General features: G+C 38.0%; 1 protein-coding gene across 1 annotated transcript; it reads right to left on the bottom strand.

Moving 5' to 3' along the window:
• Positions 1–226: 226 nt before the first annotated feature.
• SLC5A12 (solute carrier family 5 member 12) lies at positions 227–21,656 on the bottom strand. Its single transcript, XM_063289560.1, has 15 exons — positions 21,002–21,656; positions 19,331–19,396; positions 17,124–17,175; positions 16,415–16,482; positions 15,061–15,215; positions 13,517–13,657; positions 12,466–12,595; positions 11,275–11,363; positions 8,298–8,410; positions 6,916–6,983; positions 5,795–5,881; positions 5,297–5,466; positions 4,889–4,992; positions 2,289–2,416; positions 227–590 (listed from the first exon to the last, which is right to left on the bottom strand). The coding sequence occupies exons 1-15, from the start codon at positions 21,356–21,358 to the stop codon at positions 438–440; spliced, it is 1,881 nt and encodes a 626-aa protein (XP_063145630.1). The 5' UTR covers positions 21,359–21,656; the 3' UTR covers positions 227–437.
• Between the last annotated feature and the right edge of the window lie 39,292 nt (positions 21,657–60,948).

The following is a 60,948-nucleotide window of genomic DNA, read 5'->3' as shown; positions in this document are numbered from 1 at the left end:
ATGCAAGGGTGGGGACAATCTGTAATCCATAATAAAGTATATATATTTTCATAAATCCTTTATTTAGAAGCCTATAATACATTGCTGGAAATAGTTTTCCAGAAATAAAGCTAATCCCTAATAATAATAATACTAGAAAGGTGCAATCTATATCACTCTTGCACTTTTAATCCCAAGGAAGCAGCATAAAAATCCAACCCAGACTAAGAACAAGATGGTGGGACTGTTTTAAACAAAAAAGTCTTATTTCTTAAAGTAACTGCTAGAGTTTTAGAAACCATTCCTTATTCATTTTGAACTGACTTCAGTGGATAGATATGGTCCTCTGTTAAATAATAAATAAATGTCTCCTAAGCAAATTAGCAGACATAAATAAAGTGTGTTTTCTTCAGTTACTATGAAATTTCTCAGTTGTATGTCTCTTTTTACCATCTGTGCTAAAAGTGTGATTCAGTCACCATGCTTGTGTTAGTGTATGATTTGTCATAGGGGTTATAACCAGGTAAACTGTTCTGTATTTCTTTGTTCCAATCATTCCTGAGCACATCATTTGCATCTGCCTTCTTTTCAAGGTCAATTTTCAATTCATCCTGAGAATAAATATAAAAAACAACAATTAAGTGAAGCAGATGGTTATTTCCATATCTACTGCCATAGCCCTCAACGACCAAGAGTGAAGTATTCCCTCTTTCCTCCAACCTGCCTTTCCTATCTATTCACTGAAACAATAGTCCTCTGGAGCTAACAGGGTCTGCCCATCATCACTATTACAGAAATGAAGCTCTGATGATTCTGCATCTTTGAATTATATACTAACATTTTACCAGCTTTTTCACTTGACTCCTTATATTTTAACTTAAGCCTCTTCAATGAGAAGTCAACCTTATCAGGGTAAAACTCATCCAATTGTAACTTGGCTAGAATAAAGTCATTAGAAGTCTGCTCCATAGGATTCATAGCATAATCCAGCATGTGCTCTTTAACCAAATGTTCCAACTACTAATACAAAATATTTTTTCTTGCTTCCTTCTGGAGGCACAAGAAATAGCATAATCTCTCACACAGCTCTTATAAGTATCCCCTACCATCTGTAGAGTGGCTGAATCATAATTTACTTCAAAATGCATCACATAGTAGAACATCTTATATCTATAAGCGACCACAATTCATGAAAAGAAACAAATATAAAAATGAATTTGATGAAAAGAGTATTTGATTATTACATCCTATTGATCTCATTATGGAATCCAATAAATACAAAATGTTGTATGGAAACAGTAAGAAAAAGAAGTTCTAGGTGATGTTTAAGACAAACAAGATTTGGAGGATCCCATTCCATTCTTCTAGAAAATCTATAGACTAATGCACTATATGTACCTTGGAAGCATTGTCTTTCCTACAGAACTATACTTTAAAGGATTATGTGGAAATAATTAGTAAAATTATTTCTAAATAATACATTTATAAAACACTCCTATTGTCTCAGGGGGAATATAAGGTATTTAGAATTAGCTTCTTTAAAGGAAGATACAGAGATCATCCCTGAAGAGAGAGAGCTAAAATCATAAGCTTCCAACCTAAAATTGTGGAAAAGTATCATGCTTTCCTAAGATTAGAGAAAGTGAAAGGGAATAGTCCTGAAATACATTCAAGACATACTGGGAGATGCTGTGAATCTTGAGAATTCAAATACCTCTCCTTTCCTATGCTAGTCTTGGAGCAGTAGAAATTTATTTCAGTCTAGTTGGGAATATTTTCAATGCTCTCATTGTTCAGAGTTTAAAGTGTGTTGGAATACTATCTGGAATATTATCTGAATTTATCTTTAAGGAATTTGGCTTTGAAAGAGTAAAACAGGAGAGAGAAGTATTGCCAACAGATGTATAGCTTAATTAATGCTGAAGGACTGCCATAAGGTATTCAGAATTAGGGATGCTGGAGGAATTTGGTATTATCAAATTCTTCTAACATAAACCTCTGATAAAATAAATGGATTGCAATATTGATACATCTGTTTTCATACCTCCCCAAATTTATTAGTGCCATTTTGAGTTCATTAGAATTATTTATTTTGAGATAAAATCTATCTAGTGTTCTACCATATGGATTTTAGGACAACATCTTAGGGACCATATAATTTTTTGAACTCAAGTCCTTAGCGAAAGCTTCTCCATGGAAAGGTGATGAAAAATGAAGCATGATAGGATATCAAGAAATGTGATAGAGCCATTAGACTCAAAGCCCATCCATTGTTCTGACACACCAAAAGAATATTATAGTAATCTTACATGAAGTTCTTTGCTGTCATGATCCACTCCACACCAGCACAATCTCTTGTATTTAGGAGACCAGAAGCAAAATATATTGCAGACTGGGCGAATTAATAGTGGTTTAATATCTTTCCCTTTATTTGGGCCTAGATAGAACAACGACAACAACAACAACAACAAGAAGAATAGATAGCTCATTAACCATCTATCAAAAAAGCAAATATGTATTATTTTCTAATATTTCATATGAAATCCTAACTCTGAAATCAGATCTTTCCATGTCTTGTTAAGTCACAATGACTTTTTTTAGTATAAAACAATTAGAATCCATTTCCCTAATTCATCTAGGAGTTTTAACAATTTTTAAAATACTGTAAAACTTATCCATCAACTTGTCAGTTTCAGCAACCTAAATTGGTCCCTCACTGGTAACTGGAATTAATGCAGATTTCCTAGAAATGGGCTACTGAAATTTTGACTAATAATAAAGATATAACCCAATAATCTCTGGCCATTTTGTTAGTTCTCATCCAAATGATTCAGTAATACAATATATGGAATAAACTTCAAACCAACACACAGGCATATATTTTGTCTTATTTATGGTAATGATATTCCCACCATAAACAACAGCAGCAACAAAGTCTGCTTGATGATACCAAACTATTCAGTGCTATGGAAACTAAAAAAAAAACATTGTGAAAAGCTCCACAAAGATCTCTTTAATCAGCAGTATTGTCAACCAAATACTGGATGCAGTTCAGTTTAAGTGTAAAGAGATGTGTTTGGAAGGGGGGAAAATAATTCAAACATACAGTCATCAAGTCTGAGCTGTCTCTTGAGGTCCTTGTGAAGAGCTCAGTGATGGTATTGAAAAATTGCTAACATTGTAAAGATCTTAGACAAATGTTTGATATGCCCTTATCTAGAGTATTGGGTACAGGTCACTTATTTGAAAAAAATATACATAACTGAGCTGAAAAAATTGCAGAAAAAGGTAAAAAAAATTATTAGGGCACTAAAACACTAAAAGGGACGCGGTGGCGCTGCGGGTTAAACCACTGAGCTGTCGATCGGAAGGTCGGCGGTTCGAAACCGCACGGCGGGGTGAGCTCCCGTTGTTAATCCCAGCTCCTGCACACCAAGCAGTTCGAAAACATGCAAATGTGAGTAGATTAATTGGTACCGCTTCGGCGGGAAGGTAACGGCGTTCCGTGAGTCATGCTGGCCACATGACCCGGAAGTGTCCTATGGACAACGCCGGCTCCAAGGCTTAGAAACGGAGATGAGCACCGCCCCCTAGAGTCGGACTCGACTGGACTTTACGTCAAGGGAAACCTTTACCTTTACCTAAAACACTTATCCTATGAAAAATGATTGGAACATTTGGGACCCTTTAGTTTAGAAAAAGAATGGTTCGGGGAGACCTGATTAAAGTCATAACATCATGCAGAATTGAGGAAGTGGAAAGGAAAAGTTTTTTCCTACTCTCAAAACATCAGGAACAGGAACCATCCAGTGATGCTAATTAGAAGGATATTTTTTTAAAAAAAACAAGAAGTTACTTCTTTATGCAATACTTAGATTAACCTGCAGAATTCACTACCTCACACGATGATGTTAGCAATTAACTTGGATGGCTTTGAAAGAGGTTTAAATAAATGTAGGATGTAGGAGGCATCCCTCAAAGACTATTTGAAGACTCCGTATTATCTCTGGGTTGGGAGCACAGTGATGCCAAATACCAACTGAAAGGTAACAACAGCAGGAAAGGGGTACATTTCCATGTCTGGCTTAAGAGCACCCCTGTGAGAACAAAGGGCTCTATTAAGTGAGTCTCGGGCAGATGCAACAGGGCTATTTTTCTGTTTTTATATTAGGTTTCAGTTTGGAGACGTTTGTATATCCAAATCTGCATTAAGAATAAAAATTTTAATTAGCATGGTCAAAGTTGTTATCAGGACACAGCCATTTATATTGTGTTTGCTTCAGAAAGAAAATCATCATCACTCTGAGTCTGTCTGTCTGTCTGTCTATCAGCACATTCAGCATTCTGATGCTATGACATCTAAATAAAAATTAGTGCAATAAGAAAGTGGTTCTGGGAAAGGGGACTGGATGCATCTTGGCCTGTAGATTATCCATCCATGTCCTAATATTTAGCTGAAATATTCTTTTCTGAAAATTTCCAACTATTATTTATAGATCTTCTCCTTTTCTGATAATAGTACAGCAAATATACTGTGTTGCCTGAATATTCTTTTCTCCAAGTTAAGCACACTTTTTTTTTTTTAACCATTCCTCATGGGACTTGGTTTCCAGACTTCTCACCGATAACCTTAAATGTGATGCCCAAATCTGGATACAGATCTTGACATCCCCTTCTCATTTCTAGCCATGACTTGTTCATCTCAAGTGAAACTGATTTGGCAGAAAATGGCAGCCAGATGCAATGTCTTGTTTACTGTTTAAGAAGTTAACCAGCCTTGAATGTTCAGATCACTTAAAAGTAAAAACATCATTTTGCTTCTTTCAAAGAATAGTTAAAGCCCATAGATGGCAGTACAGTTAAAAAATGAGTTTGTCTTCAGGACTGTGAATATCAGTAAAGAACTGACCTGTTGCAAAACTAATTAGTAGCCCTGCAATTATACATCCAAGACACCCAACAGCACTATAGTAGAGATACGACAAAGAATACCAGGAATCTGCTAAATAAGGCCTAGGAAGACAAAATGGAACAAAGTCAATAATTGTTGTGATACATAGACAACTCCTTTGACAATTGGGTTTATATCCTAATACCATGTAGATGATTGATAAACTTTAAGACACCATAAGTTTAATTGCAATTTAATGATATTTAATTATAATAATATAAATATTAAATAAATAAATACATCTATACCTCATGCATATTTAAATATAAATGTAATGATCAATTATAATAGTTGGATATAATTATTGTGGAAAGCAGTTATGAACCACTGCCATAAGATATAAAGATGGCTAGATGGGAATGGTACCTTTCAGGAGGTATAGTAGGAACTATGGGCTCCACCACATCTGTACTATTGCATCCAGCTGTTGAAAGGTAGAGTGGCAGAGTTTTTGATGGTGGAGCAGGATACACAAAAGCTCCAATGCCAACCCAAAATGCCAAAGTGATTCCAGTAGCAAGACCTCCAAAAGCACCCTTAAATAAATTTACACATGAAACAGTATTATTGGGGTTGTCATATTTTAGAAACCTGTAAGTATTCTAAGCTAGGAAAAGTAATGCTCACTTCTGAAAGACATTGTCAGCAGCATCTCCTAATATCTGCCAAGAGATTGAATAGTTTATGGAGCCAAACTTTATGGACCAAAGTTTATGGAGCAATACGATGATTGCCAACATCACATGCTAGCCAACAATAAAGTGTCATGAAGGATGGATAATTTGCTATGTTTAGTATCAGTGGTAAAAATCAACAAAAGTAATAGAACATATATGCAAAAATAATACCATTTTTGTCACTTACTTTCCAATTGGTACAAGGAAAAATAATTCCCAGGATAAATAATCCCAGCATAGGTCCTCCACACATTCCATGAATACTGAGTGAAGCCTAGTTAGAAAACAAATCACAGTTATCAAATATCTATATATCCCATTTCTATAACATATAATTGTTTTATTGAGGACCTTCTTCAGAGGACATGTGGTTCTTGTACAGCACATATGTATTCCTGTTCCTGACAAATTAAAAATACATGTTTTCAAGGTAAAGTTAAAAAAAACTTCTATGAATTAAAAATTAATAGCTTGCACATAGAATTTGGCTGTGCTAGCACATCTTCACCTAAAAATTCCAGATGGAAAGTTGTAGGGGGAAAAAAATTCCTTTAGGAAAAGTCACGTCTATAACATTATCCAATTCAAACTATATCATCTACAGTAAAAAAAAGAAAAAGTATATTTATCTCCAACATGATTTATATTTTCCTCTGCATGTATGGTTTATTCATATCCATTTTAAGCAGAATTTATTTATGTATGCATTGATTTATTGATTTATTAGATTCATATGAAGAGGCAACTAATATTTCTTTAATTAAATACCAGTCCTAATATCTTGTTTGTGAAGATGCTCAAATGTGTGCATCGACGTGCAAAAGTATCACAGCCATCATTTCTGATTTCTTTGGTGCATCCAGGGAGCTCCTGTGGTATGTGTGACATGGCAGTGAAGTAGGAGGACCCTGCATACATTCATGGCTTAGGACTCATGAGTCCAAATGAAAAAGTGTTGAAATACAATCTATTCCTGCATGTACACATTGCACATATTTGTAAAGGCCTTATTTATTCTCAAGAATAAAAAAGATAAAATGTTTAATCAAAAAGAAAGATTGCTTTAATTAAACAGGTTCCATGATTACTCTTCCTGATGATAATGTCTAGGGAAAGCAATTGATGCATATATGAATATGAATGGGTTTAATAGCAGATCAAACAGCCTATGAATTTAATTTGAGCAGACCTCCCTAGACTCTTTTGCAACCATCTGTCAGACTTTCGCACTATGGAAGCTGAAACTTCCTTATTCAGGGAGGAAAATACAAATTCAAGGTCACACCAAGCATTCAGTTGTGTAGTTACCTGCACAACACCACCCATGAGTGATGCAGCTACAGCCATTGTAGTACACAGCCCTCCAAATATTATGCCTGGAGAAAGGGAAGCAGTTGTCATTATAAACATTCAAATATATTTTCATCAGATTTTTGACAACTGAATGACAGCAGTGGATGGAGTCCAGCAGTTGCTCCTATCAAAAGGAACATTTCCTGCGACTTATTCCATGTGGAACATTCCAGATAGCAGAAAGTTTGGGATAGAATATTTGCCCATTCTTCCCTTCTCCCTTAGTCTCCATCACTGTCTGCAGCTTTCCAGAATAGATGTTCACATAAAATAACAGGTTAAAGGAAGATGGGAAAATCAGTGGAAATCAGGTCCACATTTGCTCCTTCAGCAGAAATTTCCCAGAGGTTTTTCAACCTATTATTCCAGATTTCATTATGCAATATGATGCTGACATGTTCATTTTGGCACTTTGTTTAAAATCATCTTTGTTCCTTTCATGTTGCTATTTTTAGGACATTGAAGAAAGAACTTCAAATTTCAATTATTCATGGCTTGAAGCCAATGTAATTTTCAACAAGAGCATCTTTTTTATGGCATACTTCATAGGAAAAAAATGAAAAAAGTCATCTTATAACACTTATATATCATGTCTTTCATCTAAAATCATTTTCATCGGTCATGATGGAGAACTTCAGTAAGCAAAGCATACACTCTATCATGATGCTACAGTATGACCTTTTCATGATCTGTTTGAGCATAAATAATTAAATCACAGAATATCACAGGAAGAATACTCCAGCCTCTTATTTTCCCATTCATACGTACTGATGGCTTTACTTTTAGTTGCTGAGTTGTCTATTTGTTTGGATCCATTTTCTTTCAAGGACGGTCAATAGATAATAAATTCATGGCTCAATCAATGTATACAGATTAAGCACTTTCTTCCTTTGATCTAGTTAATATGCAATGGTCTTGTAAGAAGCCTATTGCTTGGAAGAAGGTGGAACACATTGTTAAATTAGCTCTGTGATGAATTAATTAATCCTCCCTTGATTTTATATAAAATAATAGTCAAAGTAGGTGCATCCGATTAGGAACCCAACATCTCAGAATATATTGCTCCAAAATTATGGCTGATATTGAGCTGATAATCAGCTCAAAAGGGAGGAGATAATTATTAAATAATCATACCTTTCTTTCCATACACTGATTTGAGAGTCTTCGCCTCTAAGCTATTGCCCAGACCCAAATTCATAGTCCTTGTAATATTAAGGACTTTTGAAAAGTGGCAAGTATAAACATATCAGTTTTCATGACAGTTCCATTTTGAACAATAGATTAAGAAACAGATTCATTTAAAGTTAAGAATAATCAAAACCATATTTTCCACCTACATAAGCCTTTGCTGGTCCAAGTGCTTACACGCTCAGAAAGTTTTGGGAACCAGTTCTTGACAAAATCTTCAAATGTTACTGTTGCCAGAGCATTTATACTTGCAGCCACAGTGCTATAAAAGTAAACATGTACAATGTCAGAACTTCAGATTAGCCCCCAAAATGTGGCTTGCCATGGAACAAGTAATGCTAAATTATTCCCACCCACTGACCAAATAGCTTGTTATGGGATGTCATTGCAAAAGAAGTGAGGCGCCCGAGAAATAAACCTGAGGCAAGTTTGGAAGAAAGAGAGGTTTGGACAATCTGCCACCTCCCCTTCCTCCAGACCATAGGCTTTATTTGTGTAACATTCTTATCCATGGCTAACAATCATGGTTTCTAGAATTAACCCAAACCTCTGGTTTGCATGACATGTTGAACCATAAGATGGCTATAGGGCTAGGATCGCACAACACACTAGGCTAAAATTTGGTTGCCTTGTTTGTCATTTAGTGTATTCTGAGAATCGATCACTTGCCCTCCATAAGCTTACTAGGTTGGAGGGAGGATAGAGAGCTGTTCTTAAGTTTTAGGATAAAGACATAGTTGTGGGGAATACAGTACAGCTTTGCTTATCCTTCTGGGGCACAACAGCATCAGAGCAATATATGCAGTATGGCATCACATATATATGTGGTCAGGCAAGCACCCTGGCACACAGGCTGCAGCAGTAGGCCTGCCTGAGAATCCAAGGCAAGGGTGGCAACAGGAGAGCCTCTAGAAGTTGCTAAACTACAATTCCCAGCAGCCCCAGATAGCATCAATTGTTAGAGATGTTAGGAGTTTTAATCCACCAATATCTGGGGAGCCAAATGTTTCTCCTTGGTGATATAGGGCATGATTCAATCTATGCTTTGAGGGCAGGGGGCAAGCTCTTTGCCCATAGCTAGACTGGAGAAATGAAATTGACAGACAGAGAATCATTCTTCTGAAGGAGAGGAAATGATCTTGTGGGGAACTGGGCCATCTTGCTGGTCTTTACAGTATATTGTAACAACAATAATTCTCAGAAGAGAGGTCTTCTCATTTGTACTGGAGTTGCTAAGGGCATTCATCTAGAAGCTGATGGGAAAATTCTCCAAACGAATGAATCATGCTATTATATTTTCTTCAGGGAACCAAAAACATAATGTACAGAGCTTGGATCTTTTCCATGCCCTGTTCTGTATTACTAATACTGGGATCATTGCTCTGTGTTTTTTTAAAAATAGGTGAATTTTCTATTCCATAAATGATAAATAGTAATTATTAGTTGCATGTTGCTGACAGTCAAAATGCTCTTGGGTTTACATTGTCCTAAGCTTGGGTTAACAAAGAATAATTGCTTGTTCTTATAACATGCTATGTCTAAACAAAATAGGCCATGTGATTGTCTGGTTCATAACCTACTAAGAGAGTGGTTGGATTCCTACAACATCCATTCCATTTTAGCTTAGATTAGCATGTTGTTGTGTGAATTTACAGTAGATTTTGCCTAATAAACACAGTTTAGAAATTGCAAAACTGGGAAAAATGCATTTTAGTCTGTTGCTTTTTTTTTTCAGGACAAGAATTTACTCTAGCTGCATTCACTTAACACAGACTGATTTATTGGCTCCAGACATTATACAACACCATGGTTTGTTTTAATCCTAACTTGTTGTTCATACAATCCCTAAGTCAAAATCAAATCAGCAACATTATGGTTAATACAGTGTGTGAACTTAACCACTTTACACCTAAACCATGTGAATTTGCATGCTGCAGCTTTCCCCATAATCTTATTTTTGAGCCAAGGTTTACCAACAGCATCATAGCTGAGCATTAGGGTATTTTTACTATTTCTGCATCTCCCATTGCTTTTCCAGGGCTCTGCTTCCCTCCTTCAGGAAGGAGCTAGCATATATGACTTCTCTTGGATTAAGAATGGAAAGATTTTACATTAATACAGCTATCCCTTTTTATTCAATAGGAGTACTGCTTCCATTACTTGAATGATCAAGCTCTTGATACAGTATCTGATTAGGTGCTCTGGCAATGACATAAATGCTGCAGCATTGGAAAGAGTTTTCCTATATGGACACGTGGTGGGGGGGTTGGTTGATTAGATTTTGTTGTTTTGTTTGTTTTGTGCCTTTGAGTCAGTCTTGACTCCTGGCAACTGTCTGGAGAAGTTCCTTCAATTTTCTTGGCAAGATTTGCCATTGCCTCCTTCTTAGGGCAGAGAAAGAACCAAGGTCACCCAGCTCACTTTGTGCCTAAGGCAAGACTAGAATTCATGGTCTCCCAGTTTCTAGCCTGGTGCCTTAACCACTACACCAAACTGGCTCTCCTGAAGATGTGTATATTTCCATTTTGAAAAAAATAAATAAAGTTGATTAAGATCTCTAGATAGTTTTATGAAGGCTAATTCTAAAAGTCACCTTCAAAGAGAAATAGAAACATTAGGAAAGCCAAAAACATATTATTACATTTTATCTATCTACAACTTCTCAGTTTTCCTTCCAGCCTATTCCAGAAATCTCTCTCTTTTGCCTCCCTCCCAATCCTACAAATACAGTACCTTCCAAAGAGCAAGGAAGCAATGGCATAACTAGTTTTCCTATTACACAAGGCACTTTTTCCTACTCCCAGGAATGAGCAGCATTTGCCTTAAATCTTCTGTACTCATCCTGGCCTTCTGACATTCATGGATTTCTTAAAGAAAAATTAATGTCAATGCTCTCATGTATGAGTGGCATATAGACAATGTCATGCTTTTAAAAGTAAGTTTAGAAAGAGAAAAGATCACTACAGGCTTTGTACTCAGAAACACAAAGAACTACAGCATTTCACTGTAGAAACAGGACAGGAGGGACACAAGGAAGCCTTTTCGAGAACTGCATTCCCTCCAGTGCTTAGGCCCTCCCAAAGGCTTGGTTTGACAAATCCCCATTAAATCCAGCATAGGACAGACCTTAGTGTTCCACTGAATGCACACGCAACAAATAGGCCTGGAAGTCCAGGGGCCGATGAAAATATCATCATCACAAAATACGGCATTAGCTGGAGAAAAGAAAGGACAGAAGGATGAGGAGGAGCATTCTTGGTATACAGAGCAACTTTGATGCACATACAGGCTGAGCTCATGGAATCTACAAATCTCAGGGTAAAGAGCACCATCATGTGAACAAAGGAAGACATGTCTGGTATTTTACTCTTCAATGATGTAAATGAAGGTAAGGGGTAGAGGACCTTTGTTTCTGCAACATGGTTAGTGTAGTGTCTAGATTTCAAGATGGAATGGACACCTTGCATGGAGGCTGATTAACCAAGAATACGATGTATAAACTGACAATTCCCTCATACTAATTCTGTCTCGGGCATTCAATGCAAGATCAAAATGATGGTGATACCATTCTGGGGGGGATGAACACCTAAATGCTGAAAGTTCAATCTCCAACATTTTCTGGCAACAGAGAAAACTACTACCTGTCACTATAAACCAGGTGTAGATAAACAATTCTCTCCCTTCTCCTTTTCCTTCTTTATTTTGCCCACCATCCTTTTGCAGTAGCTTCAGCAGAAATGCTAGGACATCAAGAAGAAGAGATGCAGCCAGGATTTGGGGCTCACCCCCCTCCCCAATTTTTTAATTTTAAAAACATTTTATAGTTAAACTTTTTTAAAAGAACAGGAAATAAGGCCATCTAAGTCGGGTTTCAGGCCACAAAAAATACAATGTACTATACTGCCCATCGGCTGTAAGTTGTCCTTCTGCACTAAGCTATATGGGGCCGTCATCTAGCTCACATTCATCTCTTAAGCTCTTCTGATGATAGGAGAGGTTTTTAGTAGCCCATTAATATGCTTGCTTACTGGACCTATTTATAATTCTTACTTTTTTTTTTGTTCCTCTCATTCCTGCCAAGCACTTTTATCGCTATACATTTTTGCTGCTACAGAAATAGAACTTAGATCTCCACAGGTGTGTTTGGAAATGTCCCCACATAGATTTCCAGAAGACTCCATGTGCACATCATTAAAAATGTACAGTACAAGAAACACTTAAATAATCCAGTACAACTGAGGTCAGCATAGCTGCATTTTAAAAATAATTCAGATCATAGAACAACTTCCTGTTTACAATTTTAAATAATTTATCTACCTGATCAGGTGCTGAAATGAAGTCAGCAGTCCAAGGATCACAGCTCATAAAATGGGAATACATCACCAATCCACAGAGAACTGCACATACCAAGATGACCCACAGACCCACCAAATTAAGATAGAGTGCACTAAGGAGAGGAAAAAAGGTTATTTAGGAATCAGTCAATTAAAAAAAATCATTCTTGAATACTACTTTAAAAAAAAAACTATCCAGAAAGTTGTTAACACTATCTCAGAGTATGACAGTCACATTAGCTACAGAAAGTGCATTTCTTAGCACAGTTAACAGAAGCAAAAATTTAAACATTTCTCTATGTGTAACACTAGAACAAGCCCCCTATCTGCCCCCTGGCATATGTCCCCAGTAGTCCCTGCTCTTTCCGCAACATATTTGCTTCCTGCAGCCCCTGTATATGTTCTTTCAGTGCCCAAGAGAGTTCATCTATTATCTTCCCTTGTCCCTTGACATACTGTATGTGAATGTGATTTCTGTGGAAAACAACTGGGAAGATTACGGTCCTTCACCCTGTTGTGAATTTAGATGGAAGTGGAATTCTGCATTTAATATTTTAAACCCTATCTTTGTTGCTAGATACTCTGTTAAGATTGTTTGTTTGTTTTCTAGTATTAACCACCTGCCCCAGTCCCAAAGGATTCTGGGCAGCATGCAACAGCAATAAAAAGAAAAATATAATAATAAGTAAACAATATCAAAACAAAAAATAATCACAAAAAGCAATGATAAATTCCCAATAAACCCCCAAAAAGGCCACCACAGTCAAAAGTGCATTGAAATAATAGCTAAAATCATAAGGAAGAAGCCATTACAGAGAAGGCCTTCCATCTCCCCAGTGCTCCACAGGCCTCAGAAGGATAGAGAATTTTCAGCAGGCCCTCTCTCAATGCCCAGGTAATGTATATTACCTGGGCATTGAGGTAATATACATTACATGAAATATACATTATATGATATACTATACATGAAATAGCTTTTTTAAAATAAAAAATCATTATATGCTAATTTTGAATTATATTTGATGGCTACTTACAGTTTGGCATGCTTTTCTGTTTTACATGAAATGCATCTTTGTATTGTGGACTGATTAACCCCATAAATTCCTAGCCAAGTAAATGTTCCTCCTACTGTGATTGTCCAAAATGTGTGTCTTCTCAGGGGATCAATATCAAAGCTACATGAATAAGACATGAAAATTATTGATTGCCCATTGTTTAAATACCAGAGTAGTTTAAGACAGATTTGCTTCTAATGTAATTAAGAAACTTCAGTAAAGGCAGGAATCCAGCAAACAGATCTAAAGAAATGCACAAATTTGGGAGGAATCATCCCCTACATATGAGTTGGCAATTTGGTGTCTCTTATAATTTGAAATCCATGTTCAAAGTAATACTCAAGTTGTATAACTAAAAAGATATGTATTGAAATCAGGAGTCCGCTTTGAAAGAGTCAGTGTCTACTGAACTGTCTGCCATTCATTCTCGGAAGCAATTCTCTCGTTTTTTTGAATTGCCAGTTCTTTCTTACTGGGCTTTCACTTTTATTGCTTTTACCATTTTGCTTTATTTCCCCCACTCACCATATTTGTTCTACTTGATAAACTATTTGATTTGATTATGGCCATCAAGGCACTGTTTACTCTTTGCAAAACTATAACCTGTCTTACACTGCTTTATTCCTCTATTTTGTCCTTTTAGTCTCAGATTTGTCTGAGATCATTCCCATTTAACCTATCAGATTTTCAAGGGTTTTTATTTTATCACTTTTTGGGGGGTGGGGGGGAAATAAGACATGATTACTTTCCTCTTTGAGCCCATTTGGAGACCAATAGTGTAATACCTCTGAAATCCTAGCAAGTTTTAGGGGCCAGGTATACTAAACCAGGATCTTCATGTCCTGCTTTAAAAGCTGCTAGATTTAAAAATGAAATTAATTCATCAGAAAATAATATTTTGGGTTTATTGAACCTCACAAAGGAATCCACCATTTTTAAAGCAAGGAACGGACATTCAATTTTCTATGTTGGTGATGTAAGAAGTTGGAAGCTTATTTAATTCCTATGATTTAGTCCTGTTCTGTTATAGCTTTGTTTTGGTTTCAGATCAATACATACGTTAATTTAAATCTAGAAAAAATATTATAAGTGAGGATTTTGTATTTCACTTTTTTATTTTTTTTAAATCTGCGAGCTCACAAACCCCTCAATGTTTGTGAAGAATTAGCTGTCTAGTTTCAAACGAGTTCTCCCCAGTTACGTATTAGTTACGCTACTTGAATTCCAATATAAGCCAAAAAGTTCCTTCCCTCCATCATGTGTGTAAAAACTGAGTATAATGAAAGAGAAACAAATATTTTACATTCTCTTTGATTTCACCATTCATGGATAATTTCTACCATTTTCAGGGGTATATCAGAGCAAAGGTTTAAAATATACTCCCACCTGTACAGTTGTATTGCTGCAAACTTACAAATTATTCTATTTCACTAGGGGGGCATTTTTTTGACATGATACCCATAAGGAATATAAACCTATCATTACAAGCACTAAACCAGATGATGAGAAGCCATTCCACTTACTCAAAGACATTGAGGCGTGATCCATTTTCAGCATTTTCCCAAACATTTATAAGACCCCCATTCTTAAGAGTTCCTTGAATTAAAACCGTCAGGAACCCAATCAGCATGACAATCAGCTGAAAGGCATCTGTCCAGACGACAGCCTTCAACCCTCCCTAAATGAAAAAAAAAGAATAATATTTGTATTTATCTTCATTTTGGGTTGTATCAGAAGATGCCACATTAATTCAGTTTAAAGATCTAGTTTCAGCACAGTTTTATTATGTTGATTACTGTTTAGCTCCTTTCATTCTTTCTACCCCCAACCAATTATTAGTGCATCATAAGGAGATTAAGTGGCTGCACATACTGGCTTTGCTCCATTTCCACTCTTTGGTAAACCCTCCCCCGCTTCAATCCTATATAGGTTCTTCAGCCATTTACTTAAACATGTAAGGGCTTTAAAGTGAATAAAGGACAGGAAAGCTGATTCATGCTTGCTTAAGTATAAGCACAGTTCTCCCAAAGTTCAAGGATTCTGCTTTATTAGGGACCACTTATCTCCAATCATTTCTGCCCACCTGGTACATTTTGGTAGAGTGGGTATGCTCCAGGTCCCCTCCATTAAAATATGTTATTTTGTTGAACTGAGGAAGCATGACTTCTTTGTTGTGGCCCCCACCCTCTGGAACAGCATCCCTCCAGACATAAGGACAGCACCCTCTCTCCTTGGGCTCCAGAAAGCTCTTAAAACCTGGCTTTGGTCCCAGGTCTGGGGTTAATGTATTGCTGGTTTGTGAGTGTTTGTGTGTGTGTGTTTTTCTTTCTGTTTTGGATTCCCCTGTTTTGTTATGTTTGATTTGTGTCATTTTAGACTGTTTTAGTCCAGGCTGTCTGCATGGTTTTAGGTTTTATCAGTTTTTATGGATTTTTTTTGAGGGAGGGGGGAGAGGCTGTATGCTGTCCAGAGTTCACCAGAGTTGGGTGGCTATAATAAATTTAAACAATAAATAAATTAGGGTCTCAGATCATATGTAGAAGTAGTACACATGGAGGTAACAGAAAATAAGAGGTGGCTGTAGCCTGTACTGTACCCACTTCAGACTATCGTGCATTCAGGTGATTGTGAAATAGTACTATTGAAAACAAATATCATCCACCTAAGTGAACAGAAGTATATTTTATATGAGTATTTTGAAACACCTCTCATACATTTGAGAATATAAAATGTTTGATTATTGCAGAAAAAAATACCAAAGTTTCCTAGTTCCTTTTATTATGTGTGTTCAACTGCAAAACCCCATTAGAACATAAATGCCAGTTATTTAACCATTCCCCTAGAAACATTTTTAGTTGAACTATAGCAGAAACATACCAGTGTACAGTAGAAGGTACAAACAATTCCTGTTGCAAATACTGAGCCCCAAAGATTAAATCCAGTCACTGAAAAGCCAAAGGAAGTCAAATTAGATACAATGTAGGTTATTTAAAAGAACTAAATTAACTATGATGGTTTCTTTCAAAATATACAATAGACGAAGAGTCACAACTGTTACTTAATCTGTTACCACTATCTGCTTTTATGTCCTGCAGAACTAAAGTTCATTTCTACCTTTTGTATTCTTTACTTCTTCGTTTGCAAACATGGTAAATTCAGTTTGGGAAACACATTAGCCAAATCTCAGTGAAAAGCAAAAGAATGTCCTATCAGCCTACCAAAAAATTAGATCAATAAGATGGGAAATCTCAGCTTTATCCTATTTCACATTACATAAGATAGTAAAATAACAGGCTGGAGGGACAGAAAATGTCAAAGTACAAAAGTAAGTCCTAATTAATGATCCTAAACTGGGTACTTTGCCCAGAACTTGAGAAACTATTCAGAAGCTATAACCTCTAGTTACTTTTTAGCAAAAGGACAGAAATAACATATATAAGACTGTATTAAAGGAAAAGTAAGGGGGAAGGGAGCTTCCAAATAGGTAGATAATAGAAGATACATTCTTTGCATAAGGTTAGATTTCCCATTTCTCCTGTATTTTTAAAGTCAACAGCACAGCGCTGCACACAGGCAGTAAACGTACCTTGATTGAGAGCCAATGCTGGAGCGTAAACTACCACTCCTGTGTAAAGGATCTATGAAGAGTAGAAAACTATTAGCAAGTATTTCATACAAGAAATTCATAGGGAGCAATATCATAATAAGAAGACAACTAAAATTAACGAACTAAAGAGATTCAGACTGAATAATATTCTGAGGTTTTGACTGGGAGGTAGCACTGCCACACAGAAACAAGCTCAGACACAAATGTCTGAATAATATCCATTCATTCATCTACACTGTTTGCTTCATTTCTCCCAGTTTCACGTGCCTTCAAGATCTGTGTGACTATGTCCAGTCTTTTATGCTGAACATACTAGCAGCTCTAAGTGCTTCCATCTGGGGAAATAGCCATGCTTCTTCTCCCAAGTAATATATATTGATTTCTACATCATAGCATAGATACTGTATGTGGATAGAATTGCACACTAGGTTTTGAGGAAGAACTCAAAACCCATAAAATTCATAGTGTACTCTTGGGCCACTCATTAGTCTATCCTAATCCATGTGATTGTTGTGAAAATCAGTGCAGAGGAAAGACCTTGTACATAAACCCTGTCCTCTAGAAGTGCTGGAACTCAATTTCCCCAAAATTCCCATCTGAGCATGGCCATCCCATAATTTCATTAACTGGTTATGCCAGAAATGTTGGAATTCAAAGGATTTACAAAGGGTTGGGGAAACATCATAATTAATTAAAAGCATTTTAATTATGCTAATTAAACTTTAATTAAACTATTTGAATCTGTAATGTGGTTTATTCAGAAGTTTACCTAACTGAGATTTGTTCTGTGATAAGGCTGTAAAGCTTAAAGCTAGAGGTTTGGGAAACACTTGGAAGTTTTCCCAACATTTGATGATGGTCTTATTTTAATCAAAGATTAAGTGGTAATTTTGAATAGATACGTGGATGATACCAATCTGAAGCAAATCAAAAGAATAGCAACCAGAAGAAAAGGTGTGAAGTGATACAAACACCATGACACAGAAAGTGAGTCAACTCATACTGACCTGTATTCTGCAGTTCTAGAGAATTTTCTAAAGTCTGCAAGTTGAACAATTTCTAAAGGTGCCAATCTACTGTTGATGCCTTTTTGGATACCTGTAATTAATTTAAAGGGTGGAGTCCTTTTGGGAACAAACATTTCCCTGAATAGGCACATGCATAAAGTTACCTACCAAGAAAAGCCAATTAACTTTACACTGCTCACAAAGCAGTCTCAGGCAGCAACAGAGCTCTAATTTTTCCATTGGCTATTTGTGACCCATGCTACACTGTTTCCTGAAAATGAGTCTTGTTATAGTTGCCTAAGATGTTGGAGGAAGGATTTTCTCTTTATTACATACAAAGTGCAAATAAAGATGTTTCTAGCTGCTCTGAAGCAAACCACGCTTAAAACAAAGAACCATTTATCTGTCATACTTCTGGCATTCCCCAGAAAGAAGGCTGACTTATTATCAGACACAAGAAAACAGAAATCTCACACAGTTATTAAATATTCCACATTCTTAATAAAGTTCTATGGGTGGTTTAACAAGTTGTGTAAACGCATTAATTGAGAATATTAGGGACTCTGTCTGAAATGGCCAGTCAGATTGCCCTGGGACATGGGAGTTTGTGGTCTAACCTGGTTCAAGGCAGACAATTCATGACTCCTGTACCCCTGACATGGAACTGAGATATAAGATATACGAGATGTTTAGTGTACTCTAAGGTGCAACATAAATGCTAGGTAAAATGATGGCAACAGAGATTAGTCTGGAAAAAATGTGTGGTTTTTTACAGCCCCATAATCTATTTTAGAAACCTGATCTACATCTGAAGCTCAAATTTCAAAAGGAAATCTCATTCTTGAATGCAGAATGTCATGGCAACCTATAGACTAGAAAGAGTCTAGACTTCTCTTAAATGTTAGTTACTGGGGTGATGAAAATCCAGAAAGATTATGATCTTCCACATGTAAATGTAGAATTCAATGCCAAGAGGTCAAGGTGATCTAGAGTCTTGTATGTGCAGGATCTTCCCATTCTTTTATATTGGAAACACTACATGAACATCCTCTATGACATGCACTGTGTTGTAGAAGAAAATGGGGACCTTTGCACAAAAGCTCCATCTATTCAGTGGACCACTGCCAAGATATTTAGAAATCACATTTACCATGCAAATTAATGAAGAAAATGGCTTACCGTTTGTAGTATATAAATCAGTGTTGCTGCCATGCGAACAGGCTTGTTAAATCTTAACTCCAAATACTAGGGGGAAAGATGGTTATAGTAAATAAAAAATGTCTGTTGCTCTATCATCCTGTATGTTACATCTTATTTAAGAAATAGTTCCAGTAATGACTGTGAAACTGGTCTTCCCATAAGTCTATAGCAGCAATTGGAAGTTCAGTTAATAGTTTGTCCTAAATCCTGGAATGAAGGCATGGGATTGATAAAGGCCCATAACTTTATTTAACTTGCAGCAATCATCAGCAACATTGCACCCACAGGCTCCAGAGTGCACCCCAGGAGGTTCTCCTCAGTATAAAATCTTAAAAAGAAACGGCAAGCTTTTATAGGATAACTTAAATCTCACAGAACTCATGTGCCCAGATAATTACATGGGTTACAAAGTAGCACCTGGAACCAACAAAAGTGGCCAACCACTGAACTACAGAGACCAGCAGTGTGGTCTTTTATATTTACATTTAAAAACTCAGAGCATATTTTCTCAGCATGAAATATTTCAATTCCTTTGGCAAGTAGGACACTCTAATTTTACATCTATATATGAGGGTTGAGTTGTTTCATTTATGAGATAATTGGATTCTTAATGGCTGCTAATGTTAGGTTAGTTAAGTATTCCCTTTATTAAACCCCTCTATTAAATCATTAATCAGATGATTAAATTGCAGATTTAACATCAGGAGAAAATCCATTGTTCCAGAACCAGCTCTCTTGTCACTGAGATGGGATGTTGTGATCTATATAATTACTATTGGCTACAGTTCCTTGGATTTATTTCCCAAATATATTCTGGACAAGTTAATTTGTTTCTCTAGTTTATTGTTCTGGCTTTTTATTATGTAAATCATCCAGAGTCAGTTGCAGTCAGGCATTCTTTGAATCTATGTAATAAATAAAACATACAGAATGACAGAGGAGAAATGAGGGAAGAAAAATTGGATATTTTAAATTGATTTTGATCTGTATTTTGTAAGAGATTCTAAATCTGTCTATCTACCTAAGCCCCCTGCACCCAAGCTCTGAAACACACACACACAAACAAACATACTCATACTCATACTAAGACAAAAAATTGATTGTGTGAAACAGTGTCCCTATATTTCATATTTCAGTATGGAATTAGCAGGTTGGAGTCATGGATCATCCAACAAACCATTATGCCTCTTTTTTCTATTTAAAAAAAATTAAATAGTTTTTGTTATTGGTGATATTTGACAATATTCTAACAGTTAAAGTCAAATCTTTGCAATGCTACAGATTATTGTTGGAAATAATTTGTAAAAATTGATCAAAATGGTCCCTTTCAGTTAAGCATTCTGTTCATTAGAAACAAAAGTATGCCTAGCATCATCCAGTGCATATATTAACTCATTGTCTTTGCAGATTTTAACATATTTTCTATCTCTATATTAACCTATACTCCTCTCCATCCTGATGCCTTCTAGATATTGTATATTGGGATTACACTTCCCAGAATGGCAAGTTTACAGAGGAGATGATGTGATGCATTTCTTGTCTCCACAAAAAAAAATATTAACAATGGTGTGGTCGAAATCTCTTAGAAGGCCAGACAGAGTCTGGTCCAAGATCTGGGGCAGGAATCACTTTCTAGAAAAGGAAACTTACCTCATAAGTGCTTGTGATCCCAGATCTGTAGAAAACAGGTAGAAAAAGTTCTGAAGTAAAAATGATGACAAACATATATGCTATGGCGAACAGAAAGAAAGATGATCCATGACGATAGACCTCAGCTGGGGTTCCCAGCACAGTGACGGCTGACATGAAACTAGCAGTGAGGGACAGAGCTACTGGTCCACAGGTCATCTGCCTGCCACCAATTAAAAAGTCCCCAGAGCTTGCTGTTTTCCGCTCTTTAATTGCAAAAAAGACTCCAATGCCAGAAGAGACCAGAAAAAGGGCAGCAAAAACCAAATAGTCCCAAATTACAAAATTTTCCACAACTGGAGGGATGAACCTGCTCATAGTGCTAATTAGCTGGCTTCTTGTCAGTTTGAGCAATTCTGTTGATTATTTAGAGACTGAACATCCAAAGGAAGAACAAACCTACAGTGCCATGATTTAGCACTTATATTTTCCAAAAGACAAATATAATCCAGGATCCAACCAATACTTCAGATTTAAACTTCAGACCCTCAATTCACGGTCATGCTGCAGGAATAAATTTACAGACAGGATTAAAAGAACTTGTGGGTAACTCTCCATATAATTTCTGCCTTGCCAAAGAAATATTCAGGGCTTCTGCTAATAAGGATTGAAAAAAGGAAAGATCCAAGAGTTCACACCCTTTTTATCTGAGAAGCTTTATTAAGGTTAAACATTACTTTAGCACATTGACTCAGTGCATTGGATTGGTCAGCATGTTATACAATGGAACTTTAAGAAGAAACATGCTGGATCTGACCAAAGGCCTATAAAGTCCATTACTCTGTTCCTGCAGCACTTAGCCAAATGTCTATGAGAAATTTAGAAGGCAGGTATTTTGTTTATTTATTTATTTTTCAAATTTCTATTACCACCCATCTTCCCCAAAAAAGGGGGACTCTGGGTGGTTTACATCTATAGGAGGAATCTGCAATCGGCCTCCTCCTATAGATGCTCCTCAACAATTGTTACATAATTCCTCTGATACTGAAAGTTGTATGTAGTTAAGAGAATGAATTGCCCAAATAAAGTAAATCTGAGCCCAGAGTTAACAAATTAATGGGTCTATGGTAACTTTAGAAGCATTGGAACCATAGAAATCACTTGGCATGATCACTTGTGGAAGCTCCAGTTAAGCCAGTTGGAATTCTCTGTGAACTGAAGACTTTCTTCCATTAACAAAAAGATACTCAGACCTAACAGCTTCTCTCAATGCTGGCAGACATATGTATAACCCTATTTCTATATCTTAGGATCCAAACATATTACATACAACAACTCATACAGTATAACAAGATCCAAAAGACTATTTGTCTCTCTATTGATCTTAAGAAAAATTAAATTTTGGGAACAGGATTTGGAATGCAGAATTGATAGATGGATAATTTAGAAGTGGAAAGAATTAAGTTGGTGTCATCTGGATGTTTTCATCTGGATACTAGCAAAAACATGAGTGGCTAGAAAAGATGGAGGGGAAAAAACCATGCTATATGCAAAAAAAATTGTTCAGTTAATGCTTCGCTGGCCAGGTGCTGCTGGACTGCTCGTTCCAGTAAGTTAAAAAAAAAAAAAAAACCACTCACACACATAACATAATAAATAGATTTACACAAGTCTATCAGGGCAAGCTAAACAGAAGAACACTAAGACAAATACTCAGCGCTTGGAACTTTCCCAAAATTTCTAATATGTTATTTTATCTATGGATGACGTCTTTCCTCATGTAGTTATTTGCAATCACAAGAGGTTTCATCTGTAGTTTGAATAGTACAATCCCAAAAGGCACTTACCATCTGATAAAGGATTAAGTCAACCATTTATTCCTCCTGAACTGAAGATGAAGTTTATAACATTTCTATCCATTCCATCAAATTCATATTCTGCTGCAGTAACTGTAATTTAGGAAACCAGCCTGACATTTGATTTTGTGGTTTCATCGTTCATTAAAGCTCAAAGGCATATGTTCTGCACATGCCAGGGTAATAAATAGATCTATTTTGGAAAGTAGATAAAACCAAGCAGAGATGGAAGGGTGGAAAGCAAGCCAGCTAGCTAGCCAGGTAACTCTAGGGGCTGGATTTTACAAATCAACATATAGTTAGATTGGTTTGTTTTGTTTTCTTGTTTCCATCAGTAGCTGCTCAGTTACACTTTAATTTCAGACATTCTCCAGCTCCTCTGGCAGAAACCAGTAAGAATGGGATTAGCCAAACAAGATTTATCTTCCACTAATAATATTAAACCTACAAAATAGGATTAACAGCTAGCCAGTGGATCTGACAATGGTAATGTCACAACATTACACCAAGGAAATCTTTAGGTCAAATACAAACTGGGGCTAATGAGTAAATATTAACCTCACAATCCACAAAGAGGATTTTGTTCTTGGACCATGAACATGTTCACAATGAAGTTAACCAGCTAATTAAGGGTATCATTTATACCTCTTCATATCTATCAAGGATTTTTATCAAGAGGATGAGATGTTGAAAGGATATTTACTTCTTCCAAGAAATATATCAGCCTGGAAAAGTATCATTTCCAGCAATAGCAAATTTAGTTGGAGCCAAATTAGAGTCATTGGAAATGTCAGCATTCTTGGGATTTATGCACCTGTGTGTGACAATTGAATACATATAAATATCCTTTAAAATATTTGAAAGTGAGGAAGGAGGCAATGGCAAACTACTTCTGAAAAACCTTGCCGAGAAAACTGCAGGGACTTGTCCAGGCACTCTGAGAATCAGACACAACTGAACAGATTAAAACAAAAAGAAATAGAAATAAAAAGGAATGAGATTGCCTGAGAAGGGTGTAGCTGGCTGGCTAATGCCTTTAAAATGTCCCACATGTACTTCTAGTCTTATAGTTATGCATATTTTGTATTGATCAGTAAAATGTGACAGGACAGATACAAGACTTGATGAAAGATTCCTGCTTTCACTTCAGTATTTACCGGAATGAAGAACAACACACAGGAAGCTTAAGTGATGCCCCTGATGGTGCAGTACATTCTTCTTTTTAATCACAACAGCCAGAACTGTGAACATCATTTGACAGATGACAATGGTGATTTGCTAAATTTGTATCCCTCCTTGTTTTTGGAACTAGAAGGTAATTGACATGGGGCTTTTCCATCATATTTCTCCATAGAAAACAACCCCATAAGGTAAGTTGGGCTGAGCTACCCATTGAGTTTTCAGGTATGAGGGTGGACTTGAACCTGGGTCTCTCTCAGAGGTGTTGGCAGAGGGTCAGGAATGGCAAGATGGCAGACCAAACATTGTGAAACAAGTCCTGTCATTTTTGTACATGTGTTGATGCTGCATGGATATTCAAAAGAGGTGGGGCTTGCAAAACAATGCTCAGTCTGCCATCTTACAGATTTAGGCAGACACACATCCATGGATGCCTGTGGTCTCTTTGGTCTTAAACCAACATCTTACCAAGTATACTTTCTGCAGATGGCTTCAAGTCTTTATCACAATAAATTTTGGAAACATTTCTCCAAACCTCTCCTTTTAGGGCAGAGACAGCAGGGTTGAGGAAAAGACAACACATACCTCAAGTCTCCAAATTGTCTAATCTGTTACAAAGAGCCTATAGAGAAGTTGGCCGAACCAATGCGGTGTCCTTCTGGATGCAAACCTTCAAAAACCCTTTAAAATCCCAATTCTGAAAACTGCTTTAAAAAATAACTTACCTTTTCAGTCACTTCACCAGGGAGCCAGGCTTGTGTTTTGCTGCTTCTGATCTCAGGGTCTTGTGGAGTGCCAGGAGTGCTGGCATACTGGTTTGCCCCCTGCCAGGATGGATGGCCTCAACATTGGACATGGGGGATTCCCAGATTAGGCAGGGTTTATTGACAAATCTTGGGTCTTTCTGTGCAGGAATTAGAAGAATCAAAACTGATTTGCCTTTGTGGGGTTGCATGGCTTTGTTGCCTCTGATCATTGGGTTCTCCAGGATGCCAGGAGGGTTGGCATAGTGGCTTTGCACCTCCTGGGAAGCCCCCACCCCCTTAAAAAAAAACATTGTGAGGACTTTGGATCAAAGTTACAGTTGCAGGACATATCATGCACATGCAGCAAAAACAGGCTGGCAGAATGACTTACAATATCACAGAGATAGGCAGGACACAGATAAAGAGGCTGGTGCAGAACAAATGGCATTCACAGCCTTGTCTCCTCCCAGAGCCCCATTCTTAAAAGCAACAAAAGTTGGACTAACAAATTAATCCTTTATAATGTAAAAATAAGAAGCTGAACTGAACTCCCACTCGGGTTGGCAGGTCCAGCCAATGAAACGTCCCACTACCAAAGTTTAATAAATAATTAATAAAGAAGTTGAGAGCTTAGAAAGTGAAGAAGGCAGAGGAACTTCAGCCTGACCAGCAGCAATACACATCTGGACAGACAGTAAAGACTATGGCAGCTTTAAAAAATCCATTAGCATACAGCAAGCATTAGCAGCAATACAAGCAAATATTTAGCTATTCCCTCATTGGAAGATAACAACTCACCTATTCAGAGCCCAAACCACAATACATCTACAATACATATTTGGAAAAAGCCCATTGTTCGGTGTGTGTCCTTGGCCATTAAGTGTTCGTGTCTATGTAGGCTAGGCACCCTGAGATCAGTGGAGACATTGCAGATGCAACTGTCAGGATTTCTGGAATAAAGATTTTAAAAATATATAAATGTAAGTCCACCCTTCTGGCCCCTGACCATGTACTTTCTTGGTTGCCAAACTAGGTCTCTTTTCCTTAAGCTTGGCAAGTATAACTTTTTATGAGGAGAACCCTGACCGGGGCTTGTAAGTCTCTGGGCAACATAAACCTTAATATAACCTTAATTGGCTTGTTAGCAATATTCTATATTAGGGATTTGAATGGTTGCTTTTCCAAGAGGACTTGCCCTCATATTAATACCATTGTAGAAATATCCTTCCTTTCTTAGATGGAGGGGGGAAAAAACTTGCAGGACCACAGAAAAAGGAAAATCACCTTTGAAGCTGGCCCAGTGTAAACTATGGCCCTTAATACCCAGAAAAAAAAAAATGAGAAAATTTGTGGGGCCTGGCCTGATGTAAGCTCAAAGCCATGACTCTCCTGTCATATTTTTAGAAGGAGTGGAGCAAACTTTTGGCGAGGGTTAAGGTTTTTACTACAAAATTGTAACCAATGACTTTTGGAAACAACACTCTTCCCTTCCCTGATTTTAGCAGATTTGAAGATAATTTAAAATAATAATTACCCAACACTGGAAAACTCTAGATAACATAACAATGTGGATTAATAAGGCCTCTTCAATTGCCACATTAGAAAAAATTAGAAAGTTAAAATAATGAAACATCAGAGGCAAAAACCACAATTCTGTCAAATTTAGATGGATTTCAGTTTATCTCAATAGCAATAGACTATAATATCGTAATATTTTAGCTATATGATAAATCTGTATGTATATAATACCTGTCTCTTTACTTACCTTTTAGTAGATTTTTTTTTTGTATTTTCTATATCTCATTTCTCTATGCATCATGGATTTATATAATTTAGTTACATGATAACGTTTGTTAATCACAGTTGAATAAACAAAAAACTGAGCAGTGCTGTGCTGTGCTGTGCTGTGCTGTGCTGTGCTGTGCTGTGCTGTGCTGTGCTGTGCTGTGCTAGATCAGACCCCTGGCCCATCTAGTCAATCAGTCTGTCCTCACAATGGCCAGCCAACTGCACAAAGAAGCTCATTAGTCTCCCAGCAGAGGGCCTTCAGAGGCAGGCACAGTGCCATCAAAGCTAATAGCCATTGATCCCATGACTTCCATGAATTGGTCTAACCCTTTTTTTAAGCCAGCACTACATCTCTTGGTACAGTCTGCCCCAGTTGTACAACTTGCACAAGTAGAGTCAGAACAGTTGTGTGAACAGATGCAAAGAAGACTCAAAAGAGTTTTAAGGAGGTGATAAAGCTTACTAGTCAGCCAATCTTATTAATGTCAGAGAACCCAACATACCATTCAACCCACCCCATATTCTCTGTATATATAAAAGTAAAGTTACAACATTTTTATTGTTTGTTAGAATTTCAGGAGCAGCAGAAGAGCCACAGAATCTTAGAATTACTGCAGAGAGCTAAGGATAGTGTCAGAACCATCTGATTCTATCCATTAAACAGATCAGGTCCTTATTTCAGTCGGGAATCTGTTTCAGATGAGTGATTTGAACAAAACTCCATTGGACTGGATCTCTCAATCTTTGCACAAAACTAGAAACTAATGTCACATCTAAATTTGGGGCTCAGTTAAACCATGGGTACTAATAGTCAACAGTGATAACAGAAAGCTTCTACTGTGCTCATGAATTAATGACAATAGAAATTTAAAAGATTAACCATATATTTCTAATAAACACATCTAACATGTTTCCATCTTCAAACATAAAACATCCATTTGTTTATTTATATAGATTTGCCATTCCAAACTGAATTGCAAAGGACTAATTAGAGCTGTAAAAATCATTCATATTATCCATTTGTGAGCTTTTGGCCTAATCTGTTGATACAATAATTGAACTTTAAGCACAGCTTGTTCTGTCTTTTACTTGGATCAGCTAATATGAACATTATGCCATTTCTTTGACTTCCAGTAAGCTAAGTGTTTCTTGGGGATTTTTTTCCCCCTACAATTATTGGTAAATGTCTCAATTAAGTGAACCCTTATCACTAGGTTAATGTGTAACCAATATCTTAAGTTAATTGGAAGATAATATCTCAGGTTCAACAAGGAAGTGGGAATGTACTCTGTTTAGGACCCCTAAAATATTTTGCAATCAATAGGGTTTAACAGTGATGATTAGATGTACCTCTTGTAAGAATTTGGGCTGCCAGGAACAGCCAGACTTCCAAATGTTCTTTTGCTATCTGTTCCAAGTTTCCAGACTTTCTAGATAATTCAGATCATTGTAAGGTCAAGCATAAATATGTCCACATAAAAAGTGGGATTTCAGTGATATAATGTGTCATGATTATGTTTTGCAAAGGCAGTCTATTATTTTATTCCATTATCACCAAATGGATTACATAGGCATGCAAAAAGTGTAATCCAGGATCACTTGCAGCCCACCATCTTTTTATGCCCCCAGATTCCCAACAATGAGTGAAGCAAAATTTGGCTCTTCTCTTCTCTTCTCTTCTCTTCTCTTCTCTTCTCTTCTCTTCTCTTCTCTTCTCTTCTCTTCTCTTCTCTTCTCTTAACTTCTCTTCTCTTCTCTTCTCTCCTCTCCTCTTTTCTCTATTTCTCCTTCCTTCCTTCCTTCCTTCCTTCCTTCCTTCCTTCCTTCCTTCCTTCCTTCCTTCCCTCCTTCCTTCCTTCCTTCCCTCCCTCCCTCCCTCCTTTTTTCTTACTTTTGGGAAGTTTTGTTAGTTTCAAGGAGCAAAAATCTTGCTTTAAGACAGTAAATATAGTAGATCCTCTTGTGCTGCTGTGCACATTGGGCAGCAAGTTCTTTACAACACTTTTGATCAGTTGCAGTAGTTTCCACTTGTACCATCAGCAGTCTACAAGGCTTTGTGCAATGTTCTGCACCAAGTTTTATGGGGTCTTCCTATCTTCCATTTTCCTTTTGGTGGTGTCCAGCTGATTGTGGTCTTAGCACCACGTTGATCTGGAAGATATAAAATATGTCCCATGAAGCACATCCTTTGTTCTGCCACTATGTCCTCTATCTACTGTTAGTCACTTCTTTGTAGGATCTCAGCATTGGTAACACAACTGCAATATGTAACACCAAAGATCTTTCATAGGCAGTACTGTTGAAATACATTTAGGCTTTGTGCCACTCACCATGTCATCTTCCATGTTTCACTGGCATATGTTGCAGTTGGCAAAACAATACTGTTGTAAAATCAGAGCTTTGTCTCAATATTAATAGTTGACACAGACCAGATTGAGTGCAACCAATGGAATACTACTGGTGCTCTTCCAGTCCTGGACTTGACATCTATCTCAGCATCTCCATCATTGCAAAATGTGTTTCCCAGTTAGGTGAACTATTCTAACTCTTTGATGTGTTCACATCTGACAAATAGAAATCCTCTAGAAATCCATCTTACTTTAAGCTTTGCAAATATATAAGGTATCCATTTGACTTCTTAAAATATCTAAAATCCTTTCCAAAATGGGCCATGGCCCTCCCACTTCTGGACTGTGATTATTAACATGGCCAAGCAAAGATTGGTATGTCCTCAAACTAACAGAAATCAGATACCCCTAAAGTAACAGGCATTTGGACAGGCTGTAAAGCCACTTTTAAAACTGTATGGCAATCTTCCACATATCTGCTCCTATTTAATGAATAGGGACATCTGGCTGGGAATTCTGAAAACGGTAATTCCAGCTTAACTGGAGGTTTGAGGTGAAATAAAGTATACTGTAGAAAACTCCTACATAAGATTCTTCTGAACCTATTTTTATATTTCATGCCAGATTTATTCTGCACATGTCAGCGGATGGGTAGCAACGTTGATCAGAGCTGGGAACCATAGGAATTACATTTCCTTTGGTACCTTATAGAATATCCATAGATATTACTGCACATCCTAACAGCAATGTATGAGATCCACAAAGTTATATTGTAACACTAAGCATAAAATGTCTAAGACAGTTTAATAAGGTGGAGAAAAGAAGGGAGGAGATGAATTTGGAATGTAGGCTCTTTTTTTAACATCTGGAGATTGCATAGCAAAATAATCTACCATCCCAAACTTCCAAAGCGCCAACCACAAGTTGCAGGTAACTCCAAGACTCTGCTGCAGCTTATCCAGAATTCCTCAGGGACAAGACAGAAAATAACAGAGAAGGCTTCATGATTAATCACTTGCACACCAATGCCAAACTTTATCAGCATTGTGCAACTGAAGGTGTCCCAGGTTGGGGTTTTGTTTTTGGTTTGTTTGTTTTTTGGCATGCCTAGAGCAGCAGTGATGCTCAGGAGGCCTGTCAGGTATTTGGCACGAATGAATTGCTCATTAACAGAATTCTCTGCAGCATCCAGAATTTGCCTGGTAATCACAGCAGTGAAGGAGCGGTTTCCTAGAACTCAAACTATTGCCATATACTAGGAGTTAAATTTTAAAATAATACTAATTATTAGTTCAGTTTTTTAAAAAGCTGCTTCCGGAAAGAACCAAATCTAACAAGACCTCTGTGATCTCACGTGAGAGTTCATGAAACATTTTGCATGTTTTTAACATAATAAATCATTGTTATCTCACTGTGTGTGACAGGACATTGTGGGGATTCTTACAGTGGTGCCTAATAAGTAACTCCCATCTCTGCTAAAAATCCAAGTTCTGACAGCCAAGAATCCGCCTTTGCTTTTTCATATGATAATGGCTGTGAATCATTTGTAACAAACTTGGAAGCTAAAAATTGAACTGATTGTAGCTTACAGCACAGCTTTAAACATCCATCCAAATGCACAGTGAAAACTCTAATTAATCCTGATCTAGCAGACATTGGATGCAACCAACCAAATTTATGTCAGGCGATTCCCCTGAAATAACAGACAAATCTATCGCATCCAAAGTAGTCCAAATGAGGCAGTTCAATTAACTTTACCTTTATATTGTTACACCTGCAGCAACTCATGACATTTGTACAGGGTATCATCACACCAGAGATGTTAATTGCCAGTGACATTATTTGAATGAAATATAAAACATATTTAATACATATTTGGGGTTAAAGGGTACCCCCTTTTCCCCCAGTTGTCCAGTAAAACAAGGTCTTTCTATATATAGGCTTTTGTGAACAGCTGCCCAGAGTCACTAGTTTGAGATGGGTGGCAATATAAATCGAATAAATAAATAAATAAATGCTGTACCTCTGGACACCCAGAATGGTATTCTCCTATTTTTCTCCCCTACTACAATGTATCAAAGTTAGGAATATCCTTCCTGAAGATGTACAGAAATATTCTGATAGATAATTTAGAAAACCCTAAATCTATACATGGAGGGCAATTGGATGATATATATTTATAGGTAATCATATCAAACATTGACAGATTATTCATATAGCCAGCCACTTCAGAAAGCATTTTCATCATCTGTTTTTGCTACAAAAATTATAAATGTGGAATATATAAAAGTTGTCTGATACTGGGATACATCAAGGCTACAACTAGCTGTATGAACATAATAAAAATAGTGTGAATAGTATGTAGGATTTCTTATAAAGACATGAAAGTAAGATCAGGTAAGATATTTGGCTTCAAATAAAAGATATCTATTTTTATTTTAAAACTAAGATCTTGAAAACTGTTTTAGGCCATACATTTACATACTGTAGAGCTTTTTAAAAAATCTACTCTGAATTCTAAAGTTAATGGTATAGGTCATAACTCACACAAAAGGTACCTCAAGAGCCATAAGATGTTCTAATTTCTCCCTTTAAGATCAAAGGAATCTCGCAACTATGGAAGAGGAAAACTAACATCATTCCGCTCCCTCCCTCCCTCCCTCCCTCCCTCCCTCCCTCCCTCCTCCAAGGCCACTTCTTTTTGAGGTTAGCAGTCCATATTTAGGAAAGCCCCTACAAGAGGCATGGCAAGAGTGCCCAGTAGATCCTACCTCCTCTGGCTATCCATCCTGTCCCAGCCATGAAGTACCTTTTAGGTAGCTCATGAAGCACTCTGTGGCACACAGTACCTTGGATCGAAGTATTGTAAGCAATGGCAGATACACACATACACCCACACAGACAAAACAACCCAGGAAAAGCAGCAAGCTTTTGTCCACCTTGTTGATTTGGTATTACCTAGATACTTGAAACAACAGCAGCAACTAACTTTATAATAGTCTCAGACCAAAATATGCTTTTTGAAAAAAATAAAAGTACACATTTTGTAAGCCAGATAATGTCTCCCATGATTTCAGCTGACAAAGTTAAATGGGAGGCATCCCATTAAGCCATCACTAAAGAAAACCTTGCCCCAGTATCCTTCCGTAGCTACATATTTTAAGACATATAAGTTTCAATTCTGTCTACTGAAACTCATGCAGCTACATTGAAACCAATCCCTATTAAAAGCCATGAAGACCCATTGAAATTATGCTTAAATCAGTGGAGACACAATGGCTGTGTTCTCTTGCTTCACTGAAGAAATGGAGATTCACTAATGTGAAGTGATTTGGTCATGAGCCAATGTGATTCACTTTGCTGGAGTGAAGAGGTTTTGATGACCAATCTGAATGACTTAAAAAGGCTCTAGGTTGGCCACCTCCATCATGACCTGTGGACAACTCACAGCATTACCCAAAGACATTTAGACCTGACAACCTTTGGCCAATACTGGTGGAGAACTGTTCACCAAAGAAGATCCTTTCAGTCTTTTTTCATAGCACTAGCTTTGCGGGAGATGGCTGAGAGAGTAACATGGACTCTTCACTTTGCTTTGTTCCTAGAAGCAACAAGAACACCTTATTTCATTTTTCTACCATATTAAAGGCTTTGTTTTTCACATAAGAAGTGGATAGGGGTATTTTCATGGGCTATCTTGGGGGAATATGAGCTATCAGGAGACATGGAAATTGAAAAGAAGACTTGTTTTTCTTTGAGTATGTTGGAAAAGGACAGAAATCTGAGTAAGGATTGGCAAATTGCTTGTTGTATGAATGGAACTGGTAGAAAGGGGGTTGATACGGAGGAGCAGCAAGAGAAGAGACAGCCGGTCAGACTAGTCCAGTGTTTCTCAACTCAGCAACTTTAAGATGTGTGGACTTCAACTCCCAGAATTCCCCAAGCTGGCTAGGGAATTCTGGGAGTTGAAGTCCACACAATCTTAAAGTTGCTAAGGTTGAGAAACACTGGATCAGTCACTTGGTTTGTATTTTTTTTTAACATATATATATTTTTGTTAGCAATTTTCAGTGTAGTAAAATATACAAAACAAACAAGAACAAAGAAAAGAAATAGAGAAACAAGAAGTTTTTTAAAAAGAACAAGGAAAAAAAACATACACTCATGCCTTGTGCCCTTCTTTCTATTGAGTAATTATCATCTTAAACTTTTCCCCAACCTCATCTCATTTTTAATCCCTAAATCCCTAAATCATCAATTCATTTTGTTCTTCTTTCAGCAAAAAGACCCTATAAGGGTTCAAGTCTTTAAAAAAATGTTTTTTTAAAATTATATTTCAAATTCAGTTTTGTTCTTCCCAATTGTCCTTTTATCCATATTAAGCCTCTTTCATCTGACTATAAGAAAACCACTGAAAAGAGTGTCCCTCTGTTGCTAATTCTTTCCTTGTCTTCATCTTAATTTCATCCTTATCTTGTATTAATAAATCCTCATATGTCAATCATCTTTCTTTATCTGCTGTTTCTCTTTTATAGAAAGCTTTTTGAGTGGATGTCAACAATGATATCTTTGGGCAAAATCTAGATTTATATTTGTTCCATATTCTTAATAATGTATTACTCAGGTAATGATTCTTAAAATCTACATTTACTTTCACTTTATCATAGCATAAAAAACCATGCCACCCAAATCTCAAATTATGACCTTCCAACTTTCTTAGCAATATCCATTCCTTCACTCATATTAAACAACATGCAGCAAAATATAATGTAAGGTTAGGTATCCCTAATCCTCCTCTTTCTTTTGCAGCCTATAAAATCTTATATTTGCCTTTTAGTTTTTTCCTTTGCTATATAGGCCTTGATAAATCTTTTTGCCATTGTTTAAAGGGTACATCATTTTTCAATATAGGTATAGTCTAAAACAAAAATGTCAATCTGGGTAATACATTCATTTATATCACAGATATTCTGGCAAGCAATGATAATATCAACGTTTCGCAATTTAACAGGTCTTTCTTAGTTTAATTCCACAGTTTAACATAATTATTCTGGTACAACATACAATTCTGATTAGTCATAGTAATACCTAAATATTTTACCTTCTTTTCAATTTGAAAACCAGTTTTATCCATCAATTTTTGGGGAGGGAGGGGTTCCCCCATTTGCATATTTTTACTCAGGATTTTTGGTTTTTCTTTATTCACTTTAAATCCAACAAGCTCACCAAATTCTTTTAATTTTTCCATTAGTATATCATTTTTCCAGGGGATTTTCCAATATAAAAACAAGATCATCGGCAAATGCCCTTAATTCGTATGTCTACTTTTTGACTTTCACTCCAATAATTCTGTCATCTTGTCTTACATCTCTGGTAAGCACCTCTACTGCCAAAATAAATAAGAGTGGTAAAAGCAGGCATCCTTGTCTGGTACCTTTTTGAATATGACATGATAATTCTTTAAACCATCACTAAGTCTCTCTCATTTTTACTCATTTACGGTTGATCTTGTTTTCACTCAATATAAATGAAGGTTCCAATTCACAGAATTCGAAACTTGAGTCTTTAAGAAAAGAGGAACAATAGGCTTTAGTGACTAGAACTCTCCTTTTCAAGCACTGAGCTTGAGGTTTCCCACACTTCCTAGAGGGCTCAACTCTAAGAATATTAGCAAGATCACTTCAGGTCCCCCTCAAATTTGAGAAGGCCCCCTGGGGAATCAAATGGCTGATCACCAGGTTTCCTTTGAACCCAGGAAACTCCACTCCTCAGAGGTTGAATCAGTCCCCCTGGCTGTTGGTTAATGGCTCAATGTCATGTCTGGGCTTCGTATCTTCATCTGCCATGTCCTCCCCCAGCAGCCAGATTGTAATTTTTGTGGTTGTAGAGGCTGCAACTTCAAGGATTTTCTTTTTACTATCTCTCTCACTGTACCATGGCCACTACTACTTGCCTGATCAATGGAAAAAGGGTTGATAAAATCATGAAACTTTGCTAGTACTCTCCTGGTGCAGAGATTCATGGCATAGCAGGTATTTCTTGGAGAAAGTGGTAGTTGCATTGGAATCCATATCTAACCATGATGATGTAAATGATAAAAAGCTGTGACATCATGATGAAAGCTTTGCCCTTTGGTACTTGTGTTGCACTCAAATTCATAAAGGACTGAGTTTGTGTTGCAATGTTATATCACATGTTTCACCACTTGTTTCCCCTGTGGATGCCAGAGAACAGATGCAACCAACAGGTGTCTCCAGAACCAGAATAGACAGCCGACTGGGGTTACAGACTGACTGAGCCAACATATGAAAACAGGGCCAGTTAGAGGCTGTTGGGAGAATGGAAGGGGATTGCTTTGATCTTTTTTCTTTTGTTTATCAGGAAGAAGGAATTGGCAGCATGAGCGCTACAGTATATTGCCACGTATCCCCTTTCACACAAATAGTTTCTGAAACGTTGAGGGACTTGACACAAATACTTTTAAACGACTCACAATCAGTTGAATTTGCAGGAGAAACTGTGTGAATTTGTTTTATATGTCCTAGAAGCTAATTGTATCTTTTGATATATTCTACAAAAATTCCTTTTTAGTCAGGGAACCAAACAAATTCTATATCATTCCCAGTAGTTTTGGAAGCTATGCTTTCTATTCTTAAAGTAAGGTATTTCTTCCAGTGAAAATGATACCATTATATCATTACCAAGAAATCATCTATCATGAAACTAGAAGGTCTATTATTAATTACCCTATTGTTTTATTTTACTCAAGTCTTGGTTTTAAGGAGACCCCAATATTTCTTCTTTCATCACTTTAGACAGGAAGGCGGTAAAGTATCTGATTTTTTAAAACAGATTGTGTAATTAATCTCATGGGCTAACAGATTTTATTTTCTTTTTGCTATTCTCATGCCAAAAATCCTTTTCCCTTTGCTTTGCTTTTAACTTTATATTTCTCAGTTTCTTTCTGTCCACCCCCAATTAACAATAAACACAAAGTATCATAGCCATTTCATGAAACCTGTATCTAATTGCAAACATAATTCCTCTTCTCCTAGCCTTCAATCTTTAAAAAGTTATTACTACCAGGAAAAAGGAATCTAAAGCATTGCTGTTAATGAGTTTCTCTTTCTCATAGCTTTGAGAATCTGACAATGATTAATTCATTTGTCCCATGAAACAAGGCTTTGTTCCATGCTGCCATGTCCTTTTGCTTGTGCAATGTAATATGCAAGCAAATAAGTTAGGCTGTAAAGTATGTAGGATATTGGTTTAATGCAACAGGCTGAACAGGAATTGGATTTACTTTACCAGAGTGCAGGGTCAAAAGACTTTTAATTTGGTTTTCTGGTTTAATATCTGAAAAAAGAAGCTGGGCATGAGACCCTGTGTACACAATTGTGGGTAGACTACATATATTGTACATATGTTAGGAAAAAAGACAGTGTAAATTCCACCTTAAGAGAGCCAGAGTGGTGTAGTGGTTAAGGCATCAGGCTAGAAACTGGGAGATTGTGAGTTCTAGTCCTGTCTTGAGCACAAAGCCAGCTGGGGACCTTGAGCCAGTCACTTTCTCAGCCGTAGGGAGCAGGCAGTGGCAAACCACTTCCAAAATCCTACCAAGAAAACTGTAGGGACTTGACCAGGCAGTTGCCAGAGAGTCAACACTGACTCAAAGGCACATTAAAAAAAAAAGTTGCATCTGGAACTCCAAAAGCAGTTAAAGCTATCGTATATATCTTACAGCTCTCTTGCTGTTCTTTAAGATTCAAAGCAAGCATCACTCAGATATAATATGGGGAGTAGCCTCCTTCTCCTCTTCCTCATGCTTCTCCTCCTCTTCCTTCTCCTCCTCCATCGCACTGGGATGGAAACGTAGCTCAAAACCTCTATCTTGATGGTATATAATATATACCATAAAGGTATATAATAATACCTAAAATCCAGAGAGAGAGAGAGAGAGAGATTAGGGCAGTATATGCACATATGTTATTGATAGACTAGTAACAGTAATAAGAGCAGGAATCTTTTGTGTAAGATGAAAAACTAATTATTTTGATAACCCAATGTTATTTTTTTCCCTTCCTTTTTCCCTACCTTGCAGATACATGGTGTTACAATAACAGTTCAGCATAAATGCAAGTTTGGGAATGGGGTGAAGCAATTTCACATAATGGAAAAGTCATAACGTAGTTTTAGATATCCTCCTGCAGTATTGGTATCCATCTCAAACTAAATCATATGAGGAATATCTTTTTAATTTAACCTATTTTTTAGTTTGCAGTTGGATGGAAAATTCTCACATTTTAAAGAGTTTTATCAGTGCATGAAGCTATTGCGTTGTTTCTAAGGGCAACTGAGCATAAGCATTCTGTTTCCCTGAAGAGACATTCATTAGCTTTCCAATAGAAATAGTTTCTAATTAAGGTTCTTTATGCAGTCAAATATTGTTGCTTAATCTATCCAAAGGTGCATTATGTATGTAACCATGATTGAAATTTTAGAGGGAAGTAGAAGAGGTTTGAATGCAAGAGTCTTAACATTTATGAAGAACAAATTATTTTTAAAAAAAAGTTTAAAAACTTGGCTTTTCAAACAGATTGCCCAGGGCAATCTGTGATCCCAGTTAACTGAAGATAGGTGATAGAAATGTTCTTGTTTGTCTATTTCCCCAGCATGTTGGTATTTCTATAGTTGACTGTGTATTCTTAGGAGGTTTTTAATTCTGTATGCCACCTTGGGTAGTTTTGATTTGGTGGCCTTAAAAATCTAATACATGATCATTATTATTACAGTAATGTGGTATTTTGCTTAGTTTCTCATTTCCAGTCTTTAATTTAGTCTATCTTACTTCTACATCAGTTTGCATTTAAGAAAAGGACACATATTTTTATATATATTTCAACAGAGGAGAATATATGCCGCTCAGAGTTGAACTATGGAGTTCTTGGTGCTCTCTGAGCTTCGTGGTTTGCTTGCAGATGTTTCATTTCCCATCTAGGTAATATCATCAGCACATATAGTGTGTGTGTGTGTGTGTGTGTATTGCACAATTCTGAAAATATAGGTATTTCAGCATGCACTTTTCTTGATGTATACATTTTTGCAGCTGACCTTCATACAGTAATGAAACATTCCATGCATTACACATTTCTGGGCAATTTTTTTCCTCTAATTCATTTCATGTACATTTCTGAAGTTATGAAATATCTCATAAAGTATAATGGTGTATTCCATCTCATGTATAGATCTGAGAAATACAGTTATGATAAGTTTAAATTGTAATGTAAATTAAACCAGTTTCTCCCCTATCCATAATGTTAGCTGTAAACAAGTTCTATCATAGAAAATATCAGAAAGCAGCCTGGAACGTGAGAATGTTGTAGGATGAGATGTCAAGAGAAAAGCACAATCATTATCAGAACAAGTATATAGGGAACAAGGGAAATAAAATTGAACAGAATTCAGGACAGAGAAAACACTTGAAAAGGAACTTGAAATTGCAATCTGTTTTTACTTACCTAGGAGTAGGACCCATTGAATTAAACAGCCTGCTATAGGATAGTACTTGTCCTAACAACCAGGAAACACACTGAGACAAGGAACTGGTCTCTAATATTTATTGCTAGTACTTAACAGGAATCCTAACAAACTGAAGAAGCGTGGGGAAAACCCAGACATATAACCCCCAAGGGTTAAGGCGGTCCCGATCTGTGTCTCTTTGAATGGCTGAACAATTCATCAGTGCTACGCATGCGCTTGACAGTCTGGATGGGAGCCCCCTGCTCGCCATCCTTACTCATGACATCACCCTCCCCTCCAGATTCACATTCCATTTCAGCCCCCTCCCCTTCAGAGTCTTGATAAGATGTGCCGTCTGCTTCTAAAGTCCTATCGGAACTGGGCAAGGATGGCAAGTCTTCAAAGGAAAACTCCTCCAAGGACGAAGCAGTGCTGCCCTCCCAGTCCGATAACGCCTCCGGCCCAGGTGGCTGCTGCTGGAAAACATCTAGAGAGTTAGCACGGTCAGCCCCCCTCCCCCCTGGGAAATGCAAGCCCGAGGTGGAGGGTTGAGGTTCCCCCACCTCCTCTGTAAGTGGAGTGAAGGCCTCAGGCGGGGGGGGGGGGAAATACACACTCACGAACTCTTCTGCTTGGGCTTCTTCGGCCTGCTCAGGCGAAAGAGGAATCTCGGGTAAAATGCGAGGCTTGGGTTTGTGAGGGAAAAGCTGATGAAAACGATGAACCAGTTCTTGGGCATGCACATCTCTGGCATTCTCCCATGTGCGCTCTTCCTCAGGGTACCCTTTCCAGTGTATGAAATATTGGATGCCCCTTCCCCTCCTCCTAGAGTCCAGAATTTCCTCCACTTCGTACTCTTCCTCTCCCTCCACAATTACTGGAGGGGGGGGGCAGTTGTGATCGCAAGGCACTTGGGGGAGGGTCTTTGGCTAGCAAGGCTCTGTGAAACACTGGATGGACCTTCATGGATGGTGGGAGCTGTAAACGATAAGCTACTGGATTTATCTGCTGCACCACAGTGAAAGGGCCGACAAACTTAGAGTCCAATTTCTTGGAGGGTCTGGTAGAGACCAAAAACTTGGTAGAGAGCCACACTTTGTCTTCTACTGCAATCGCTGGCCCCTCCTGTCTGTGAGCATCTGCCACCCTCTTGTAAGCACTCTTTGCCCTGTTCAGCTGCTCCTTTAACAACTCCTGTGCGGCTTGTTGCTCTTTAAGAAAATCAGCTGCGGCTGGAACAGTTCCCTGCTGGGAGGAGGTGGGCAACACCTGAGGGTTAACCCCGTAGAGTGCTTGGAACGGAGACATCTGGGTAGATGACTGCACAGAGTTGTTATAAGTAAATTCTGCCATGGGCAGCAGGGCTGGCCAATTGTCTTGGCGATAAGTGGTGTAGCACCTGAGATACTGCTGTAACCACTGGTTAATTTTTTCAGCTTGCCCATTACTGGCAGGATGATGCGCTGATGACAGGTGGATCTGGACCCCTAATGACTGGAAAAGGGCCCTCCAGAACCTGGAAGTGAACTGTGGGCCTCTGTCACTCACCAAGTGATTCACCATGCCTCTATACCTAAAAACGTGGTCTATGAACAACTGCGCTGTGGCTTGTGCAGATGGGAGGCCCTTGCAAGGAATAAAATGTGCCATCTTTGTCAAAAGGTCCACCACCACCAGTATGGAAGTCAGGCCCTGGACCGGGGGTAAATCAGTGATGAAATCCATGGAGATCGTATCCCAAGGCCTACTGGGGGTGGGTAGGGGTTGCAAGAGTCCTGTGGGCTTCCCTGGGAGAGGCTTGGCTCGTCTGCAGGTGTGACAAGAAGCAACGTAGCCCTTAATGTCTGCCACCATCTTAGGCCACCAGTAGTCTCTCAGAGCTCTATGGAGAGTTTTGAAAACACCTCCGTGGCCTGCCATTTGGTGGTCATGACACAGTCTCAGTACTTCTTCCCTCAATGAAGGGGGAATATACAATCGCCCACTATGCCAGAGGATTCCTGCCTCCACATTGAATGGGGAGGCAGTGTCTTGCGGGGCCCTCTGGAGGTCATCCATCCTGGCCCTGGCATACGGGTCCTGTTGCTGCTGAGCTCTGGCTCTTGAAAATAGGTCCTCTGCTTGTCTGCCTGCTGCTAAAATCTCTGTTTGGTTCCCCCTCATAGACTGATCAAAGTTGTGAGGTTGTAATATAGCAGCCTGTACTTCCTGGTGAGTGGGGGGGTTTGCCTGAAAGGATCGAGACAGGGCGTCTGCCAAGCAGTTTTGCACCCCGGGCACATAAGAAATAACAAAATTGAAATGGGAGAAAAACTGGCTCCATCTGATCTGGCATGGGGTGAGGGATCTGGTGTTCTGTAGAAGCTGTAAATTCTTGTGATCGGTGCAAACTTTCACAAGAAAGGTCGCCCCTTCTAGCCAGTGCCTCCACTCTTGGAATGCTGCCTTAATTGCCAGCAACTCTTTGTTAAAAACATCATAGTTTCTCTCTGCTGGTGAGAGTAGGCGTGAAAAAAAGGCACAAGGAAGCAATGTATTCTCTGCCTTGTTTGTATATTGCAATAACACTGCCCCAATGGCAACATCTGAAGCATCTGAATACATTATGAATGGCTTCGTGGGGTCAGGGTGCCTTAAGAGTGGCTGGGAAGCAAAAAGCTGCTTCAATTCCTGGAACGCTGCTTGCTCCCTCTCCCCCCATATGAATTTTGAACCTTTCTTCAAGAGCTGTGTGAATGGTCTGGTCCGATCACTATAGGCCCGGACAAAACGGCGATAAAAATTACAAAATCCTAACCATCTTTGTACATCTTTAACATTTCGGGGAGGTGGCCAAGAGAGAATTGCCTGGACCTTAGAAGGATCCATGGATATGCCTTCTGTGGATACTATATAGCCCAGGAAATGTACTTCAGTTAAATCAAAGGCACACTTCTCTAGCTTGGCGAACAGCCTGTTCTCTCTCAGTCTTTGCAAAACATTACGTACATGGGTTACGTGAGTTGTGGCATCCTCAGAGAAAATTAATATGTCATCTAGATAAACGACCATATACTTATCTAGTAAATCAGCAAAAACGTGATTCATAAATCTGGAAAATATGGCTCCTGCATTAGACAAGCCAAAGGGCATAACAAGGTACTCAGATTTTCCAAACCTGGTGTTGAAGGCAGTCAGGTATTTGTGCCCCTCTTTCACCCGGATCAGATTGTGCGCACTCCTGAGATCCAACCTGGTAAAAATGCATGCCTTCTGTAAGCGATCTAGCAGATCCGAGATTAAGGGCAGAGGATAGGATACTCTTTTTGTTTGTTTATTTAAAAAACTGAAGTCGTGGACCACTCTCATGGGTGTCTCCTGGGTTGCAGGTGCCAACGGGTCAGGCTTCTTTGGTACGAAGAAGGTAGGAGCAGACGCTGGGGAAGTAGATGGTCAGATGAAACCCTTTTGGAGATTGGAATCCAAGTAATCCTTTAAGGTGGCTAGTTCCTTGGGGGACATGGGATATTGTTTCCTTGCTGGAATCTTGGCTCCTGGTATCAACTCAATGGTGCAGTCACAGTCCCTATGGGGGGGTAGTGCTGTGGCCTCTTGTTCGCTGAAAACGTCTGCAAAATCTGCATACTTGGCTGGCAAGTGGACTCCCCCTGCTACTGTGACTGCGTTGGTTGCTGGAGAGCGTGGAGCGACTTGAATCTTGTGGTGCTGGCATTCCTTAGCTGGGAAGGAGATTGCTCCTGTAGTCCAGTTCATCAACAGGTTGTGGATCCTCAGCCAAGGCGTGCCTAGGATTACCGGCACATTTAGTGATGCAGTAACATAAAGCTGGATCCACTCAGTGTGGTCTCCCACTGTCAGTTGCACCGGTTCTGTGAGCCTTCTAATCGGCCCTGCTTTGAGTGGCTGGCCGTCAATGGTCTCCACTTCTATGGGGCATGGTAATTCTCTGGTCGGGATATTGCAGTCTTGTACGGTCTGCGCATCAATAAAATTAGTTGAAGCTCCAGAATCCACGAGGGCCTCTAGCTTGACCTGGTGCTCTGGGTTGACATGGATTATTACTGGTAAGTAGTAAAAGGCTTGCCTGGAATCTTCGGAATGAGCCCTCCTTAATTGATTTATGGTCTCCCTGCTGAGCTCTGTGGAGGGAGACCGCTGGAGTTTCCCTGGTTGGGAGTAGAGGCGGAGCTGGTCCCTGTTTCAGCTGCTTGCCTTGGGGCTCTTACTGGAGCTGCTTGGCCTCTCGCTGGGCAAGCTCTCACCATGTGCCCCTGGGCTCCGCAGTAGAAACACAGGGCTCTCTCTCTCCTTCTCTGCCTCTCAGTCTCGGAAATCAGTCTCCTGCTTGCCCCAATCTGCATTGGCTCCTCTTGTGCTGAGTGAGAGGATGCTACAGAGAGAGCTGGAAATCCTGAAAACGCTCTGAGAGTCCTGCTTCTCCCCAGCTGCATCTGCCTAAGCTCCTCTAGCCTGGCATCTATGACCACTGATAACTGATATAGGGCTTCTAACATAGCTGGTGTTCCCTGGCGCACCAATTCATTCTTAATTTCCTCATCCAGCCCCTGTTTGAATTGGTCTTTCAAGGCACTCTCATTCCAGTCCAGATCTCCTGCTAACAACTTGAAATCAGCAATTCCCACCCTCTTGTTACCTTGCTTGAGCTTCCGAATCTCTCGGCTGGCCGTGGCTTCTCTGATCGGGTCGTCAAAGTGTGCTCGAAACCCTGCCAAAAAATTCTGGTAGTCGTTGAGAATCGGGTCATTGTTCTCCACCATGGGAATAGCCCATTTGGCTGCTGGTCCCTTTAGCAGACCTAGGATGAAGGTGACTCTGGTTCTGTCTGTGGGGAACTCTGCGGGTCTGCTGTCGAAGAACATAGTGCACTGTGTGAGAAAGGCTCTCAGCTGTCCTGCTTCTCCTCCAAATTTCTCTGGTAGACTGCCCTGGGATCTCAACATTACCGGTGGGGCTGCTGCTGCTGCTGCTGCTGCTGGCACCGGTTGTGGGTTAATCGGAACTGGTTGTTGTAACTGCTGTAGCATGGCAGCTTGTAATGTGTTGATCTGGAGATCTACTTGTTGGTGGTGTTGTTGCAGGACTGCTGCCAATTGTTGGATGGCGAGCCGCATTTCTTGGTTTTCTGAAGACATTTCTAAACGTATCTCCTTAATTGCTTGTTCCTCCCTCTTTCGATGGGAGTAGGAGTTTGTTAGGATTGATGTCCTAACTACCAGGAAACACACTGAGACAATGAACTGGTCTCTAATATTTATTGCTAGTACTTAACAGGAATCCTAACAAACTGAAGAAGCGTGGGGAAAACCCAGACATATAACCCCCAAGGGTTAAGGCGGTCCCGATCTGTGTCTCTTTGAATGGCTGAACAGTTCCTCAGTGCTACGCATGCGCTTGACAGTCTGGGTGGGAGCCCCCTGCTCGCCATCCTTACTCATGACAGTACTGTAAAGAAACAAACTTATATAGGGACAAGAAGCTATGACTTTTTGTTCTGGGCAGGAGGTTTTCTTTATTTATTTATTTCCAAGTTTAGAGGCTACCCAACTCATTGATGACTCTGGACAATTTGCAAATAAAAAAGAAGAACAACATACAGAAATATAAGTAAAACAGAACCCTGCCTGACTGGTAAGACAATACACCAGGCCATTCAGCAGATGTAACAAACATAACAGAAATTACCCTCACCCACACAACCACCCTATCCCAAGGCCTGGGAGAACAACTAGGTTTTCCTAAACTTCACAAGGATGGGAGCTGCATGAACCTCTCAAAGTATTGCCTACTTCCTCTTCTAGGATGACTAATAATGTAATTCATGTTCAAGTGCTCTTCTAGGTAGGAGAGAAATCATGAAATGTAATTCTGCAGTTTTGACTGAGCTTATTAGTAGCTCCAAGGCAGTTGCCTTCATAAAGAGAATGAAAACCGGAATTATGTGGAAGTGCCTACAATGCACAGTTTGCTACATGTTATGGATATTTCTGAATTTTCAGCTGAATACCATGCCTGTGGGCCTCATGACATTAGAGGTATGCACCTGTAGGCAAATTCCATTCCATACACTTCCTCTTACTTGTGCAACCTTGAGGTGAAAAGATGTGGTATCATTTCCCAATTACTAAGTATTTCACCTATGCATTTGTGCTCATCACTGTTCTGGCTTATGAATGTATAGACAGTCACAAACAGGCATACCTAAACACACATACACACACATTTTACTCTAGTCATATTTATTATATTCAGCGGTCAACTCCTCCTGTTTTTGTTTGATTTGTGTATAGAATCCATGTTATCAGGAATTATTAGATCCCCTCATCCAGAAATGTCTGAATATGGGCCTAGGTAATTGCTGAAATTTTGTAAGATGTTACTCAACCTCATTTTAACTTTTTAAATTTAACTCCATTGTTTCCTGTACTGACTTCAGCAGACATAAATATAACGGTCTTTTTAAATTATACTTTTTAATATTAAGGGGAAAAAAACCCTTTTCCTTTTTTTTTTTTTTAGTTTTACATTTCATTTCCACTTTTCTTGAAACTGAAGTGGGTAGTTACCTTGTTGCAAGTATGATATATAATAAACTCTTATTTAATGAATATATTAAACCACGGTCCAAAAATCCTTTCAAACGTATGTGTCAGCAAGCAACATTAACCTCTCTGTTAAAAGTAAAAGAACATCTAGTGCATAAAATACATGGAAGTCAAATATGTGGTTATTCAAGTTAAAGATTTTTTTTTTTTACTTCAGACAGTTGAGGACTTTGGCTGTTTAAATGCATGGTTTCATTAATGATTACTTGTTCAAATAAGCAGACACTTATCTCTTTATAATGAAGGTCAACAGCAGAACAATAAAAACAATAAATCAGGTTTCAATATACATCCTAAAGGTATAAATGGCAGAGTTTTTGAATGATATTCATCTAATTTTATATTGCTCTTACAAGGTTCCCATGTTTTCTGTGTAATACTCAATAATGCTTGACCTTTGTCAGCTGTTGCCATCTATATCACAGACTTTGCAACTTGTAAGGACAAGTTTTACTGGAAGATCAGTAAAGTTGTCCACAGTTCACATATTCCATATGTGAATAGCCACATATAATGTTGAATCAGTACAGGTAGGATACCTGTACTGAAATTTTAAATAAGTCCTTATAATTTACCATAGCTGATAATAACAGAATGCCTGTAACATAAAAATGTTGTTCTCGAGGGAAAAATTGACTTCCTGTTTCTCTTCTGTTGGAACGCAGCTGTTTTGACACGATTGATTGTGGGGAGTTAAGATACAAAGGTTGAGAACTACTGATCTACTTTATCATTTCCACAGAATGATGCTATCAGGAAACGGATAAGCAGTACATGAATGTAATAGCACTTTCTACCAAGGTTTTTCAGCAGCTGGTATTAGAGCACATACTGCCTTTGACAAGGGAAGGCTTTTCTGGCCATCATGACTAAAAGCTATTTTTATAGCTATCCAAAGTGGTGTCCATCACATTTTCTGATACTAATTGCAAGTGGATTTTTCCCATGAAATAAATTGATAAAGATTGTCTTGCATCATCATTATGGTCCCAGCATAGAGAAGCACATACAAATCCTGAAATAAGTATAAGCTTACTAGACAATGATATTCATGCACTTTTTATCAGACTAAGTAAATGCTAATAAGATCTAATAAAATCAAAATTTAAAAATATGCCAAAATGCAGGATTAAAAAAAAATGACATAGGTTAGAGGAGAACTAAACTTGGGACACAGTGATGATAATCTAATTGAGAAAAAGAAATTAGAGGTACAGAAGATAGCCAAGCTAATGATTAGTTTATTAAATTAAATCAGGAGGAATTTGTCTTCCACGTGCAGATAAGGGATTTTATGAGAAATGAGAAGCACCTAAAACCCATTCTTCTGTTTGTATCTGGCATTACACAATCTGCTGCACAATATCACATATAACTCTTCAAGATATGTGCTAGCTCAAATCTGCACACTGCACTGGAGAATTTTTTGCAACTTTTAAAAATTAATAAATACATGAATTAGATTTATATCTCGTCTTTCTTCTAAGAGCTCAAGATGGAATAAGTAGCACTCCATCTTTCAATTTTCCCCAACAACAATTCTGTACAATAGGTTGGGCTGAGAAAGGGTGAGCTTCCATAGTTAAGATTGTCTTACAACCTGTGCCTCCTTGGTCCTAGTCCAACATCTTAACCACCATGACATAAAATATTTTACAATTTTATGAAACATAGTTTGCCAAGCAATGCTACTCATTACTTTATTTACTAATTTAATTCTGGCTTCTACTTATTTTAAAAAGGAGTATCAAATGTATATGAATGTACAAGTTTGGTATGCAATAGAGTCATCAACATAAGTAGTGACAAATTTTGTTAAAGTTGCATTTTTACATGAATTAAATGTATCTTTGTTCTGATTGTGAATGAAATAATCTATTCTGGTTTGGAATCTTTCCCCATTTTTGCTCTGGAAACATTGATGGAAATATAATAAAGGTTTTTTTATTTGCACCAAATTTTATCTTATTTGTTTATGTATTTATTTATTTACATTTTAAATTTCATCACAGCCCATCTCACACAAAGCGACTCTGGACGATTTACAATTAAACTTATGTCTTAGCATATATATGGTAACATTCTAATTAAACTACAACCACAAGATGGCAGCCCCTTCATGCTTAACAGTGTAATTTTCTTTGAGGTTTTTCGTTTGGGTTTGAACTGAGCTATGTGCATACATGAGTCAAAAATGTTTCTTCAGGTATTGCAGGATTTTGAAATGAAAAACCAAAGCATGCCTATTCAAAAATATAACATTGTTGGATTTAGCCCCTGTGAACTAGATATTTTCTATGTATATATATAGAAAACAATTCTCCTGCATACTCATTCATGATGCTTAAAGTTTAAATTGCAGGAGTGCACGTGTCAGCAATTATTAGACATGAAACAAAAAAAAATCAAATTCATCAACATTTACTGTAAATTCTAAGAAACAACTTATAAATTTAACATTCAGGTTAGGATTTCAAATGTGTAATTTTTAAGCACACTGCCTCAATTTAATATTCTTTTGATTTTGGACAGCTTTAAATATCAGTTTATATGTCAGCAGATCATGACAATATCAGATAAAAAATAACATGATGTGGTATAAGACCCAAGGAAGAATCTCAAAGAGTTGGTTTTTAGATGCATCAAGGAATAAGTCATTTTGGAAGATAACAGCAATCGAACACACATAGTTACATGGTCATCATACTTATTAACATATTGTTTATTTTGGAATGAACAATATTATACAAAGCATAGAAAAGGGGTAAGAAAGAGCAAGCCAAAGAAATTGAGGCGTGTGATAAGAAAAAGAAATATGTCAGCCTCTAATACAACAACTCTATTCGCTATACCTTTCCCTATCTTTCTGTCTTGCAAACTGTCCTTGCTTCTGATACATACATATACTGCTTAACTTTTGTTCTTCAAAATTTCTTACATCTCTCTTGTTGATTATCAACTCCATGCAATCTTGAATTGTTTGGTCTTCCTCCTTCCTTCAACCCATTCACTCTCCCTTCACATATTTGTTTTGCCATTCAATCCTCATTCATTTTGTTTTAGGACAAAACTATTGCAACATACTTAAATCTATTGATCACTCACTTTTGTATGCAATCCACATTTATTCAACAACCATCTGCCCTTGACCCTAGCTCTTCTTGTTTTATTACACCTACTTCTTAAATACTCTATTAACTTCTGTGTCTACTGGCATACCCCAGTCTTACTTCCAGGCAACAAATGTGCAGAAACACATTCTTATATCATCATTTTTGCTTCTTTCAAGAAGCATTAAGTCCTTGCAACACACCAGATACTACCCAGTACAATTTTACCAGCATTTTCCCCCCTGTCTGTTTCTTTCTCTTTGCTATTTACATATAACTCAGAATTATTCACATTATTTTCTCTATCAAATACCTGGTCTTTGAAACATTACTTTTCAGAACCCTACTTATTGCATCATATAGTCTACCTAACATTTGTTGCAAACATTTGCGTTCTCAGCTAACAAAGCAGCATTATCTGTACATAAAAGTATGTATGCATTCACATCCCCATTCAACACACCTCCAACACGATCATAAGCATTCTTTATATAATTATCCAAGAGGAGAGTATACATCCTTCTCTTATTTATCACTTAGTATTGAACCATTCACTAAGAATTTCACTTATTCTCATACTTTAATTTCATTGTGTAGCATTCTTATTACATTCATCTACCCCTTTCAACCCCATGGTACTGCAAAAGCATAATCTAAGTGTAGTCACTTCAGCATACACTGTTTATAAATCAACAAACATACAGAAAATGTCCCTTCTCACATTGATGTATTTCTCAGTGAAATCTGATCTGTACACTCCCTGCCCAGCATAAAATGGAAATGCACTTCTCAGCTGTTGCTCATTATCACCTTCCGTATCCTTTCAGTCCAAATTGTGCCAGACGTATTCCCAGACATACTTACTAACCAATCCCTTATCTTTTGTATTCATTTTTGCTATTTTTGCCTTTCATAGGAGAAAAATAACAACATTCTTTCAGTCATCAGACATAGTTCCTGCCTTCACACACATGTTAAGCAGATTGCACAGATATTTCTTAAGCAGAGCATATCCATTTTTTAACATCTCATCAGACACACCCTCTACAACTGCAGCCTTACTATTTTTTCAACATTTCTGACTTCCCTTTCATCTTTTTCCCCTTGGACATTAATATTTATAGTTTGCAGTTCCAATCTTCAACATATCATCGTCATTCTATTCAAAGCTCTACAGCAATCATTTCAGCATTCTTTCATTTCAGTTCCATCCAAATAATTTCATCATTTTTGAAAAAAAAAAAATCCATTTGCTCTGCTAAAGGTTTCTCATCTAGGCCTCTTCACTCACTTCCAAAAAGTTTTTTTTTATTATTCCTGCAAATATAATTCTGCATTTTCTCTTGTCTTTTTTAGTTATAATTGTTCCTTGCCCTCCTTGCTTACATTATTTGGACCTCCAAGGTCCCTTCCAATGAGTTCTATGATTCTATGATTCACAATGACCTCTGTTTCTCTCTATGTACTATCCAATCTCTTTTTCAAGTTGAGCCAAACCCCAGTTTTACCCTGGTGCTCGTGTTAGTGTATACAGGCTAGGAACTCTAATCTAGAGACTACCCTGCAAGTCAATGTACTGCAGCCTGCATCTCACCAGCTAAGAGATATTTCAGCTGTAATCAAGTCAATAATGCAAGAATAACTATATCTGGTTCTCTTAATGAGCCCAACCTCAAGTTATAGTCTGCATTCATGAAAGTTACTTATTTAGGCCAGTGGGAAGCCAAAATAACTTCCTGGAAGAAGGCAATGGCAAACTATTGCCCCAAAGCTACAAGGACATGTCAGTTAAATCGCCAGGAAATGAACTTGTCGATTAGGAAGCCCTTGTTGGAGATACCAGGCCATTAAAACTTGCAGCTTCAGTTAGAGCAAATAAAAAACAACAGTAATAAATCTGGTGCAATTATTTTGAAAAAGTATCTGACAAAGCAAGTATATAGGTGACCTAGTTTATAGAAGGAACTTGCTATTTCTGTGAGAAACTACATATAAACTCTACATAAGAAAGGTTTTCCGAGGAGAAAAAAATCAAGCTATTCTATGTTACAACAGGTAAGAACTGCTAATCAGATATTATTAAATATGTTTCCTTTTCAAGAGCCTTCTCATTGCTATATCCCAAATAACATGGTGTAATATGGAACAAGATATCTATATTGTTATATTCCATACAACAGAATACAGCTGGGTAAGATGGGCATAAGTGGCCTCAAGAAAATGCTGGAGGGGGTGGCATGCCTTTCTTCAGTGAGGCATCTCACATGATGTGCACTTTTTCTAGCATATGGTCTTAGTTGGAAACAGTGTTCATGGTGTGCAATGGTGTACACGTGGCATACAAAAGGAGATGCTGTACCTGTTTCCTCCAGGAAAGCAATATAGATGTTTTGTTCTGCTGTTTGTTTGTTTCTTTGCATCCAGAGGATAATGGAACAAGCTGTTTCAAAAACTGCTAGAATCTCCTTAATGGAAATGTTTAAACATAAAATTCTTGCACTGGGGAGGGTGTTGAATTAGATGATCTTTTAAAGTTTTTCATGCTATGATTTAACAATTCAGTGCTGCTTTGAAGGGGTGCTTCACATGAACCTTTGTCAAAGGAAAACATCCCTCGAAAGACTTGCACAACCCTATAAATGAAGTATTCCTACTGAACTCACTTCCATTAACTTGTAATATCTATTTGCCAATATAGTATTGTATACAATTAGAGCTTCCCCCCCCCCATACTTTATTGTGCCATATGTGTAAAACAATTGAGTATTAATGAAAAACTATCTGTTCTTTAAAAACAAGGAACCGATGTGTGCCTGGTCTCTTGCCAGTCCACAGCCGGACTCCAGGCAGTGATGTACACTATAAGATACTTTGGTCAGGGATCTAAGCAAGCAAATTACCATTACTCTGGAAGTGACTTTTCTGATCCTTTCAGCCCAGTTCTTCCCAGTTTTCTCATTTCTATTGAACGAACTCCAGCTACCAACACAAGGCACTTCCACATACTGTAATGTGGCTGCACTGACTCAAAAGCAACCCTGAACCTATGATTCCCTGATATCAGCTGAGTTCAGCAGCTGAGCTGATTTAGTTCTGGCTCCCAGAAAAAGCTATCTTCCTTTTTCCAACACTGAAGCTCTGCAAAGCTTTGGGTGGTTTGCTTCCCTACTGAATTTACGTGTAAGTCCTCTTCCCAGCTTCTAAGTGTAGTTGCACCAGCAGTGGTGAAGATGAAAAGAATTCTGTTTCTTCTTTCTCCTCTGTAGGAGACAAGTGAATATGTGAAGCACGGATTGTTATTTCTTTCCATTTTTCTTGAGTGGGGTTGAGAGGTGGTGGGTTGCCCCAGCAGAATGGAAATGGTGGTAACTGGGAAATGCCCTTATGAGTAATGCTCTGAGCTCCAACCAGGTGTGCTTCAGTAATTGAAGTAAGTGTGCAATGAGGTCCCATAAAGCAAAAACAAAGGCTGAGCCTCTTGAGTAGCTAAAGGAAAGATTAGAAAAGAAAAGAGACAACTTTCAGAAATGGACTCACTTTCACGTCAAAGAGAAACAGGAAGGACCAGAATTCTCCCTCTAGGTCATTCAAGATGAAAATGCTCCTGAAATATGAAGGAATTGTCTTTGTATGGGACAAGGAGAGACCCACAGAAGCAGGGCAGCTGCAGGATCAAAGTCCCTGGGATACTGCAAGTGGACAGAGCAGCTGGGATGAGCTGCTCAGTGGTGAAGGACTCCATTCTTATGCATTCAGAGACTTAAATTATGCAAGGAGATTTGGAAAACTCTGTCAGACTTCCATGAGAATAGATTCCATCTCTGAACTGCATACTTCTGGAAAGCTTGCAGCAAGCATCTGGAAGAGGAAAGGAATCTAATTATGCATGTAAATAAAATAAAGTTACTGTAAGTCAGACTGAGAGACAAAATATTCAAAGAAAGAAAGAAAGAAAGAAAGAGAGAAAGAAAGAAAGAAAGAAAGAAAGAAAGAAAGAAAGAAAGAAAGAAAGAGGGAGGGAGGGAGGGAGGGAGGGAGGGAGGCAATTCTCATTGCCTTCACTTAAAATTCATTCCCCAGAATTTACCATGTTGTGCTAATTAGCAATAGAAATGAAAAAAAAAAAGGAGAAGGTATTAGCATAATTTCATGGTAAATCATTCAGACACCTCTGATCCATGAAATTCTGAGGAAAAAGATACTGTTCTCTATCAAGAATCTACTTGACTGAAGCAGGAGAAAAGAAAAATGCTTCATTTGAAATGGTTCAGGTCATTTACAAATTAATTGTTGTAAGAAAGGGAGACAAGAAAAAATTGTTAAAGTGTATTCCAAAGATAACGGCTCTCCTCTGCCCAATATAAAAGCAGCAGGTAGAGCAATGTATGCCAGAGCAAGTGGGTCCCTAGATGATGTCTGCTTTGATTCTGCAGCAACCTCTCTTTTTATTAAAGAGTACAAATCACCTGCTCTTAGTAAAATTTATCACTGAGAAAAGGCAAACATTGCCGTGTAACTGAGAATTGCATGGCAGAGACAGAAGGGGAAACTGAGGCTCCGCAGCTTAGATGCTCTTGGAGTTCTAGCGGAGAGTTCTATGACGAAAGATGTCCCACATTGTCAGGAGGAAGTGAGTGGAAGAATCACACACATGGCTGGACATGGAAAAGATGTCAGCCACTGAAGGAGATAAGTGAAAAAAGGCTGCAGAATAGTAGATTCTGTTGTTTCACAAAAACAGCACTTGCAGTTGTCAAGCAAACTGCAAAGAAGACAACCATGGGATTTAAATGAGTTTTCAAGCCAATTATGATGTGAAAGGGGATGTCCAGAACTATAAAGTGAGACTGATGGCCAAGGGATTCCCTCAAAAGTATGGTGAAAACAACCATGAGATGTTCACACCAACAGTGAAGCAAACTTCCATGAAGATGCTGCTCAGATGTGAAAGTTCTGGGAAGCATCTTGTACCACCTTGGCATCCAGAGAGAAAGATGAAAGTTACTTCCACAACCCAAGGCAGAATATAAAAGATAAATTTACATGCCTAGAGCCAGTATGGTGTAGTGGTGGGGGCACCAGGCTAGAAACTGGGAGACCGTTAGTTCTAGTCCCATCCATGAGTTCTAGTCCCATCTGAAGCACAAAGCCAGCTGGGGGACCTTGGGCCAGTCACTCTCTCTCAGCCCTAGAAAGAAGGCAATGGCAAACCACTTCCAAAACCTTGCTAAGAAAATTGCAGGGAATTGTCCAGACAGTTGCCAGGAGTCAACACTGACTTGAAGGAACCAAACAAAAAACAAAAGCTAACAGAAGCCAAAGAAGCCAACACACTTATGGAAACTGACTTCCTGAGGCAAACTGAAAAGAACAAGCCTCTTCTTGAGACTGACAGATACAGAAGTGCAGTTGGAAAGCTCCTCTTCAAAACGCAATTAACAAGGCCAGACTTTGCTGCAATAGAATCCTGTGCAGGAAGGTGGTACACCAAGCAAAGGGGGATGGATGGAAATAAAGGGGATGGGCAGACACCTAGCAGGCATTGAACATTTAGCTCCAATGCTGCCAGCCAGCAGCTCCTCCACACTGATAGACAGTATGGATGCAGACTTGGAAAAAGACAAGACAGATCTTAAATCAACAAGCGAACACGTATTCCTGTATGTGGGTGGAGTGATCAGTTGAGCATCTAGGTTTTTGCAGCCCATATATAGGACCCTTACAGAGAGAAGAATACATTATTCCAAGGATGAAATTAGATATGACATTAACCATATAGCACATAAAAAGGTTTCCCTTGACATTAAGTTCAGCTGTGTCTGACTCTAGGGGGTGGTGCTCATCTCCGTTTCAAGCCGAAGAGCCGGCGTTTGTCCGTAGACACTTCCTCCGTGGTCATGTGGCCGGCATGACTACACGGAACACTGTTACCTGCCCGCCGAAGCGGGACCTATTAATCTACTCACATTTGCAAGTTTTCGAACTGCTAGGTTGGCAGGAGCTGGGACTAGCAACGGGAGCTCACCCCCGTCACGCGGATTTGAACCGCCAACCTTCTGATCAGCAAGCTCAGCAGCTCAGCGGTTTAACCTGCAGTGCCACCACATCCCATCATATAGCACATACTTGACATTTATTAGAACTGCATGTAGACTTTGTACTTTTTTCAAAGTAGAGGAAGCATGGGGGTTCCAGTGTAAATCAAGACCATCATATGAGAATTGGGGATAGTCAAATCTCCAGAAGCAAATATTTAGAAAGTGAAATGTAAGCAAGGGTCATTTCTTTTTTTCAGAAGTGTGATTGTTTCAGTTTATGCAGTAAAAATATGAATCTTGAAGCATGTATGTCTTATCATATGTCTTAAATTGAAATTAGATTAATAGGACTAAAATTTCCATTTGGTATCATTTGGGTTAAACTTTTACTTAAACCATTGCCTGATCAAATCCAAGAAAGGAATAAGAAATTGCAATATTCAGACAGCAAATGAAATGCAAATATTAAATGTTTAAGTATTCTATAAATATTGCATATAGAATCAACTATAGTTTACTTAAGAAGGTCCTTTAAGAAAAACATTTGCTTACATTCCAAAAAGTCTACAGTTATCCTTAAATGACACAACTATCTGAGGTTTGAATTCAATTTGTTCACAGAAGGATTTCATTTCTCATTCTTTGTGAAAGAGTTTATAATAGGAGACTGACATTTTATTAAGATTCACAAAACCCTGACAAATTAAACTAGGAAAGAGTTTTTTACCACTGCAAATTGGAACAAGTTTTTCTGGTATTGTGGTTTTGTTCTTCCACAGGCAAGAACAGAATAGCAGGGCCAGGAGCCCTGACCTTTGCCATTTAGCCTCCCTTCACCTTTCCCCTCACCTGGTCACCAATATTACCTTAACACTAATGTGACAAGCAGTTTTCCCCCAAAACTCTGGAAAACTGTGGTCCCTCTGGACTGTAATTGTCTGTTCTCTTTTCTTCAGGAAGAATGTCAAGATGCAACTTTTTAATTAGCCTTTTGCATTAGTCTTTATTACATTTATTGTTTTATTTTCCTGTGTTTTAATTTTCGATTAGGTTTTAAATTGTATTAATTGGTTTGGTATGTCTTTATTTTTTGTTAGCTGGCTGAAGTGCCATTTACCATCTTAATCCAGAATTTAGCAGGATAAGCATGATTTACCTATCCTGCAGGTGATAAGAGGAGATCCACAATTACAAATTAAAAGTAAACAAAATGTTTTGGACACTATCACGGCAATTCTGTTCAAATATTAGGATGCTTTTTCTGACACCACACCCCAGAATATGGTGCCTGGGGTAGCATTATACCCATAGAGGCCTTATTTAAAGACTGACGAGGTTCCCTATCCCATCTGACTCTTCACATTATTTAAAAAATCTTCTTTTACTTTCAACAAATGAGCATGTAATAAATTAGTATGCTACATGGAAAAGCACTCGTTTCCAGTGCCATATTTATTTCCAAGAATGTTCCCTGGGCTCTATAAATCTGGTTAGAAAATAAAAATAATGGGAAGCTGCAGCCCAATGCTTAGTTTGGAAATGTGCCACCGTTTGTTCAGAATATGGGGATAGGTAGGCAAGGGTATCCAGCTGGATGAAAGTAAAGAGGAAGGGTGGCAAAGGTCATTCTGAGAAATGAATGTTTTATCATTGGTAAGCTTCCCTGCACCAGCCACTCTGCAAGTGGAAAAATCTATCCAGCAGCCACTACATGTTCTCAAAAGCAACATGTCCTCATCACCAAAAAGGTTGAGAATCCTTGTTCCAGTGTTGCCAAAAGAAGACACATTTGGTTTGGTTTGACATGTTCTTGATAAACCTGTGCTGGCTCCTGCCAAGTAATCTTTTTAATGCTCACCAATCAATTGCTTTATAATCTATTCTAGGGTTTTGCTCATTATAAATGTCAAGCTGAATAGTCTGTAGTTCCCATATTCTCTTTTTCCTGTTTTGAAGACATAACTCTCCCTTTTAAAAAAAACATTGTGCCTTCAGATTTACTGTGAGATCCAGCAATATTTTTGTTTAAAAATCCAACTAATTTTTTTCTCTTTGAATTAAAAATAGCAGACACAAGGTAGGGTTACTAATTTGGGACCAAGAGGTGTTCTGAAAGTCCCTCTCCAACTTTGCAGACGCATTTTTTTATTTTAATCTGCTTCATTGACCATTTTAGTTACATTCATACCTTTTCTCTTAATGTACAACACATTTGCAAATAATGTACAAAAATGCAACATTTCAATGATAAACTGATTGTCATCCTTAGGCAAGTCCAAACAGTTGTCAGTTTATTGTAGATGACTCACATGATTAGTCCTTCATTGAAGTATTATATTATTTTTTTAGTCATCTAAGGGTACTGCATTCCATGTCCTTCAACTGCTTTTTGTATCTTCCTTTTGTACTAATTGGCTTCCAAAGCTATAATTTTGGTGTTTTCCCAGAGGGGTCTGCAGCAGCATTTTATGCAATGTTTAGTTTACTTCTTTCAGTTCTTTGTTTTTTCACTGAATTCTAATGTTCTAATCTGGTCTTCAACATCTTCCACCTGCAAAAGCAACCCATTAGAAAATAGTGTACTTCAAAGGGACTCTACTTTGCAATTACATCCAGTTCCAGAAATCTTACTAGCACTGAATGTGTTTCACTCTTCCTATCAACTGAAGAAAGAAAAGAGTTCAAATTTGAAGTATGAAAAGTACTTGACACATTATTTTTTTCAAACTATGACTATCTCAGAATATCAGTTTCTTATGGGAATAAGAGCCAAATTTAAGCTTTCTTCTCAACATCATCCAAATATGTATTGCATCCTTTAAAAATGAAAAAATGGCTGACTTTTGGCTGACACTGAAGTCAAGCTCACACTAAAATGTCAACAGGGTCAGCTAATGACCTTCTACTTTAGTTGATTTTTTTTTTCCCAGCAAAGTCAGTAACTGGAGCCTTGAAGCTGTTCAGATGGAAACAGATATCTCCCTGGTTAAAGTCTAGAGACAAGAAAAATATATGGGGTAAGAGATGACTATAACCACATTTGGAATTAAGAGAACTAGTGATAACAATGTATTTTAACCAGGATATGATTAAATAGTAAGTCAAAGCACTACCATATACAGTATGCCTGGAAACATGCAACTATGTTTTATTTCTCGGATATCTATCAAAGTATAGCACGTAGAGTATAGTATAGTATATGAACTGCGATGTCAATGTGCCTTATGATAGATAGATAGATAGATAGATAGATAGATAGATAGATAGATAGATAGATAGATAGATAAAGTAGCACAGGACCAAATCTCGACTAATTCTTTTGTTGCTAGAGCTATTGCTTCTTTTAGTTTAATTTTCTATTATTTCCTCAGTAAGCTGATTTGACAAAGGCAAAAGATAATGTCCTCTAATGACTATTGCTCTGTGAGTTACTGTTTTTCTTTTCCTTGTTTTTCCCAGTTGGAACATCTGCAAAATACAGTATTGGTCCTCCATTAGTTCTATTTTTATCAGTATGAGAAAATGAAGACAAGGGGCTGGCAACTGTCATTTTTGTTGTTCTACCACAGTTGTGTCTGGTGGTCTGCACATGTTAACTTTGAATACTGGCTCCTTTTTCACCATTCCATTTGTTAACATTTAGACAAATAAGTTTAGTGCTTTGGGGTTTTTTTTAAGTGAATTGAAAAAACGTTGCTGAATGTTTGTACTTAGCCTGTGAAGTCTTCACAAATATTGTTCCAAAGGGAATAAAATCTCAAATAACACTTTTTTGGAATTTCTTGTCCAAATTTTAGGAACAACAGCAGCAGAGAAATGAACCATCTAAAGTTTTCTCTTGTTTTAGGCCTGTTTCACTTTTAAACAAGCCACAGCGTACTTATTATAAGGGGAAAAAAGACAAGAGGGAGTAAGAGGGGAAAACTGCTTATCATGGCTTCCAGAAATAATAAAACTCCATAGAAGAAACTGAAAAGAGCATCTAATATTATTTGCCAGCTATCCAGATTTGTTCCAGATAACCAGAATATACTTCCCCCGAAATGGGAAGGGGAATCTACTTCCTGGAAAGCAATTGGCCTGAACTGTTGATGGCATCACCACCAATCCTTACAACTATTAAAATTAAGATCATTTGAAATTGTTGATGTTCAGAAACATTTGCTGGTGTTCTAGAAAGATATTCTGGGTAAGAACAGCTTTGCTCACAGAACTTTTACTGTTGGTATCCTATCATATATTCCTGACCCTGTATTAGCTTCCACTATCCTTTGCTCCAGGAACCATAAGGCCAATTTCACACATCCAGCACCACATGATCTCAGCACCAGATATTGCAATTCTGGCAGCAGAATTATACCCACTGGGGAAAAATAATGTCAAACTTGGCCTGAAAAAGTAAATACTGTTACAGTACTGTTTTATTTTGAAGATGATTTCAAGTCTGTATTTTCAGAAGATTTTACCTCAGCAGAAGTAAATAATCAGAAAATCAAATGTAAGAAGATCACTGAGGAAATCTGAGTGATCTCATTAAGGAGATTAGTAGATTTCCCTTTAGATATTCTGCAAATCACTAAATATACATTGTTTTCTTCTAAATTTCTGCATGTAACTTCCTTCAGTGCTAATGGAATATACATGTTCAGCTGCTGGAAAGTCTATTCCTAAACACTGATGTAATTTCAGACTTCAGGGGCATTACACTAGACAGAAAAGTGACATATATAAAGCATTTAGGAAAATCAATTATTTCTGCTTCCAGATAAAACAAATGTTTACGATCCTGAGAGGTCCTTCTCAGAATAATTCATTTGCAATCAGATATATGTCTATTTAGAAATAAGCCCCAAAGAATTGAATGGGTGTTATTACAGATTATTGTGTATAGGATTGCTGCTAGATGACTGAAATATTGGTGTCTTTTCCCAAACAACAAGCCAGAATGACAATGTGGATGTTATCTTCCAAAAGCAAACTGAGTTCTTTCGAAGAATGAGTAGTTGAGGGACTTTATCATGACATCTGCTGGGAGACAAACTCTGCCAAGTATAGTCCTTTCAGGAAATTCCTGACCTGTCTTGTTGACAATTTTCTCATTCAGAGGTTAGAGGAAAGCACAAAAGAATCAATTATCCTTGATACTAACCATTAGAAAGGTCTTAGTAAACAAAGGGGAAACAATGGGTATTTTAGGAAAAAAATGATCATGAAATATCAAACAGAATATAAAAGAACATATATGGGGATGGAAAGGGGCAGGTCAAGGAAGAGTACATACAGATAGCCCAGATTTGTAGAAATGCTGTCAGAAAGGATAACAGTAAAATAACAAAAAGGTAGAACTATTTTTTTCAGGTTTCTCTGAGAAGAGGATTTGTGTTTCATTGGCACAATTGTCAACAGCAAGTTGAAGGAGCAAGATTCCATAGGAAGATAAAAATTAGGGATATTCAAAACTTGCCAATTTGGGAATGAAGCATTCTGGAGTCTGGAACATTCTGCTCCCCCTCTGGACCATGCAAACCTCCTGCAGAAGTATGACTTTTTAGGTCCCTTTGTGGTTCCTGGAGGAAGATAGCTTCACACATTTCAGAGGCTATATTAAGTTGGCTCACATTCCTAGCTATCTAGGGCTTTACTATGTGCTAAGAAACCAGCATAGTGAGGGTTTTCTTGATGTTTTCTTAAACATGAGAAGAGTCAGCTCTATGAAAAAGCATTAGCACAATAAGAGCTTGTCTTGTCTATGTGCAATTCTTAGGGTCCCCAGGTTTTGGGATAAAGGACAAGGACCTCAACTCAAGCTTTCATCTTGCTTTATTTATTATTTTTATATCCCATATTTTCTCCAAACATCTTAGGTTAGTGTGCATGGTTTTCTCTCTTCCATGCCCCATCCCCCCAATAAACGCACCTTTATCACTTCAATATTCTCTGGAAAAATGGGCAAGGGAATTCCTCTTCTCCACAGTTTTTAAATTTCAGATTCTTTTCCCTTGTTCCAAAGAAGTCGGAGAACTGTGTTTCTCCACTGATCTGATGATGAAAGCCAAGAGTGCTACATGAAAAAGAGGTTCTATGCTTTGAGCAAGTACATATATATCCTATAAGTTTTCATGATTATAGCAACAGTTTTCCAGGCCACTTCCTGGTACTGTAGAATTTGTTACCAGTTCATGTTCCTGTATGTGTTGGATGGCATCTGGTTTGTTTTTCCTCTCAAAGCTGAAGCAATTACTCCTTTGGATCTGAGGCATTTCAGACTGAATCCTTGGCTACTGGAAATTCTGGAAACAGATGGCATGGCTTTATTTGGTGGCGGGCTATCCAAAAATGTGGGTGCAATCACCCAGGGAATCCAGCACATGTTTATCTATCCATTTGTCAAGCCTTTCTTTCCTTCGTCCTTCCAAATGGCTACAAATCTCAGATTATGTTCTTAGCTCTTAGAATCATTCCCCCTGAATGAAGTATTCATTAACAGCTTCAGTGAGTAAATGAGTAAATCACTCATTCCTTCCTGTCCAGTTTTCATTAGAAGGAATGGGCTAGAGTCCAAGTCTCAGCAGGTGTGACTGAATGAAATCAAGCTGTATAAACAAGGCAACAAAGCGTGTCCAGTGTTCCAAATGTCAAACAGCTCAATTAAAATGGTTATGTGAAAGATAAGTATTTCCATTGGTCGTATTGCACTGATGGAATCTTTTCTTCTCAATGTGGTTTTCCTTTCTAAAAGGAAAATGCAAGAACTCACTTGT

The sequence above is a fragment of the Candoia aspera genome, chromosome 1 (assembly GCF_035149785.1).
Source record: "Candoia aspera isolate rCanAsp1 chromosome 1, rCanAsp1.hap2, whole genome shotgun sequence".
Classification (NCBI taxonomy): domain Eukaryota; kingdom Metazoa; phylum Chordata; class Lepidosauria; order Squamata; family Boidae; genus Candoia; species Candoia aspera.
This window is presented reverse-complemented; position numbering and strand designations above follow the sequence as displayed.

Bases quoted from the DNA above. Each gene is read 5' to 3' on its own strand.
- SLC5A12 (XM_063289560.1), bottom strand. From the start codon at position 21,358: ATGAGCAGGTTCATCCCTCCAGTTGTGGAAAATTTTGTAATTTGGGAC. The intron at 15,216-16,414 runs GTATGTTTCTGC...TTTTTCATTTAG, and splicing joins GTACCTTCTACTGTACACTG to GGAGGGTTGAAGGCTGTCGT. The intron at 11,364-12,465 runs GTAGATAAATTA...TCTTTTCTCCAG, and splicing joins TCATTTCAGCACCTGATCAG to CTAATGCCGTATTTTGTGAT.